General features: G+C 39.0%; 1 protein-coding gene and 1 pseudogene across 7 annotated transcripts; one reads left to right on the plus strand and one right to left on the minus strand.

The window, feature by feature from the left end:
- Nucleotides 1–505: 505 nt before the first annotated feature.
- On the minus strand, nucleotides 506–1365 carry LOC113886793 (annotated as a pseudogene).
- A 4094-nt stretch (nucleotides 1366–5459) lies between these two features.
- CUL4B (cullin 4B) lies at nucleotides 5460–51280 on the plus strand. Of its 7 annotated transcripts, none has more exons than XM_027533263.1 (22): nucleotides 5460–5545; nucleotides 5887–5981; nucleotides 19408–19953; nucleotides 22004–22119; nucleotides 31208–31311; nucleotides 31896–31965; nucleotides 32758–32831; nucleotides 33750–33912; nucleotides 34191–34280; nucleotides 34520–34602; nucleotides 35224–35291; nucleotides 36760–36878; nucleotides 37483–37675; nucleotides 38728–38832; nucleotides 39323–39433; nucleotides 39890–39981; nucleotides 41728–41835; nucleotides 42636–42749; nucleotides 43427–43532; nucleotides 44495–44667; nucleotides 46736–46888; nucleotides 48882–51280. In XM_027533263.1, exons 2-22 carry the CDS (start codon nucleotides 5903–5905, stop codon nucleotides 48975–48977), a joined length of 2763 nt encoding a protein of 920 aa, XP_027389064.1. In that variant the 5' UTR covers nucleotides 5460–5545; nucleotides 5887–5902; the 3' UTR covers nucleotides 48978–51280. The 7 variants fall into 7 exon arrangements, with proteins under 7 accessions (XP_027389064.1, XP_027389066.1, XP_027389070.1 ...); XM_027533265.1 differs by having other exon boundaries at nucleotides 5462–5545; nucleotides 39890–39975; nucleotides 48882–50865; XM_027533269.1 differs by lacking the exons at nucleotides 5460–5545; nucleotides 5887–5981 and adding an exon at nucleotides 11027–11285 and having other exon boundaries at nucleotides 39890–39975; nucleotides 48882–50865.
- Nucleotides 51281–72089: the final 20809 nt, after the last annotated feature.

Genomic DNA, 72089 nt, shown 5'->3' on the forward strand with positions numbered 1-72089 from the left:
CCTCATCCCGTTCCATTTAACTTTTTTTTTTTTTTTTTTTACTGTTTCTTTGCTCACCGCTATTTCTATTTCACATCATCCTCTTTTTCAGATTCATTTATTTCATTTTACTGTAGTTGGGCTTCCGTGTTGGCTCAGACAGTAAAGAATCTGCCTTCAGTGCAGGAGACACAAGTTCAATCCCTGGGTGGAGAAGAGTCGCTGGAGAAGGGAATGGCAACCCACTCCAGTATTCTTGCCAGGAGAATCCCATGGACAGAGGGGCCTGGTGGGCTACAGTCCATGGGGTCACAAAGTGTCGGACACGACTCAGCGACTAACACTTTCACTTGCTATAATACTTACCTGAGTAATTCATAAAGGTTCTGAATATGCCTACAATGTGTTCTGAATATATCAAAAAATTAGAATCTGCAAATTGGAGCTTTGTTCCTTGTATTACTTCACTCCTCATCCTTCCCCACTCAGGGCCAGTCATTCTATTTATTTATTTATTTTTTGAGCAAAAAAGTCTTTTATTTCCTGCCACATTTCAGCTCTCCACTTTTTGTAACATCTCTTCCAACTCAGAATCAAGGCCCAAGAAGTTGATCCACACCTGAGAGCGAGACGGAAACTAGGCCAGAGCCCTCAGAGCTGGGTTCTAGACCAGTGGGACTCCCAGCGCGGATGGAAGCACGCTGCAGTGAGACAGCAGAGGCCACAGAACAGAATCAGGGAGGAGCCCAAAGCCAGCAGCCGAGAGCCACACAGAATCAGCTCCTCCGAGGTGAGCAACTTGATGAGCACGAGACCTTTGTGGCTCCAGACACTGACACACTCCTCAGCCATTCTAGGGCTCAGGGTGGCATTTCTTGCTCCCTCCTCTGAGCAGGGTATCGGTGGCTGGCTGGAGGGCAGGATTTCTGGAGTAGCACTAAACTACAGGCAGATTCCTGGGGTCCTTTCTGTGGTCACCCTGGCCGTAACGAGCACCAGCTTTCCTGCAAAAGATCCTTTCAATCCCATCGGGCTACCCTGGACCTGGGCTTGGAATGTCTGGGTCTTGTTCCTGTCTGGACCATCTCCAAAGTTCAAGGTGGCCAGTAAGCCCACGACATGAGACCCACGCCCCTTCCTTGTGACTGTCCCATTCACTGGGCACAGGGCCAGCTGGCCAAAAGATCTCAAGAAGGAGACCCAGTCCTGGGAGATGTCAGGGCTGTGCAGGTCAGTTCTGTGGGTGAGGAGGAAGCCACCAAGACCCAGGCCAGAAAGGCCAAGAAGCAGCAGGATCAAAGTGGCACAGACCAGAGGTGGGTGGTGGGCCAGGCAGAGATGCAGATAGTGCCCTGCCTGGCAGATGCCCATGGAGAGCAGAGGGGTCTGAGCCTTCAGAGCCTGTGCTTGCAGCCGGTCTGAGACCGGCGACCGCCCCCCCCCGCCCCCCCCGCCCCGAGACATCACGGGTGGAGTTGCGAAGGGGCGGGGTCCGTGCTCCCACCCAGTCGCCCCACCCAGCCTCCCAGTCATTCTATTTACAGTCATCCCTCGGGATCCACAGAGGATTGGTTCCAGGACCCCAATGGATGCCAAAATCCTCAGATGCTCAACTCTCCTATAAAATGGCATGGTATTTGCATATGACCTATGCACATCCTTCCCTGTACTTTATTATTATATTTGGAGTGTATTTATTTTTATTGAGGTAATGTTGATTTATAATATTAAATAAGCTTCATATGTATATTATATTTCTACTTCTGTATACCCTACAACATGCTCACCACCAAAAATTTAGTTTCCATCCATAACCTTACAGTTGATCTCCATTTCATCCTCCCCACCTTCTTCTGGTAACCACTAGTCTATTCTCTGTGTCTATGTCTTTGTTTTGGTTTGATTTGTTCATTTATATTGTTGCAATGGAATATACTCAGCCATAAAAGAGAAATCTTGCCATTTTGCAACAACATGGATGAACTTTGAGGTTTTTGTGCTAAGTGAAACAAGTTAAATGGGAGAAAGACAAATACTGTATGATTTATACTCATGTACGGAATATAAAAAACAAACAAAAATCAAAACAAAATAAATAAACTTAAAAAAAACTGAAGCATGGTTGATTTACAGTATTATATGTTACAGGTATACAATACAGTGATTCACATTTTTAAAGGTTATATACCATTTAGAGTTATTAATAAAACTCCCATGATACTTTAAATCATCTCTGGGTTACTGATAATACCTAATACATGTCAATGCTATGTAAATAGTTGTAAATACAATGTAAATGCTATATATATAGTTGCCAGCTCTGCAAATTCATGTTTTGCTTTTCAGAACTTTCTGGATTATTTTCTATCGAAGGCCTTGATTCTTCTTTTTATGTTGTACGCTTTCTCCAACTACTTCTGGTAATCTTTTGTTGTCTGTGCATATTAGTGAATAAGGGACAAATTGATTAGCAAAGATAGGTTGCCTGGGTTCCCTCTGCAGCTGTGTGTCTCTGTCCCCTCTCCTTAGCAGAAGGACTTTGTATAAATGGGTTGTGTGTGTTGAACTGTCAGGCTCCCCTTTAAGGTAAGTGCTTCTGCCAGAGTCAGAAAGGGCCATTCTCCTTACTCCCTGCAAATTGCCAAAACAGTTTTACTCTGGCAGTGGAGAACTTTACTGTATTTCTCTCCTGTCCAAAGTTGCTTCTCTCTTTTTGTTTTTCCATATATCTTGTGGAAGTCCAGATTACACCAAGTCTGCTCTGTAGTTTTTTTTTTTTTTTTTTTTTTCCTGCTGCTGCTGCTGCTAAGTCACTTCAGTCGTGTCCGAGTCTGTGCGACCCCATAGACGGCAGCCCACCAGGCTCCTCTGTCCCTGGGATTCTCCAGGCAAGAACACTGGAATGGGTTGCCATTTCCTTCTCCAATGCATGAAAGTGAAAAGTGAAAGTGAAGTCATTCAGTCGTGCCCAACTCCTAGAGACCCCATGGACTGGAGCCTACCAGGCTCCTCCATCCATGGGATTTTCCACTAGCAAGTTTTTGGAAGCAAATAGCTTACTTTCTTTAGTGTGAAATTTTAGGCTTTAACCTTGGAATTGGTTGGGGAAGGGGGTGTAGGACTGATCACAAGGGGGCCCAACTGATCCTTCTTTCCAGAATGCAATTCTTTAATTGACAGGAGAGCCTCCCCTCCTCTTTGCATTTATTCATTCTGAAATTTTATTTTCTCTGGATTTAATCCAGTAATTTTCCCTTGCAGGTTTTTAACTGGACTCCTCCTTCTCTTTTATCACTATGATCATATTCAATTTCTATCCTCAAGGGATCTTCACAATTTCTGAACTGCTGATGGAACAGTTTGCTTTAATTATACCAGTCTTTGTCCTTTTGCTATTCTGATGTTTTAAGAGATTTGGAGAAGAGAGGATGGAGAGAAAGTTACAAGCAGTTAGGCCGCCATCTTGATCTAATCTGAACAAAGTCATTTTCTTCTGTCAGTTTGACCGAGGCAATGATAGTGGCTCACTCTGAGAGACCAGGGGAAAAGGCCTGTTCCAGTTCTGGCTTCTGATTAGTCAAGACTTCTAATAAGGGTGCATTAAGATTGAGAAATCCAGTTATCTGCATGTCAGTGCTTCTGAGAGCACCAAGGTGACAAATAGCAGGCATGATCTCAGAGCAGAAAAACTGTACACAAAAAAAGTGCCCCCTTTCGGTGAGCTGATTAGAAAAAGGCACTCCTTTGGGTTGTTGTTGTTGTTTAGTCTATAAGTCATGTCTGACTCTGCGACCCCATGGACTATAGACTTCCAGGCTCCTCCTGGGATTTTCCAGGCAAGGATGCTAGATTGGGTTGCCATTTCCTTCTTCAGGGAATCTTCCCACCCACAGGATGCAGAGGTAGAGGGGACAATACCTTAAGGGTATGAGGTGTCTTTCACGGGTTTCAGAAATGTTCTGAAACTGACTAGTAATGGTTACATGTATCTGGAATTCGCTAAAATCATTGAATTTTACACCTTGAAGGTGTAAATTGTATGGTATGTGCATGCGTGCTCAGCTGCATCTGACTCTTTTTTGTGACCTCATAGGCTGTAGCCCACCAAGCTCCTCTGTCCATGGAATTCTCCAGGAAAGAATACTGGAGTGGGTTGCCATTTCCTCCTCCAGGGGATCTTCCCACCACTAGGATAGAAACCAAGTCTTTTTTGTCTCCTGCATCAGCAGGCAGGTTCTTTACCATTAGCATCACCTGGGAAACCCTTTAAACACATAGAAAAGTGTAATGAATTTCACAATAATCACCAATATACCCCCCAGGTAGATTGTACAATTAACATTCTATTGTTATATTCTAATAGCTTTATTGTATTCTAACAGTACTAGAAATAGAAACAGGAAAAAGAAGTATCCCTTTCACAATAGTGGAAAAGGTATGTGTGAAACATCAACCAGCAAGACAAATAAGGACTCCCCAAATTCAGCTGTCCCTAGACAAAGGATCAGGAAAGGAGCAACCTAGCAAGACAGAACGTTTTAGGAAAACTGGTGTACTCTAGCCAAATGCCACAGAAAAACTGCGTCCCACCCCTCAGCCATGCCACCCTGGGCAGGCTACCTCGAGGCTGCCGTCTCATTTCTTCCACCCGGCGCTCAGTGGAGACCACGTGAAGAGCCTGCCGCCCCTCCCTGTCCACTGGGATGGTGTGCAAGGAGACCCTGAGGGGAGTCAGAACTTTCCCACTCATTAGTGTTAGTTCAGGAAGTGCACTGGTCTTGAAATAGAGCAACTTTGGTTGACCTGCCAATGTCCCATAGGTATTATTATAAAAGTGAATAACTCAGACTTAGGGAAACAAACATATCCATCGACAGTAGATCTTTTGAGGTGTTCCTTTTTTGGCGCTCACTAGCCAAGAGGGGTTTCCCCTGAAGGGATAGGTCAGATTTGTTGTCAATTATCCTTGAAACCCAATAAGTCCACGGGAAATCCAACCTTGGTAGGCAGGACTTAACTCGAAGGTTTGGCACTTGCCGCTTAGCGCGACCTTGTGAGCCCTGAGGTTTTGAGATAGAAGTAGATAAAACAACAAACAACAACCAATCCTGTACGTGCCCCTAGGACAGTGAGTGAAGTGACTCCTTTGAGATTGGGTAACGCGGGGAGGGGTTTCATGTCTGAATTTACTGACATGGACCTACTTTTTCGGCCAAGAGACCCTAAGTGGTGCCACATCTTTAGTCAAGTTTTCAATTATTCTATATGCTGTCCTTTCGTTCGTTACTCTCAAACTTTTAAAAGAGGGAGATTATAGAGTTACAGCTTTTATTAACATGCAGGATGGAGAATTAAAGGCAAAGTATGTTAGAAAGTATCTGTTAGAAAACTGCCTCCCATAGGTCAGTAGCCCTGATGAGGTCACAATAGAATCTTTAGAGACCTGGCTCAAATCACAAGTGAGCTCACAGTTTGGAGAGCCCTCAAGAGAGTTGCAGGACAGTTGGAGAGGAGCCTAGTCCTATGCATTCAAGCCAGCGGGGGCTCAAGCCATAGGGAAAAAAAGGTGTTTTGTTTTTTTTACCTTCCTGCTTTCACTAAGCCATCGTAATTTGAGGTAGGATTTGAAGGGCTACGTCAGACTTCCAGTTGAAGATGTTTGAACAGATGTGTTTTTTCTCCCCCAAACTAGCTTTCAATGAATGAAGAGAAATAAGAATAGATCCATAGCCATAGGGAATCACAAGGGAAGGGTATGAATAGCGGGTGGAAATTGTGAGGATTTTCTTGAAGATAGGAAACGAATATGGTAAAATTAGTTGGGAAACCAGAGTCATTGAATCCATAAGGCCATAGAGATATGGGAGAGGGCAGCTGTAAAACTGAATTCTCTGTTTTTTAACCTAGCTCCCAAGTATAGACGATGTCACAGTCACCTGGATCATTGGATGGAAGTGACGATGAAGCCGTCCCAGAAGGCAGTAAAGGTGAAGCATTTTCTGGTGAGTAAATGAACTTATAACACTTTAAGTCCAAATAATTGTTAAGAATATGTCTAGGAAGCTTGAGTCAATTACCAAGTTATTCCTGAGAAGATCAAGTATAATGAAACCTTTAATAAAAAATTATTATTTTTTTATTAAAGGTGGAAATTAGTTTCCCCTAGAGGGATCAGGGGAGAAGGCAGTGGCACCCCACTCCAGTACTCTTGCCTGGAAAATCCCATGGACGGAGGAGCCTGGAGGGCTGCAGTCCATGGGGTCGCTAAGAGTTGGACACGACTAAGCGACTTCACTTTCACTTTTCACTTTCCTGCATTGGAGAAGGAAATGGCAAGCCACTCCAGTGTTCTTGCCTGGAGAATCCCAGGAACCGGGGAGCCTGGTGGGCTGCCGTCTATGGGGTCGCATAGAGTCGGACACGACTGAAGCGACTTAGCAGTAGCAGCAGCAGCAGAGGGATCAGGTGGGGAAGGCAATGGCAACCCACTCCAGTACTCTTGCCTAGAAAACTCCATGGATGGAGGAGCCTGGTAGGCTGCAGCCCATGGGGTCACACAGAGTCGGACACGACTGAAGCGACTTAGCAGCAGCAGCAGCAGCGGGATCAGGGGATGGTGATCAAGTGGGCATTTCTGGTTTTACTTTGTTGTGGTTGTTTTAGTGAGAATGAACTCATGTAATTTTACAAAAACTTTATAATAAAGTTTGATCATATTTAGTGTTGCTAATGGTGTGCACAGTCGGTGGTCATTCTGATGGTGGGTGTGTATCTGCAACATTCCTTAACACTAATATAGCTGTCTATCAAAATTTAAATATACCTTTTGTCTGACCAATTCTATTTCTAATATATCCCCAGAAATACTTCTACACAGACACAAAGGTCTGTGTTACAAGATATTCATTGTTTGTTGTATCAACAATTGGAAGTAACCAAATGTTCCAAAACAGGGGAATGGTTACATAAAATGTGGTATGTTTTTATTACAAAATAGTACACAGCCCTTAAAAAGAATTAGATAGACCTTCATGTACTGTTATGAAAAGATCTCCAGTGTATATTAGGCTTAAAAAGCAAATTGTAGAGCTATACATATAGTAATGATACCATTTTAAAAAAACACTAAAGCTTTCTATTTGTATATATATATATATATATATATATATATACACATAAATACTGAGGAAAGCTATACACAACACTTAGTGAACAGACACTTCCACTTTTTATCCTATATTCTTCTATACTTTGTATTTACAAAACGTTTGTGTGTCATTTGTATAAATAAACAAAACTGAAAGATAAGCATCAATAGAATAGAAATAGTTCATAGAACTTCCCAACCACTAATAGCTAAAAAAAAAAAAAAAGGAAAAAGGAAATTCAGTCAGTCCAGCAAAAATAAGGAAAGGGGAAAAAGAAACAATGAAGTGTGATGATTAGAATTTTTTTCTTAAATGACAGGAATATGTACATCCATAAACAGTTGTGCCTTGGTATCCACTGGGGATTGGTTGCACAATCCTGTCTCCGCACCCCCTCCCTCCCCCACCTACTACCTCTGGAATCCCCAGATGTTCAAGTCTCTTGTTAAAATTGTGTAAGTCTCATGTAAAATGTTGTAGTACAGTCTGAACTCCACATATGCTAATGTGAACTGGCAGATATGGAGGGCTGAATGTACTACGCTGCCCGTAAAAATGGTAAGGTGAATTCTGTGAGTACTGACACAAAAAATGTCCATGGTATAATATTAAGTGACATAAAGTCACAGAACAATTCACACAGTGTGATCTATTTTTTTAAAAAGTAAAAACTCTGTAAATAGCTAAATATATCGAAAAACATATTTAATTAGAAAACCGTTAACTGAAGTTACCTTTGGGGATTGGAAGAAGGTGTCACCTTTTTTTGTAGTCAAAGATTGTTGAGACTTGGACATCTCTAAATGTACAACTGATCGTATTACTCTCTTCCCTGCTTGAAGCCCTTCAGTGGGTTACCCATGACCTAATGGATTGAATCCAAATCCTGGAGCATGATGTACAAAGTTCACCGTGATCCGAACCCTACCTGATTGTCTTCATCTCCTACCATCCTATTGCATGCCAGTTGCACAGCATATCATGCTTGCATTTGCTTAAATGCACCACGTTTTTCCTCATGCTTCCATGTCTCTGTATGCATTGTTGCCTTTTTCAGTTAACCTGTAGGTTTCTAGATGGCACCATCCTGATATGACAAATTAAGTGCAGATTTGTATAATAACAATTCCAAGTCCCCATCTTGTGGACTTATGGAAAGTCTATTCTTCCAGCAGGTTGGAGGGCGATTCCTCAAGCTCTGGAGTAATTTTGGGGAATCCTCCAGTAATGCATAAATATTCAAAAAATCAGTCCTAGTTGTCATTTGTCATCTCTGCCAGGTATTCATTCTCTAAACTGCTATGCTAGCCTTCAACTGATCACTGCTTGCTGTCTTTATACTTTTTAAAACTTTTTATATATAATTTTAATATATACAAAAGAATATGTGTGACATGTAATTTATGGAGTGTAATAAAACAAACATCCAAGAACCCATCATCAGCTTAAGAACTAGAACACTACCACTGCTTTTTTTTTTAAACAGGACTTTTTTTAAAATAAATATTTATTTTTGGCTGTGCTGGGTCTTTGTTGCTGAGTCTGGGTTTTCTCTAGTTGAGGAGAACTGGGGCTACTCTCTAGTTGAGGGGCATGGGCTTCTCACCACAGTGGCTTCTCTTGTTGCAGGGCACAGGCTCTAGGGCCCTCGGGTTTCAGTAGTTGTGGCTTGGGGACTCCAGACCAGGCTCAGTAATTGTGGAAATCTTAACCACTAGACAGCCTGGGAAGTTCCTACTAGAACATTACGAATGCTTTTGAATCTACCTAGATTCTCCACCCTCTTGCTTCCCCTAAAGCAATCCCATATCATGGATTTTATGTTTATTATTTCCTTTCCATATTTTATTTTTATCACATTATATATCCATGAGTTTTCTTATTTTTGAGCTTTAAAAAAAGTATCAAATTATATGTATGTGATTTTCTTCTTTTCATGTAACATTCCTGTGATTTATGGATGTAGCTACAATTTATTTTTTAACACTGTAGTATTTTCTTGTGTGAATATACCACATTTAGTCACTCTGTTGAAGAATATTCCCTTGCCATTCTTTGAAATCTGTGTCACAGGTGATACAGACTAGGAACAGAAAATCCTTAGCATGTTTTAAATCATTTTGTTCTTTGTGCCACCACTAAACATTCTCCATATGCCTCTTTTTTAGCACTTAGCATATTTAGGAGCAAGGGTCAGCAATTTTTTTTTCTGTAAAGGACTAGGTAGGAAATATTTCAGGCTCTGCGGGCCATATGGTCTGTTGCAGCTACTGAACTCTGTAGTCTTAGCATAAAAGCAGCCACAGAAAATATGTAGATGAATGAGTATGGCAGTGTTCCAATAAAACGTTCTTTATAAAGACAGGCAGCTGGCTGAGTTTGGTCCACTGGCCATCATTTCCCAAACCCTGCTCAAGTTCATCTGAATTCCTGTAGCATTGTCCACTATCAGGTCATAATGTGCATCTGTATCATCGCATTTCTTTTTCATTATCTTATTTCCCATGCCATATCACACCCTCATCCTGCCCTTTGTGATTCTGAGCTCCTGTAGCTAATGATGAGGCCAACTTTTAAGTCCAATTCCGAAATGAGTGTGACTCAAAGCAAGAATTATTATCAATAGCCACAGCTGCAACAGCAAGTAGGGTACAGAAGTAAGGTCCAGTATGGAATTCTCTTGCTTTTTTCTCTGATCCAATGGATGTTGGCAATTTGATCTCTGGTTCTTCTGCCTTTTCTAAAACCAGCTTGAACATCTAGAAGTTCTTGGTTCATGTACTGTTGAAGCCTAGATTGGAGAATTCTGAGCATTACCTTGCTAGAGTGTTCGATGAATGCAGTTGTGCAGTAGTTTGAACATTCTTTGGCATTGCCTTTCTTTGGGATTGGAATGAAAACTGGCGTTTTCCAGTCCTGTGGCCACTGCTGAGTTTTCCAAATTTTGCTGGCATATTGAGTGCAGCACTTTAACAGCATCATCTTTTGCTCATCTCACTTTTCACTTTCATGCATTGGAGAAGGAAATGGCAACCCACTCCAGTGTTCTTCTCTGGAGAATCCCAGGGATGGGGGAGCCTGGTGGGCTGCTGTCTCTGGGGTTGCACAGAGTCAGACACAACTGAAGCGACTTAGCAGCAGCAGCTCAGCTGGAATTCCATCACCTCCACTAGCTTTGTTTGCAGTGATGCTTTCTAAGGCCCACTTGACTTCACATTCCAGGATGTCTGGCTCTAGGTGAGTGATCACACCATCGTGGTTATCTGGGTCATGAAGATCTTTATTGTACAATTCTTTTGTGTATTCTTGCCACCTCTTCTTAATATCTTCTGCTTCTGTTAGGTCCATATCATTTCTGTCCTTTATTGTGCCCATCTTTGCATAAAATGTTCCCTTGGTATCTCTAATTTTCTTGAAGAGATCTCTAGTCTTTCCCAATCTATTGTTTCCCTCTGTTTCTTTGCATTGATCACTTAGGAAGGCTTTCTTATCTCTCCTTGCTATTTGGAACTCTGCATTCAGATGGATATATCTTTCCTTTTTCTCCTTGCCTTTTGCTTCTCTTCTTTTCTCAGCTATTTGTAAGGCCTCCTTAGACAACCATTTTGCCTTTTTGCATTTCTTTTTCTTGGGGATGGTTTTGATCACCGCCTCCTGTACATTGTCACAAACCTCCATACACATTTTTTCAAGGGACTCTATCAGATCTAATCCCTTGAATCTTTGTCACTTCCACTGTATAATTGTACGGGACAGTGTTCCTATTACCAGCCTTTATCCACTCTGTCCTATAATCGTCTTCCTCACCCACTAGGGCAGTTGAGAACTGTTTGAGGGCAAGGGTTGTCTTTGTATACTCAGTGACTGGATCATAACCGGTCCTGAGACAAGCTTTGTTCAGTGTTTGCCTGGATTTGACTAGGAGAAGGAGCCGGATTCACCCTCCAGTGAAGATCACCACTGGCTGAGGGTCCAGCCAGGGGATGGACTGACTTTCTACAGCCAAATTGCCACTCTCTCCTTGAATGTGCACTGCTTGCTGCTGTGTCCTGTGTACTTGATGATAGCCTGCACTAAATCCAAGAAGCTTGTTCTCCTTTTGGACTTGGCTCATCTCAGTAAAGGCGTTGTTTCATTATTCCTCATTTTTTTCTCCTGGTGAGTGGGGCTCTGGACATTTTTTCCTAACTTGTCTATACTTGAAACAATTTTACGGCATATCTCCTTACTAAATTATAAACTATGGGAAGTACTGTATTTGGAGTTAGAGAAAAGCTGGATTTGGTTAAGTCTATGCTTTTTTGGGCTTCCCTGGTGGCTCAGATGGTAAAGAATCCACCTGCAGTACAGGAGACCTGGGTTGGATCCATGGGTTGAGAAGATCTGCTGGAGAAGAGAATGGCTCCCACTCCAGTATTCTTGCCTGGAGAATTCCATGGACAGAGGAACCTGGTAGGCTATAGTCCATGGGGTCACAAAGAGTCGCACATGACTAAGAGACTTAAATGTCAGTATTCAAATGTTTGTGACTTTGGCAAGTCATTTTAACCTCCTTCCACAAGCCTGTTTCTCATCTGTAAAATTCAGATGGCACTTGACCTATCTCACAGTGTGGTTGTGAGGATAAAATAAGATTGTGTGTGAAAGTGCTTTGGAAAACTGTAAAATCAACTGCAAATGGAATTTTGTATTAGTTCTGTATTCCCTTCTGACATCTAGCACCATGCCTTGCCCAGAGTAGTTTGCTCAATACATTTTTGTTGAATGACCAAATGAATTGGCAAGAGAGATGATGCTATCTGTGGGAATAAAGGACATTTAATAGAATCAGGGAAAACAGATCATTTGGCAATAGAAACATCCATATGGTGAGTGATAATTCAGAAGTTGGGCATTTATGGATAGCTCCAAACCCACATTCCCAATGTCTGCTCTTTGTTTTGCTTATTTAAAAAAGATGAATTTTCTTCTAACATGACTTTGGCAGCTGAGATAAGTTGTTAAATTTCACTTGACGCTAAATATGCAGTCCTTTCAAAGCAGGGTTGGCCCCAGGCAATACTGTGAGGTCAGCAAAATGTACTCTCAGAAATCTTTCCTCCCTTGATGGTAACTTTTCCCACTACTCACACTGCAGGGCCTGGACAAAGTTCTGTTTACCTCCAAGCACTGAAGACTTTTGTATTATCCTTTGTTTCTAAGAAGCATTCACCTAAAAGGGTCAGGAACTAAGTCTCTCTGGTTAATTTGCATTTGAAAGAAGGATTCCTAGAGATGGCGACTATTTTTATCAAAAGGAATGAATAAATAGTTGTGAAATTTCAGGCATTAAAAGAAATACAAAGGGTTATCAGCCTCATTCAGATCACCATGGTATTTATTTCACCTACTGCTGTGGTCTCAATCCTGGAGTTGTTCAGAATCACCCAGAGAACTTCTTAAAAATACTAATAATTGCGATTTAATTCCATTGGACTAGGTTCAGTCAGTCCAGTTGCTCAGTTGTGTCTGACTCTTTGCGACCCCATGGATTGTAGCACACCAGGCCCCCCTGTCCATCACCAACTCCGAGAACTTGCTCAAACTCATGTCCATTGAGTCAGCAATGCCAACCAACCATCTCATTGTCTGTGGTCCCCTTCTCCTCCTGCTTTCAATCTTTCCCAGCTTCAGGGTCTTTTCCAGTGAGTCACTTCTTCGCATCACGTAGCCAAAGTATTGGAGCTTCAGCTTCAGCATCGGTCCTTCCAATGAAATTTCAGGATTGATTGCCTTTAGGATTGACTGGTTTGATCTCCTTGCAGTCCAAGGGACTCTGAAGAGTCTTCTCCAACACCACAGTTCAAAAGCATCAATTCTTCTGCACTCAGCTTCCAAACATGAAAAGTGAAAGTGAAAGTCACTCAGTTGTGTCCGACTCTTTGCAACCCCATGGACTACACAGTCCATGGAATTCTCCAGGCCAGAATACTGGACTGGGTAGCCTTTCCTTTCTCCAGGGGATCTTCCCAACCCAGGGATCGAACCCAGGTCTCCCACATTGCAGGCAGATTCTTCACCAGCTGAGCCACCACATGACTACTGGAAAAATCATAGCTTTGACTAGACAGACCTTTGTCAGCAAAGGACTGTCTCTGCTTTTTAATATGCTATCTAGGTTGGTCATAGCTTTTCTTCCAAGGAGCAAGCGTCTTTTCATTTCATGGCTGCAGTCACCATCTGCAGTGATTTTGGAGCCCAAGAAAATAAAGTCTGTCACTGTTTTCCATTGTTGCCCCATCTATTTGCCATGAAGTGATGGGACCAGATGCCATGATCTTCGTTTTTTGAATGTTGAATTTTAAGCCAGCTGTTTCACTCTCCTCTTTCACTTTCATCAATAGGCCCTTTCGTCCCTCTTTGTTTTCTACCATAAGGGTGGTGTCATCTGCGTATCTGAGGTTATTGATATTTCTCCTGGCAGTCTTGATTCCAGCTTGTGCTTCATCCAGCCTGGCATTTTGCATGATGTACTCTGCATACAAGTTAAATAAGCAAGGTGACAATATATAGCCTCCATGTACTGCTTTCCCAATTTGGAACCAGTCTGTTGTTCCATGTCCAGTTCTAACTGTTGCTTCTTGACCTCATACAGATGTATCAGGAGGCAGGGCAGGTGGTGTGGTATGCCCATCTCTTTCAGAATTTTCCACAGTTTGTTGTGATCCACACAGTCAAAAGCTTTAACATAGTCGATGAAGCAGAAGTAGATGTTTGTCTGGAATTCTCTTGCTTTTTTAATGATCCAATGGATGTTTGCAATTTGATCTCTGGTTCCTCTGCCTTTTCTAAATCCAGCTTGAACATCTGGAAGTTCTTGGTTCACATACTGTTAAAGCCTGTCTTGGAGAATTTTGAGCATTACTTTGCTAGCATGTGAGATAAGTGTAATTGTGCAGTAGTTTGAACATTCTTTGGCATTGCCTTTCTTTGGGATTTGAATGAAAACTGACCTTTCTCAGTCCTGTGGCCATTGCTGAGTTTTCCAAATTTACTGGCATATTGAGTACTGCACTTTAACAGCATCATCTTTTAGGATTTTCAATAGCTCAGCTGGAGTTACATCAACTCCACTAACTTTGTTCATAGTGATGCTTCCTAAGGACTAGGTTCAGACCTGGGCATGGGTGTTTTTTGGGAACCTCTGATTTAAACCTAAATTGGCCCTGCTTTTGAGAGAAGGAAAAGCTGAATGCCATTGGAAGATTAAACCTTAAAGTAGGATGGAGGTAGAAAGACTCAACTCCATAATAAGCAAGTGTCTGGTAGCATCAGAGGAAGAAGTAGTCTGTGACTGATTTTCCCCCACTCCCAAACCCCCAGGGGAAACTGCCTGGCTCTGTTAGTCCTTAAATCTGCTTTCCAGATGGTTCACAGGTAGGACAGTACATAAAATTTCTGAAACAAGGGGATAAATACTCTAATGGTTGCTATACCCAAGTCAGTAAATCTTCAGTTGATAACTTTAGAAATGATATAACATAGAAATGATCTTGTTTTTAAAAATGAGATCTGTGTCATTTATTTACATTTTACTGGACATCATAGATTCAGCATTTGTAATTAAGTTCCTTGCTTTATAAAGCAATTCCAGGATGGGCAAAGGGTGAACACACAATGTATAGTTGGAGCATCATTGCTTAAGCTTTGGCCTCCTCAGTCATCCCCCAGCAGTCCCTTGTTGCTGATAGCATAACAAAGCCCTTATTATGATAAAATTTTTACTATGTCACCACTGCTTGGTTTGACGCATTTGTATTTCTCTCCTTCAAAGATTGTCCTTCAGAAAAATAGATAGAGAACATGCACCACCTTTTCCCCAGAAGTTGTCTTTTCTGGAGATATTCTTAAACAAGGCTTGCTGCAGAAACATGTTTCTGAGCAAGCACTGTCTGCTGTTTTTAAGGAAAATCCCACCCATGAATAACAAGGCTTCAAAGAGTGACTATTCACTGACAAGCCCCTCCTCAGAGAAGAGAAGAACCCAAACCAAGCACCCTGGGGAATCCCCGTGATCAAAAAAGGAAAACTGCTTACACTCTGCCTTTTTAGAGAGATGCCTACAGAGAAAGAGGGATGGACATTAGATAGTCCTGTCTTTATTTGTATCTCTTCCTTTATGCATATATTTACCTTTATAAATAGCTACAGATTTATTTATTTACTTGATTAAAAGAAGGCCAGTAATAACTATACTTCATCTGGCGGTATTAAGTTTAATTAATGTTTCTAAGGTATGAGTTGAACTCACAATTGAAAGATTCTGTGTATGGAATATGTGTACAGTGCCCACTTGGGTTTAATCTGATAATGCCATAAATGTATGGTGTCTACATTGCACAACTTTATTATTGTGGTTTCATTGAGTTAACCATGAAAAATGTATTTTACTGCTGAGAATGTCTTTAATATTTGTTGACAAACATTTCGGTAGACACCCAGGTGGCGCTAGAGGTAAAGAATCCACCTGCCAATACAGGCGACACAGGAGACAAGGGTTTGAGCCCTGGGTCGTGAAGATCCCCTGGAGGAGGAAATGGCAACCCACTCCAGTATTCTTGCTTGGGAAGCCCCATGGACAGAGGAGCCTGGTGGGCTGCAGTCCATTGGAGTCACAAAGAGTTGGACACGACTGAACATGCACGCATGATTGTGTGTTTTGGTTAGCCCCAATTAGTTGATTCTTGATGTCAAAGATATTTACAAAGCAATGTGGGTTTTTCTTCCTTTTAAATTGGTCCAAAGTTCCAAAAAGACACAAAGTTCTAGTCTTCATACATTACATAGTAATATCTAAGTTGGTTTGTGCCACAAAATGTAAATGTTAAATTTTTTAAATTACATAAATTACATATCCATAATAAGATGTGCTAAATATGTAAGAATTGACCTGGACAAAATAAATTAAGGTTGTAAAATGTCAAAAGGAAGATTTTTATTAATCAAAAAGAAAATAATATTTTCCTCTAAATCTAACTTAAGGATATTTCACAGAAAACTTAACTAGTAGGTTAGGTACTGGGTCATTCAAAGTGAGCCTAGAGCTCAAGAGCCAAGTATCTGTGCTTTTAGAGCTAACATGTAACACGGAAGACTGAAGGGCTTAGATAACCACATCAGATTGGGAGCTATTATTACAGCCACATAGTTGAATATTAACAGGACTCAGCTATCCTGTATGCTAGCATAAAAGCTTATCTTTGTATGGCACTAAGATTTGTAATTTTTTAAATAGCTAGCACTTCCATACATCCTTCTAAGGAATATAATTACATGAATTGGAACATAGCCTTTTTTTTTTTTTTGGTCTTGAAAGGTCCCTGGTTAAACTGCAAATCCTCCTAGAAAGGGTACTACTTTGAGCTATTATCAGTTGGCCCATCCATATAACCTTCTAAGGAATATAACTACATAAATGAGAATGACCTTTATCATTAAGTCCTGAAAATTGGCCAGTTAATCTTCCCTTATGAAGACATGGTGTTGTTTTATTCTCATTCAATGAAAAATTCAACTCAATAAGTATTTACTCTGCGTTTACAGTTGTTCAGCACCGTGTGAAATGTGAGACACAATAAGGGAGGGTTTAATATTTTGGGACACCTTCTCTGGCCTTAAGAGCTTACAAGTCTCATATTGGGCAAGAAGAACAACATGGCACATTCAAAACAAATAGGAGCCCATCTTTCCCCTTTGAGGCCTCTTATCTCTCTTCTCTGTGGCCCTGGGCCCTAAGTTCCATTAGAGCCTTGCTTTCAGCCTGTTGTCATCAAACCGCACAAAGCTGGATAGTGGCCCAAGGTGGTACCTTTTCTAGGAGGATTTGCTTTTTAATGAAGGACTTTTTAAGACAATAAATAAAAAGTGGAACTGTGTAAACAAAATTAGAAAACTGATTTATTCTTAGGATTCTGATTTGTCTATCTCAAACTATACAATACAAACTGCTTTTATTCCCTCACAATCCCGTTACTACCCTGCTTTTAAAAGCCCAATTTGGTCTCCATACTGTCTACTTTGGCCTGCAGGGTAGACTCCAAAATTTTTAACTTCACCTGCTAGGCATCCTTGAGCCTCATCTTTCTTACTTCCAACCAGACATACTACTTTCCAGCCTCACTGCATTTTTCATATTTCCACCAACAGGCCAGGTCCTTTCACAACTGCCTGCTTTGCCCGTTTCCACTGCCCAGGGTGCCTTTCAGTCCTCTGCCCTCGTCTTTTTGGCAACTCCCTCTTTGAGACCCAGCATAAACTTCAATTCCTCTGTGAAGCTCAAACTATTCTAGACTTGTCTCAAATGTCTTTCACCTGTTCCCACAGAACTTTGTCCGTTGGTTATAGTACTGTTATAGAAACTAATTTTGAAACTCTTCTCCCACTGCTTCTCAGTGACAGGACCTGGTATTGTGTCTGGCATACAAAGTGTTTCAGCACACGCTCCTTGAATGTTTCTGCAGTTAGGAAGAGCAACAGGTTGGCAAATTTAGTTTTGTTTGCCAGGTTCTCCTACCTCCCCTTCCACAATACTCTCGGGTTAAATAAAAACTCCCAACAGGGGATTTACATGGCTTATTGTTGTTAATGTAACCAAATTTAAAGGTTTGTTTTTAGGATTAATGTTTTAAAATTTGGGCTTGTGTACTATATTGGTAGAAAACATTGACTTTTACCGATACTGTTCTCTTAAAATGTCTGGAGAAATAACATGAACCAGGATTTCGTAAAAAGAAGTGGCTTTGTTTAGTCTGTAAATCACCGGGTTAACGGCTGATGGGAGTTGGAGCTGGGATTGGCCCTAGGAATTGTGCTAGAGGGACGTGTTAGTTACCTTCCTGTTTCTTGGCCTTAGAATGCACCCTTTTTAACTCTAGCCAGCCATCTTAGAGAATGCTTCCGGTAGGAAGGTAACAGGATTTGCATCTAGGTTACTGAGAAAAGTATCAAAACTCAGTATTGAGTCAGCGCTGTCCTTGACATGAAAGAGAAACAATGAATAGCTCAACTGAATGAAAAACTCATTTGTCTTCTTTGTATCTAAGCTCTTTTCCCGTCCTATCTTAACATCATAACATCCTCCCTAGCATCAGGCATAATGGCATGACTATGTTTTCCTCCATTTCGAGTTACTCCTCTGGCCTTGCAACCCCTCCTTATTCCTTTATCTCTTTCAAAGTTTCTATTCTCCGTTCCTTTACTTTTACTCCCTCCCTCCCTCTTATTTTCCCAGCAAGCTCACCCCGCCCCTCACCGTCACCACCTTCCCTCCCCTGCAGACTCCTTCCCGCTCCTTCTCCCGCCACCACCCCTCCCTGCCCGCCTCGCATTCAGGAAGCTCCAATCCGGAGCTCCGAAGGTGTCTCGAAGGCCCGCCCCCTCCTTCCTTTCCCCCTTCTCTGCCCCCCCTTCTCCTCCCCCCCCCCAAGTCCTGCAGACCTGGGGGCTTCGGGATCTGGGCGCTATGAAAAGTGTCTGCCCAGTCACTTCCGGTAAGGGCGTTGCGGTGCGAAGCTTCCCGCGGGACCTTTTAGGAGAGGGTGGGAGTTATCGGTGGGCCGGGGGAGGAGAGTGCTGCCTAGGCAGGGGAGCTGGAGAGGGAGGGGTAGGGAGAGCGAGCGCGAGGGCAGAAGCGCGAGCGTCTCCGGCGCCTCAGTGGCCCCTTTCCCACCGCCTCCCCCTACTCCAGCTCCCCCGCCCCGCGGACGACTGCAGTGTTGCTCTCCACCCCCCCTTTCGCAGACTGACGCCGCGCCTCCTTCGGCGCCGCGTGACCGGAAGTGGCGCCATCTTTAGCCTCCTGTGCTATTGACAATAACAAGCTCCGGTTCTCTCCCCCTCCCCCCTCCCCTCAAGCACTGCATCTCCCCTCCCAGAGAGAGGGAGAAAAGGAGGAGGAGCTGCAGCCTCACAGACTTACTGAGTCGCTCCTGCAGAAAGGGGGGAGAGAGACTGAAAACCAGGGGAGGGGGACGGCACGGCCGTTTACCTGTCTGCCTCCTCATTCGCTCTCCCCCCTTGTTCTGCTCACTCCTGGTGTCAGCCTATCCTCCTTCCCAAACCCTCCCATTCCCCGGGTGGAGCCCCCCCTTCACTTTCCTTCTCGTCCTCTGTGTTTCTCCTCTCTTTATTCCCTTCCCCCTCTAGCATTGCCACCTTCTCTCCTACACGCACGCAGGCATATAAACGTAGGTTTTTGATGCTCGTCTGCCTGTTGACCCCGCTATTTTCATGTTTCCAACAGGTTTTTCTTCCCCCAATCCCTCAGCTGCTGCTGCTGCTCAAGAGGTCAGATCAGCCACTGATGGTAATACCAGCACCACTCCGCCCACCTCTGCCAAGAAGAGAAAGTTAAACAGCAGCAGCAGCAGTAGCGGCAGTAACAGTAGTAACGAGAGAGAAGACTTTGATTCCACCTCTTCCTCCTCTTCCACTCCTCCTTTACAACCCAGGGATTCGGCATCCCCTTCAACCTCGTCCTTCTCGTGCCTGGGGGTCCCAGTGACTGCTCCCAGCCACGTACCGATACAGAAGAAGCTACGTTTTGAAGAAAACCTGGAGTTTGTAGGGTTTGATGCGAAGATGGCTGAGGAATCCTCGTCCTCGTCCTCATCTTCACCAACTGCTGCAACATCTCAGCAGCAGCAACTTAAAAATAAGAGTATATTAATCTCTACTGTGGCTTCGGTGCATCACGCAAATGGCCTGGCCAAATCTTCCACCACCGTCTCTAGCTTTGCTAACAGCAAGCCTGGCTCTGCTAAGAAGTTAGTGATCAAGAACTTTAAAGGTAACCAGGGCTAAAATCCATGATCACGTACTCAGGATTTGACACTTGAGTGGTCACGTGCTCTATTTATGCTAATATGTTAAACAGTATAGAGGTGGCCTAATGTTTTATGCATAATCAATGAGGAGGAGGGAGGTCCTTTTTGGGTGGAGGGTTCATTCTCCGGGGGTGGTTAGTATCCTTCTGCTGAAGCATACACCAGGTATTTCTGTGCAGTATTTTGAGGTCTGTCTCAGCCTATTGTATCTGATCTGTTATTCTTCATAACATTGACAATCGGTATGATTGATCCGGATTTTACAGGTGAGAAATTTGTTCTCTAAAAATGTTTAATTATTTCAGGTGCATAGTGAACCTTGGCACTGCTGGGATTTTTATTTTTATCCTTCAGTAGGCCATATTATCTAGTCCCTAGAAATTCCGGTAGCAATAGTGATCTTTTCATGTTTCAAGAAGACTTTTGGTTAGATTTATAATGTTGAATACTACATTCTTGAAACTCATGGAAGCAGTAGTTGAAGAAAAGTATTTATGATCTGTGCATTTCTTTCCAAAGGTAGGGTTTGGAAGTGAAAAATACTGTATATACACAGAAGTAGTAACTCATCTATTTTTTTTTTTTATCACTGAAATGGGTTTTAAAGTACTGACCTGCAGCTTTTAGGAGAATTTGTTCAAGTTTTTGAGGTATGTGATTGAGAGTATTATGAATGCATTGATGCAAATATAAAATCAGCAATTTTGCATAATGTAATTGAGCTGAGTTACTTTTTAATCTATTGAGTGTGTTTCGGTTTCTCTGCCTGACTTTTTCAACACCCTAACTGGCAACTAATGGTAAAATGTTTATTAAGTGGAGAAGTCAAATGAATGAACTAAAGCAATATTGACCAGATCAATGCCTTGTGACTAAATATTAGTATTGAGAAAATTAGATTCCCCATGCTTGTATTTTCACCATTAGTGTAGAAATCAGGAATATGCTCTATTTTGTCTCAAGCAGAGGGTTGTTTATTTTTAACCTTTTCTTTTCCTCACTCCACTCCCACCTCCAGGCTCTCAAGTGTTGTAGTTTTCTGATTTAATAGTAGACCTTTCTGAAGTAAATATGAATTGTAATTGACTAGTTTGTTCACTGTTCTACTTGAAATATATCAATTTAATAGCCAAGGATTTTTAAAGAGATGAGCTATGACCCTAATTGTATTTGTATACTGGTTTCAGAGATTTTGCTTGGGTTTTTGCTTCTCCCCCTCCTAAAATGGAAACACATTATTGAGGTATCTAGATGTTCTAATAAAAAAAACAATTGCTGGTCAAGGAAGTTTAAATTAAAGCCTGGATTAAGATGTTCCTGTGCATTCTGAAAGTGCTACATAGGTTCTGGAGTTATCAGGATGTTTTGATTTTTTTTGTATTTCATTCTGCTCATAAATGTAGTTTAAATTAAAACATGAATTAAGATGTTTCTCTCCACTTCTGTAGATGGTACATAAATATGAGAGTCAAAAAGACCTGAGTTAGAATCCCAGTTTTGCCATTGACCATCTGTGGTGACCTTGGGCAAACTTTAGTAAATGAGTCTTCCAGCCTCAGTTTCCTTAGTTGCAAAATAAGGATAATAATACCATCCTTAGGACATTATTAGGAAGATTAAGATGTTTATAAAGTACTTTGTATATAGCAGGCACTCAGTATTTTAAATCTCAGGTACAAAATTCATGTTGACTTAGGTTTTACATATGATAGAATAGGATCAGGATTAGTTTTATCTGTCATTTTCAGATTTTTATCTTTTGAGGCAATTCAGACAATAGAAAAAACTCTCACCTTCAGTTTTAATAGGTGAGATAAAATGACTTAGACAGTGTTCTGGCATTTGAAATTTTATTACTAAGCCTAAATATAATGGTTACTTTAATAATTAGGTATGATAATTATAAACATCACAATTAACGTTTGGAGAGCAATAATACTAGTAGTTTATGGATCTTTTTGTTAGTATATCTTGCATGTTATTCTGATTATCAACCTTTTATATATCATCTAGATAAGCCTAAATTACCAGAGAACTACACAGATGAAACATGGCAGAAGCTGAAAGAAGCAGTGGAAGCTATCCAGAATAGTACTTCGATTAAGTACAATTTAGAAGAACTCTATCAGGTATGTATACATGTGGATAACCAGATTTGGTTAGCGTAAATTGAGGTGCAGTGCATATGGAGTTTATTTTCCGAAATGGGTGCTTATGTAGATTTTTGGTTCCCTTAATTAATTATTAATGTATTATCTTGATTTAATGCATGCACTGTTTTATACACAGACCATATATTCCTGCATCAACTGTGGCTACAGTCTGATTGGTATAAATTGGGCTTGTCTTGGACCCTTCTAATTAGGATTTACAGTTAGGAGTACCTTGGTATAGTAAGTTTTACCTGTAATAGAAACCTATAGCTTTGATCCCAAAGATAATTTCTGGTGACATTTTCTGTTGTGATACTAATTGCTAAGTGGTGTTACCTATAGGAAAGGCCTCAAGAAACGCCATATACTTTATTCTACCTCTTTCCTGTTAACATGCTTTTGTCATTTATTTCTCTTCTTCATGTTTGTCTTATCTCTTGGCCTACAAGACACACCTTAGCCCCAAAAATGAGCAGCAGGTTGTTCATCAACTTGGTCTAAGGTTCAGATTTGTTTCTTTTGCTTAACAAATGGATCTGTCATTGAAATGTTTAACTTAAAAATACAGTTACTGATTTAGACTTCTTGTTACCAAGATACTTTGCCCTACTGTAGTTTTGCCACAACCAATTCAAGAAGTTACTTTCCATTCTGGTGTCAACAGTTTCATATTTTTAAAAAGTGCTGCACAGTCTAATGGCTTGAATTTTTGTATTGATGAGTACCTTGTAAAAAATTATGTTGGTCCAGTTTATCAAAATTTGTAGTTTTCATCTATTCATTTTAGTTGTAGAAGTAGTATGGTGATGGACAAATAGTGGATCAGGAGTCAAAAGACAAAGGGATCTGGTTTTGGCTGTATTAGCTTGCGATCTTGGGCAAGGTATTAAACCTCTCTCAGCTTCTGTTTCCTCCTATGTAAACAGGGGGAAGAACTGCTGTATCTATTTCACCAAGTTGCCCATAAGACTCAAATAAGATGTTTGTGAAAAATACCATGAAGCACTATATAGAAATATAAGTTGATGTTATCGCTAGTTATTTCATAAGCCACAGTATGATTTTTTTACTTACAGTGTGTCGATTGAGATCACCAGTTTCTGTTGCTATTTAAATAAAATATATCAGTACATGCCAAACTCTCAGAATGGTGCCCCCTGCATAGTAATAATGCTGAATGGTACACACAAGTGTCAGGTAATAGTAGTAGTACTAAGGTATTACTGAGGATAAGCCCACCTCATTTGGCTGTGTTGGTACATTACACATGTGGATCCTGAGTTGTACAATAATAAAGGTAGAATTGCAGTTAGACTTGAAGCAGTTAATGTGGTCCAGTGTCTTTTCTTCATATAGTGTCTTTGATAGCCTACAAAGTAGGGTTATCTTGTTTAAGCATTATAGAAAGACTTTGTGAACTAGATAAGATAGTAGTTATTATCCCCACTCTATGAGGAAATGAAATCTCAAAGGGACTCTGCACTGGAGAGCATATTGGCAGAGCAGGGGACTTAAACTGAGATGCCCAAATTTTTAGTCCAGTGCATGCATTCCACATGCCTCTGTAGTGCAGTGTTTGAAGCAAATAAATAGTCTTACTTTAGGGGAAAAAACTCTGTCATCAGAGAAGGTAATTTTTGTTCATGCATGTATATGGTGTTTCTTTGGATATGCTGGCATACAGCTTTAATGTCAGTAATGTGTTATATATTTCATGTTTATAACATTTAGTTTCTAGTTTTTTAATTTTATTTTTTAATTGGTGGAAAATTGCTTTACAGGGTGGTGTTGGTTTTTGCGGTACAGCACAAATCAGTCATAATTATATATCCATGTGTATATATACAGAAGGCCAGACAGGGCTCCCTGTATTATGTAGTAACTTCCCACTATCTGTCTGTTTTACACATGATAGTGTACGTATGTCAGTGCTACTTTCCCAATTCATCCCGCCCTCGCCTTCCCCTGCTGTGTCCACAGGTCCTTCTCTACTAGGTTCGTCCACTACCATTTTTCTAGGTTCAGTGCCTTAATATACGACGCTTATTTTTATCTTTATGATGATGGTAGTTGCTAATGAACTCTATTTACTTTACTTTGAATATTTTTCTGCAGCTTATGAGTTAAAAACTATTTTTCCTGGTAATTTTTTTTTTGGCCATGCAATGTGGTTTGTGGGATCTTAGTTCCCTGACTAGGCATCAAACCCGCACCCCCTACAGTGGAAGCATGGAGTCTTAACCCCTGGACTGCCATGGAAGTCCCTTTTCCTGATAAATTGTTTCTGTTAAATCTCTTTATGTTTCAGGAGCTCATAGCTCACATTTTTTGTGTGTTTTTCCTTTCTTATACTTCAGAATTTCTATCTGGTGTTGTTCAGTTGCATTTCTTTAGCCTAAAATCAGTTACAACTTTTCACTATTAGCATTTTTAATAACACTTTACTACTTCTGCTATAATAAATTTAAAAGCATTTGTTTCTAGCTCTTTTGTTGTTTTCCACCTTAATTTTGTAAATGTTCCTTTGGATTGTTCTCAGATTATATTGAGATGTTCAGGTTCAAAAAAGAGGATAAAAAAGTTAAATTATTTCATACCATCTGGATTTCAGGTGCTTGTTTGATTTTTTAGTGGTTGAAATGTAATTTAAAAGTACTGTCCTAAAATTGGAACAATATAGAAATATGTAACATACCAAACAAAAGTTCTCCAGACTCCTCATTCCCCACCTCTCTCTCTATCCTTGATGTAAATACTTATTTGGCATATGTCTATGCAGAACTTTTTTCTATGAATGAAAAACCATTTTGCTTTAAAGCTTAAGCATGGAAGTCTTCCCTAGTGTAGATTGCATATACTTCCTCTTAAGTTTTTAATTTCTAGAAAAGAACTTGCTGTTCTGAGTATATTTGCAATAAGTAAATGTCATCCTTTAAAAGTGATTCAAAGTGAGACTTATCCTTCCTCTACAGCCTTGAAATCCTGTAAGAGGGAGGCAGTGGTTCATGTTGTTTTGGTTTGGATATTTTTGTTTGTTTGCTTGTTTGTTTTTTAATATTTATTTATTCTTCATTGTGGCATGTGAACTCTTAGTTGTGGCATATGAGATATAATTCCCTGACCAGGTATTAAATTTGGGCCCTCTGTATTGGAAACACGAAGTCTTAGCCACTGGACCACCAGGGAAATCTCTGCGTGTTTATTTTTGATTGATGACAGATAGGAGTATGGTTAAATGCACTGACTTTTGAGTTGATCAGCCTGCCTTAGATTAGAGATCTGCAACTCATGATAACTTTGGGTCAGTTACTTCTCTAAGCCTTGGTTTTCTCATTTGCAAAACAGGGAGACTAACACTACCTGTATAGCATGGTTGTAAATAAATACTGTGAGAAAGCACTTAACTGCACAGCCTGCTATATGTCTGTGTCATCGATGATGATAATGATAATAAATAGTATTTGAGTCTTTAAAAAAAGATATCTTTATTTTGAGATTACATTTTATTATACAGCTCTAAAGCCACACATTTTTAAATTCTAAATCCACACTAGGCCAGAACAGCTGGCTGATAAATAGATTACATTCCAAAGGTACATCAGAAAACCTCATTAGCCAAACTGAAAAAATAATAGAAAAAGAGAACTGTCTAGGAACAGTGTCCCCCTGCACTTCTCAAGAATGTGTCTTGTTTTTACATGTGGTATCTTAATAGTTGGAATCTTGGTTTTAGTGTGTGACTGTTTTTACTAAGTAATATTTTAAGTAATGGGATTATTTTCCTCATATTCTCAGCCTTGCGTGAGTAGCTGTGTAGTGTTGTTGGGGGTTTTTTGGATAATTTTATTTATTTGTTTTCGGCTGTGCTGGGTCTTCATTGCTGTGCCGGTATTTCTCTAGTTGGGGCGAGCAGGGGCTTCTCTCTAGTTGCAGTGCTCAGGCTTCTCATTAAGGTGGCTTCTCTTGTGGAGGACATGCTCAGTAGTTGTGGCGCATGGGCTTAGTTGCTCCATGGCGTGTGGAATATTCCTGAATCCGGGATGGAAGCTGTGTCTCCTGCTTTGGCGGGCAAATTCTTTACCACTGAGCCACCAGGGCAGCCCCTGTGTAGTGTTTTTAAATCAGCTGCCTTTTTTGGAGCTGGCTGGTTATTTCTATATGAAAGTGTTACATTTATTCTTAATATAAATGTCTAGTTCTTATCTTTGAAGATAAGTTTAGTTCCTACTTCAGAGCTGATGAAAATAATTCATTAATAATGGAAACTCTGGTTTGGTTTGCTTCTTTTGAAATAAATATTAAATAACGAGCCAATTAGTGATTGTAAATGAATCAGTTAGTGATTTATTAATCTAGCGGATGGCCACAATACTAGAAAGAAATAGTGCATCCATCCAAGTGTAGTTTATTTCCCATTGTAAAATGGGTTTCTTAAGCAGTCATTGGATGTGGGAGACTAGGTAGAGTCTTAGCAGAGGTCATTATTCTGTATTGATCACTAGCTATTGTGTTCTGTAAGTTTAACTGTTGATATTTTTAAGCTTAGTCTGTCACATTACTATTACTCCTGTTTTTACTGAATTGTTAATACTATCCCTGCTATTTATCCCAATTACAAATTCTTAGTCCTTGATAACTTGTCTTGGGTGTTTTTACTGGATGTAAAAAGAAAAATAATTTAGGTTTTATTATTTGGCTTCCTTCCTGCAGTTCTCAGTTTTTGATATATTTTGATCATTTTATTTTAGCCATTTTTACTAGACATAAAAAGATAATTTGGGTTTTATTGCTATATCAGTTGAAAAGTTTTGTGATGTGCTTTTTCTTTTTCTATTTAAGCATATGGTTTGAAAAATAAGCCCCAACTCATTAGATTAGCGACCAGAGTTCAGCACCCTGGAGGGAATTGAATCTTTCTTAAGTGTCTCTTGTTGCTGAATCAGAAAATTTTCTAGATTTCCTCCCTTACCATTAATTTTTGCATTCTTTATTTTTTATCCTTGTTTTAATCCTCACTTTTTTAATTCTAGTCTTCTTAACCTCATTTCCACTCTGCGTCCTAAATGAGAGCTTATGTGCCTTTGCTGTTTCTTAAATCTTGTATTCCATAAAGCATCAAATTTCAGGAACTATGGTTTTGCATTTCATTTGCTACACATTTATATTTTCTTTGGAGTTTTGTTTGTTTGTTTTTCTTCAGATAAACATGTTTCTGATGCAACTTGGAAGAGGCTGGGATTTGGAACAATAAAAGTTAAAACCTTATTAAAATGTTCTTATTTTATAGCTGACACCTGCAAAAAGGATTTAAGGCAGCATATTTAACTAGTGATTGGGAGCTTAAATAAAAAGATAGGTTTATTTAAGAGTCTAATAGAATTATCTAGATTGTTTAATATAAATAGTTACCTGTGCAATGAGGTTATATTAGTAATAATTATACCAGATCAAACTTCCAAAGATTTCCAGAGTGTTTAGTGAAGTGTAAAATAATACATTTCTAAAATTCCTTTTCAAAGATCTGGAATAAAATAGTTTACCTCAAACTCCTAAGTGGTCATTTAACTCTTATTCGTATTTCTGTCCCAGCACCTAACAGGATAGAGTTCTTAGTAAACACCCGATTCTTCTTGAGTCAGTGACTGTTTACTATGTGCAAAGCTAGAAATGCCATGGACATATAGAGATCACTTAGTCCTTGCCGCTGAGGTCTTTATATTCTAGTAGGCTCATGAAGTTAGTAGTTCATGACCAGCATTTTTTTTTTAAGAAGTAAAATAGAAAATATCGGAGTAGGTCACATATAGTAATGGTAAGTGCAGCTTCATGAAGATATTGTTTTGTTTACATAAATTTACTTTATGTGCAATGGATTGTGACATAAAATGTATTTCTTAACTGTGGCTTGTCAAAAACTTTTGGAAGCCACTGTTTTAGGCACACATGATTGTTCCAAACAAACCTTGCTTGAAAGTGAGTAAAGCAGAGTATTGAGATCACGGCATGTATGGAAGATTATAAACAGACATGAGAGTAAATAATGGTAATACTGAACCTTGAATTCCATGCTAGAAAGTATGATGGTGGGAAAGATAGTGTTTTATTGGGGGAGGCAAGTACTTACATTTTTTGAATATTTTATATATTCATCTGGCTCAAAACCCAAAAAAATATTAGAGAGCATGTAGTGAAAAGTTTCACTTCCACTCCAACCTCCCTCCCCCAGCAAACAAATGTTATTGGGGGTATCATTCCAGAAATGTTTCATATGTGCAAAAACAGCTCTGTGGAGGTTTTCTCAATTTTCTTTTTTATATATATATAAATGACAGTTGACCACCATCCAGCACCACACCATTCAGTCCTTTGTATTTTTTTATACCTGTTAGGGAATTTCTCCATAACAGTACCTGAAGAGCTTGATGGAAAAGTTCTTAAAGATGGAAAATTACTGGATCTGGTCTATATGTTAAGCAGTCAAGGCTAAATTAGAGACTAGCAAGGGGTTCTGTTCCATCTTTATCTTCAAAACTCACCTTAGATCCTCCTGCCTTTGCCTTACCTTCTTTTATTGCTTCTAATAACTTAAGCCTGGTGACAGAGGATGAGATGGTTAAATGGCTTCACCAATGCAATGGATGTGAACTTGGGCAAACTCCAGGAGATGGTGAGGGACAGGGAAGCCTGGTGTGCTGCAGTCCATGGGGTTGCAAAGAATCGGACACGACTTGGTGACTGAACAACAAGGAACAATCTTAAACCACTCTCCAGCTAAGCACACGTGAAGCCGTATGCATATAATGTGCGTGCACATGCAATTAATTGCTCAGTTGTGTCCAATTGTTTGCAGCTCCACGGACTGTAGCCTGCCAGGCTCCTCTGTCCATTGAGTTCTTCAGGCAGGAGTACTGGAGCGGGTTGCCATTTCCTACTCCAGGGTATCTTCCCAACTCAGGGATCGAACCTGCATCTCTTACATCTCCTACATTGGCAGGTGGATTCTTTACCATTGCTCCACCTGGGCCCAATTCTCTGTTTCTCACTATTCCCATAAGCTCTTTATCCACGTCCCTCTGGGTCTTTGGAACTCCACCTCATTACTGCTGCTCAGCAAGCCTTTCCTGACTTTTCCCTGCCATAAAGATTGAGTTAGAGACCTCACCTCTATGTTTATCCCCATCATAGCTCCTAATAGTGTGTTGTAATTACATATCTTCTGACCGGTTTTCACTTTATGCTGTAAGCCCCTTCTGTGTGGGGGACACATTGCTAGTTATAAGTACATTAGTTTTTTGAATATTATATTCACCTGGTTTAGAGCCCAGGTACAAGAACATACAGGTACATGAGCCCATGGTGTGGTCTCTTTCTGTCATTAAGGAGAGTTGGGGGCCAGCTCTCCTTAAAAGATACAGTGTTGATTCAGTGACAAGTCAGTATGGTATGATTGTTGATAGTGCCATACGAGTCATTGGTAGCTGAGACAGTTAAGGAAAGCTTATTGGAAGAAGTGGAACCTAGCTGAGTAGTAAGGGAATGTGGTATCCCGTATGAGAAGATAAATAGGTGGGATGAGAACTAATGTATGGAAGAAAGTATCACAGCAGAAGGGAATGGTAGAGGTAGGACTTGGAGAAGTACTTGAAGTGGGAAATGTGAAGAAGATTCAGTACAAAGACAATTTAAGCAGGGAAACAAGAAATGCTGAGAAAATCATTCAAAAGGAACACCAAGATACAATAAGAAGACTACTAAAGGAGGAAGAGAGAGAGTCCATAGGGGCACATTGTGAACCAGTCAGGCACATGAAATAAGCGCACTCTTAGACATTTGTGGCCTGACCCAAGGCCCCGTCGTAAGTGGTGGCCAGCAGGAACTTAGCTTCCTTATTCCTCTTGAGCTGCTGGATCTAAGTGGTCTGCTACTTCCTGGTAAGGTGTAGCACCTTTCCTCCTTTAGTGTAAGTGCTTTCATTTAAGCTTTCTTTTCATTTATGAGTTTATTTGCTGGACCTGCATGCTGGGAATATGACTTCCAACTTCGTATTTATAAAATTCCAATCCAACCAACAGGACTTGGATGGTCCCTTAGAGTCAATTTTAATGAAAATTTTGCCTTCTGTTATGGTAAGAAAGAAATCCTGGTGTTAAGTATTTAAGTCTTTACTAGTTGGAATTATAGATTATTTCAGAGTTCTACCATGCCTGTTGTATTAAATTTGAAAGTCTTTTGATACACCTAAGAAGAAATTCAGTGAAATCTCAGTTTTGTCCTTTTGGGATCTGACTATAAAAGACCAATCCAACAATTGAGAAGAAATAAAAATTCAGTATTTCTTTAGTAATTAATATTTATTCCATTGTGCAAAATTTAAAACATCTTTATTTAAATATTCTTAAGCTGCAATGTTGGAGACAAACCCTTGTATAATTATTTCATTCTTATAATACTGCTTGCAACAAATTCTGCATTACTCTGTTCAGGAAAACCAAAGAAAGTATAAATAAATTTAAATTAAGTGGTAGTTGGACTGCCCAGTGAAAGTGAAAGTCACTCAGTCGTGTCCAACTCCTTGCAACCCCATGGACTATACAATCCATGGAATTCCCTAGGCCAGAATACTGGAGTAGGTAGCCTTTCCCTTCTCCCAAACCCATTTAATAAACAATTGGTGAAATTATTTCTCAAACTCAAAATGGAATTCTGCTTATGAAAACAATTAATATTTTTATGAATAAGACAGAATTTATATGTAGCAGTTGTTATAAATTCAGTGTCTTTACAAGTGGAGAATTTAGCTTGATTCCCCCCATACTTAAACTGTACTGCCAGAATAAACAGATTTGGGGAGGGGTGGTATACTGCACTGGTTAGGAAAAAAGTTCACTAATTGCACTGATATTTGGTTGTTTTACCTTGTGTTTTAAATGGATGAATAATCCTTTTTAATAAGTTGACATGGTAGAAATAACAAGTAATAGGAATTAGATGTAAATAATCAAGAAATATATATACACAGACACACACATTCACTCCTTAAGAAAGTATGTGTTTAATTTTGCAGGCTGTGGAAAATCTCTGTTCTTACAAGATTTCTGCGAACTTGTACAAACAGCTGAGACAGATTTGTGAAGATCACATCAAAGCACAGATTCATCAGTTCAGAGAATATCCTTTTAAAAACAAAAAAGTATTTTTTTGTTTTATTGTATTTTCATCTTTTCTTCCCTCTGTCCCTCACTTTTTAAACCAGCTTAAAATGGAAAGCCTATGTTTTGTAGATTTGTTGTTTTTTGTTCATTTTGCCTCTAGGGAAACAAAAAAGCAAAATTTCACTTTTTACCTCTAATTAGGGTCCAAATCTACATTGTACCACTAATGTAAATAAAATTTCTTTATGTCTTTACTCTTATTGTCCTAACAAATTTCCATTAGAGGAAAGGTAATCAGGAAATAATAAACTGAAAACACAATGGCTCAATTATATCTAAGACTTGCTTTTTGTTGTTTTGTTTTGACCTTGTGGCACGTGGGTTCTTCCTTCCCAACCATAGATTGATCAAACCCACGGCCCCTGGAGTGAAAGCAGTCTTAACCTATAGTTAAATAGGTTAATAGATAAATAGTCTATAAGTACTATTTAGTTTCATTTAGTATGTAGGGCTTTCCATATTTAAGACAAATGTGCTCTTAAACATTGCATGTATTACTTGTCCTAAGCATTTTTAAAATATCCTTAACGTGTATCTCACAGACTCTTTGGATAGTGTTCTTTTTCTCAAGAAGATTGATAGATGTTGGCAGAACCATTGTAGACAGATGGTAAGATGGAAAAAAGCATTACATTTCAGTTAAATATTGTAGTTAAAATAAGTTTCTTCAAATACAAGAATATTAGTTTTAAAAGTTTTGCAATAGGGGGACTTAAAACTAATTTTGGTTGAGTTTTCTACTTAAAATGTAAAGTTATGGGTAAACCAGTATTTTAGAATGACTTATACCTTAGAATCATTTTTATTTTTGTAGCACTATAAATAAGTGTTACATTTTGTGTCTTAATGGCTATCCCACCTGTTATTTGGTTACCTAGCAAAGTGCCTGCTGGTCCTGCACTTTAGCTTATTCACATCACAACCTTTCCTTTTTCCCAATCTGGTATTATTTTAAACCTTATATTCTGCAAGTTAAAAATCTTAAAATCCATCCCACACACCCAAAATCCCACGTATACAATTGTAAGACAGTTTCACCCTGAGAACTGTTGCTGAGGAAAAATTATATGCCCCTTGATTCTGTTTTGATTTTTAGTTAATTTTCAAGTTGCAGAGAAGTCATAGACCATTTTAAGTGTCTTTTTTTTCCTACAAACTACAGCAAGAGTTAAAATTTGTCATAGACCATTTTAAGTGTCTTTTTTGTCCTAGAAACTACAGCAAGAGTTAAAACTTATTAATAGTTTAATTAAAAATGGTATGGGCATATTCTCAGATGTGTTAATCTGTATGTTTGATCCTAGTAGTCTAGTATATATACAAGTAAACCGTGCAGTCTTATTTTATAAAATATTTCAGCTTCACAACATATTAAAAATTGATTTCTTTTTTTCATTGACAGATCATGATCAGGAGCATTTTTTTGTTTCTGGATAGGACTTATGTTCTTCAGAATTCAATGCTACCATCCATTTGGTAAGGATGCAAGAAAAAAAATTATGAAAAGATTTGTTAACAAATCATAGTCAAATCTTAATTACACTAATAGAAGAGAGTAAGTAATACAGGGAATAGTCTAAAAAGTCACATTTAGCTTCTAGACTTGTATTTATAGCAGTTTTACCTTGTTCTTTATGAAGAAGTTTTTTTGTTAGTCGAAAGGATTGAAGTTTGCTCTGGACTGTTTGAATATGCATCATTTTGTTGCCGATCAAGAGTTCACTCATTATCTTTTAACATTATTAGGGAAAATTCCATGTATACACAAAAATAGAAGAGTATAATGAGCTGTTGCCCCCACCATGTGCCTAGCGTTTACCTACAGCAATTATCAGAATTCACTGATTTTTGAGTACTGAAGGCAGATGACAAATGAGCAATTAAGCCTTCATTACGAGTACAGTGAAGACCATTTTATAGCTTTGAACTAATTTTCTCTCTTGATTTGACCAAGGAAGAAATCCACCAAAGGAAATAAATCAATAAAACTTAGTTATAGAGGAAGATGGGAATTTAGCTTCAGTTCTCATTAAAGACAATGAGTTTCCTGTATGCTTTAATCTAATAATATTATTTAAAATTAAATATGTGGGTTTTGTACTTTTACAGTTGTTGCTTCAAAGCCTGGAACCCTAATTAACATGTGGTGAGGGACTTCCCTGGTGGTCCAGTGGCTAAGACTCTGCGCTCCCAATGCAGGGGACCTGGGTTTGATCCCTGGACAAGGAGCTAGATCCCACATGCAGCAACTAAGACCCAGTGCAGCCAAATTAAAATAAATAAATGATTAAAAAACAAAACAAAATAAAACATGTGGTGAGAAGTCAAGCAAGCTTCTCCAGAAGTGGTATTGTTTTAAATTAATTTAGATTTTGTGTATTTTTTTTATTTTAGGGACATGGGACTGGAGTTATTTAGGGCTCATATTATAAGTGATCAGAAAGTCCAGAATAAGACAATTGATGGCATTCTTCTTTTGATTGAGAGGGAGAGGAATGGTGAAGCAATCGATAGAAGTTTACTCCGAAGCCTTCTAAGCATGCTCTCTGATTTGCAAGTAAGTTAGCTACTTCACTTACTACAGAACTGATTGCTATACCTAGTCTGATGTTTAAAAAACAAACACAGAATTTCCTGGCGGTCCAGTTGTTAGAACTCCATGCTCTCACTGCTGAGGGGCCTGGGTTCAATCCCTGTTCAGGGAACCAAGATCCCACAAACCCCGTGGTGTGGCCAAAAAAACTTTAAAAAAGCCAGACTCATAATGCTATTCACATAGAGGGCATTCAGTAAACATTTATTGAATAATTGAGCTTCTTTGTTACCCCCTCCCAGATTTATCAGGATTCTTTTGAACAACGATTTTTGGAAGAAACTAACCGACTGTACGCAGCTGAAGGCCAAAAATTAATGCAGGAAAGAGAGGTATTTAAAAATCATGATGAATAAATCCACTGTGTCTCATAATAGTCCCTACTTTATAGAACGTAAGCTGCCCTTTCATTTATCTTCCAGATGTTATGCTGCTATAATTTTACATGTGATTTTATATATGATTCAACCCTGTCACATTTGACAGGGCTACTCCCAGGATCTTTTGGACTTGACATTTACTAAATGATTTATGGGGAGGAAAACAATATATGAAAAACTTATCTTTATAGGTTCCTGAATACCTTCACCATGTTAATAAACGTCTAGAAGAAGAAGCAGACAGACTTATTACTTACTTAGATCAGACCACCCAGTAAGTATTACACGCTCAGCCTAATAGCCTTAAACCTGTGCTGTGGAATCACTTAAGGCACTTTGGGCATCCCCAAGTGTTAGTAAGTATTTTCAGGTAAAACTTGAGACTTTAACAGTTGTTTTCATAATGCAAACTTCAGGTTGTTATTTTCCCTACTTAATTAGTTTAGTCAAGGGTTTGATTATTGGTTGTCCATATGTGTTTAGCATGTAATTAAAGAATAGTATTAGAAGCTAATGTGATCTTTGAAATCTTCAGGCTGATTAAAATTCAGCGAGTGTTCATAGGAGAAAGTATTTCTCTGCTTTCCTAAATATTACCAGCCAAGGAATTCCTATAAGCAGATAGATAAATACTTCCTAGTAAAAGCAGAGACGTTTAGGAAAAGCCAGCCATGGCAAGACCTTTTAAATATTTATTTTGTGATATACCAAAATTCTGAAATACACAGTGTTTTCCTTCTAGGCATAAAGTAGAGTAACTCTGAGCACAATAAATTTATACAGAAGAGTAGGAATATTGAAATAAAGTGAGCTAGTTAAATTTTTTATCCCCCAAGAGAGACTAAATTTTCAGCAAAATCAAATGTCTAGTTCTAAACTTTTTTTTTCCTTATAGGAAGTCATTAATTGCTACTGTGGAAAAACAACTTCTAGGAGAACACTTAACAGCGATTCTTCAGAAAGGTAATTGGCAATTTACAAATAAGAGATTACTTTTAAAATAGTAGCAAATAAGTTGAAACATTTTTAAAGCTTGCCTTTTTAAAGGTTTGATAGCAGATTACTGCATTCCTGAGGTAGGACACAAGGCTTTGTCCCTATTCATCACAGTAAACTTTCAGGAGGTGCCTCTTTCCTTAACTTTAAAGATACAAGAAGTGAGATGAGAGGAGTCTTAACCAACTCCAGTAAAGAAACAGTAGGAATTTGGGGATTCTTAATTTAATTTTTAAGGAATAATAATAAGGAAATAGTAAATATTAAGTATTTAATATTAAATTAAGTATATAAATATTAAGTATATTAAATATTAAATAATAAGGAAATGCATTCCTTTTTGCACTAAAGTGTTTTGTTTCTAGCATATAAAACCAAGCATTTCTATTAATCCTAAGTGATATATGAGTATACCCTGAATTTTACTTTAACAGTGTTACAAATAGGCAAAAGTCTTACCTTTCTCTCTAGCCATCTTTTGTATAAAATATCTTAGAACTTTAATGCAGTTATACTTTTATTTCATTCTGAAAATCAAATACTTTAGGACTTCATTTAAACTTGGCCTGCTACTGCTAAGTCACTTCAGTCGTGTCCGACTCTGTGCAACCCCATAGACAGCAGCCCACCAGGCTCTGCCGTCCCTGGGATTCTCCAGGCAAGAACACTGGAGCGGGTTGCCATTTCCTTCTCCAGTGCATGAAAGTGAAAAGTGAAAGTGAAGTCACTCTGTTGTGTCCGACCCTTAGTGACCCCATGGGCTGCAGCCTACCAGGCTCCTCCGCCCATGGGATTTTCCAGGCAAGAGCACTGGAGTGGGGTGCCAGTGCCTTTTTTATATACCACAGGCCTTATCCAATACTCTGAAATATAACTGTGTACAGTAATGCAAATATAATATGGCTATTGCACATACAAGGTATTTGTAACATGTATTTGAAAGTGAAGTGAAAGTCACTCAGTCATGTCTGACTCTTTGCAACCCCCTGGACTATACAGTCCATGGAATTCTCCAGGCCAGAATACTGGAGTGGGTAGCCTTTCCCTTCTCCAGGGGATCTTCCCAACCCAGGGATCAAACCTGGGTCTCCTGCATTGCAGGCGGATTTTTTACCATCTGAGCCACAAGGGAAGCCCAAGAATACCATATTTACTCAGACCAATTTTTATAAGTTGGTTTATACATGTGATCTACTATGTTAAATGGTCCAGACCATTATATAATTTTTGTTTTTATATAAGTTCCCTATATTTAGTTTTCACTTGGAAAGGTAATTATCTCTTTGAGTTTAATTCAAAGCACATCTCTATATTAAAATTCACAGACTAGTCATAGTTCAAACCAGTATCAGAATAATTTTAACTTCTTTTTCATTAAAATACCTGACATTTTTGTTCACTTTTTTTTTTAAATACCAAATGTTTCAAAAATCAGGTTTAAATAACCTCCTTGATGAAAACCGAATTCAAGATTTATCTCTCCTGTATCAGCTCTTCAGTAGAGTTCGAGGTGGCGTTCAGGTTCTCTTACAACAATGGATTGAATACATTAAGGTATTAACATTAACCATTTTTTTTCCTCTGATGGCTTATAATCTGTACACCTAGAGTACATATGAATGCTTTCTTATTTGTTAGATCCTTTTGTTTTTCAAGTAATGGGAGTTTTGAGAGCAGTCAACCTGAGAATGATAGCCATGTGGCTAATTAACAATAAAACAGTTCTCTTCTTGATGTCTGATGTGATTTCTGGCTCAAATAATTATAGTAGTGAATGTGGAAAAAGGAATAGGACTTTTTTAGGATCCAAATTTCTTGCCTTTGATCTTACGCTGAAGGCATATTGCCATTTTTTAAAAATTCAAGCTGACTTTAAAAGTGGGAAAAAAAACCCTAGAAACTTCTACAATAAGATCCCATTATGATATTTTGTACCCAGTAGCTGTTCCTTACCTTGTGATTATAGATGAGTGTCATCAGTCTGGATGTTTTATCACTTTATCTTTTCTTTTCTTGATTTCAGAACCTGCTTTATTTTATTTAATTTTTTGAAATTTTAAAGTATGTGGGTATGTGTATATACTTAAAATATGATTTGGGGGATTGTTTTCATTGCAGATAATTAAATTCTAGTAAAAACACATTTTTGTTTTTTTAGGCATTTGGTAGCACTATTGTAATTAATCCTGAAAAGGATAAAACCATGGTTCAAGAATTGCTGGATTTTAAAGATAAGGTTGACCATATAATTGATATCTGTTTCCTGAAGAATGAAAAATTTATCAATGCTATGAAAGAAGCATTTGAAACATTCATTAACAAAAGACCAAACAAGCCTGCTGAACTTATAGGTATTTTTCCAGTCCCTTTTCCCATTTAATGTTCTTCTTTCATAAGGCTTTGTATATTAACATCTTTGTGCCATGTCTTTCAATAACAATGAAATTTATTTCTAGTTGCTTAGTTGGTGGTTTCTAAGAAGCCAGATGCAAGGAGTAGTCCTTCATGCTAAAGAATATCTCAAAGCCCACATTATCAAACATGGTCTTTCTTTGTAAGACAGTACATCGAACCCTGTTTTCTTTTTATATATAAAAAGCTTGATAGCTGTTTTACAAGCCTAGAGCAATTTAGCGGTGGGACAGGGTACTTTTTCTAGAGGCCCACACACAGGAAAGGCTAGCACAAAATTACAGTTGCCAGTGAGAAAGAATGTTCAGGATGAAAATAAACCTAGGAATCTGGGCCTATTTAGAGTAGAGTATGGTGTACTGCAGTTCTTCTCAGGTTTCCTCACCTGGGTCAGAGGAGGAGGTACCTGAGAAGATCCTTCACTAAAAGGATGAAATTTTGTTGGTTTACTATTTACCCTTAAATTTTTTGCAATTTTTGCCTCCTCTCTGTAATGTATCTGATTTGTTTCAGTAGAAAAGTAGTATTTCAGATTGCCTAGCATCAGTGTAAAATGAACATTCCAGAAGATATGCCATGTCTTTCAGTGACTTTGACTCCTGCACAAGGCTGTAAACACGTCCACCACCATCCCCCCACCAGAGTTTCCTTATCCCATCAGTATGGTAGAAAGTACATTAGGTCTAGAGCCAGAAGACGGGTTTGAGTTGAAGCTCTTATATTTTTTAACTCTGTGACACTGAACAAGTCGCTTGATCTCCCTGACTTTGGCAACTTTTTTTTTTTAATATAAATTTATTTTAGTTGGAGGTTAATTACTTTACAATATTGAAACATGTATAATATCACATATGGAAACTTTTTAAAAATGCATGTGTACATGTAAAACATTGAAATACTCAGTATATCATACTCCTGTTTGGTATTTATAGTGACCAGTACCTCATGGGTACTGATGATCACTGAACAACAAACTTTTCCCCCATTTTAGCGAAGTATGTGGATTCAAAGCTTCGTGCAGGCAACAAAGAAGCTACTGATGAAGAACTTGAAAAAATGTTGGATAAGATTATGATTATATTTAGATTTATATATGGTACGTATTTTTGTTTTAATATTGTTCTTTTAAAACAAAGCACTCAACAGAGAAACTGGCGAGTAAAATCAACCTATAAGGTATATTTACTTGTGGGTTAAATACTTAAAATTCTATTAAATTCCTTGCATTTAATTTATTGGGGTACTTGAGGAATGTTGCTTAATTGCCTTGTGCTCTGACTTTTCCACTATTAAGAGTCTTGAATTTTGCTACTTATTTTAATCTCAGGAGTATTGATGCTAAAATTACTAGTCAACTAAAGCTTTTCTAAAGAAAAGTAAATTCAGTCTTAATTCTTTACAGCAAAGAAGTCTTGAAATGTCTGGCACAAAAATCTACCTCTAATGTTTCTTGTATTTAGCAAACTTGGATAAAACGTGTACATTTAAATGACTTGGGTTAATGGTGTGATTTATTAAGCACTTTGAGTAAATTGTGTCAAAACCTTATATTGGAATATAAGAGTTGTGTTTTATTACTTACATAGGTAAGGATGTTTTTGAGGCCTTCTATAAGAAAGATTTAGCCAAGCGCCTTTTAGTTGGGAAAAGTGCATCTGTAGATGCTGAAAAATCAATGCTGTCCAAACTTAAACATGGTATGTTTGTCATTCTCCTGGTCCTTTTCTTCTTTAATTTCTGAGAGAAAATATTAGCTTAATTTCTACTCTTTCAGTCAATTGCCTCTTTTGTCAGTCGTTGTAAGTTCATATGATTAAAAACGTAAATTGAGTAAGCTCATGAGGTTTCCAACCTATTTACATATGGAGAGCTGTCGTGATTTTTTAAAAAATAAAACATTGTTCTTGTTTTTATCATTTGTATAAAATTTCCCATTTATCTTGTGCCTAAAAAGTAGATAAAGTTACTACAGGATTAAGATTTGACTCTGATTTAGTGGGGCATACACTTTGGGGTAAGGCTTTTTTTATTCTTATGAATACTTACAGACCATATTTCATCCTAAAGTATGTTTTACATTTCATGTTTTCAATTCTAAATTCTTTGTTTTTAACCACTTTAAAATATTGTAAATGTATAAACATCTTTACTAGAATGTGGAGCTGCTTTCACCAGCAAACTTGAAGGAATGTTTAAAGACATGGAACTTTCTAAAGACATCATGATTCAGTTCAAACAGGTAAAAGTGAGTTAAACTCTTAATTCCTCCAACTTAAATGTATTTAGTTATCTTCTTATTTTGGTTTGTACTGAAGAGGATAAGTAGAAACTTGTATTTGTTATAAATACTTCATAGCAACTTAGATGATAGTCACAGTAGAAGAAAATAATCACCAATGAAATGTAAGTGTATTTGACCTACTTCAAAATGTATTCTCAATATACTCCCAAAATAACACAAAAATAGAGATGAAATGTATTGAGCAGAAGTAGTCAGGACAGGAAAGGCTGTAGCTAGTGAAAACAGGGCTTCTAGCATCTTTTGATGTATCAAAAGATGAGTCTATAGACAAATAGATGGAAGGATGAGTGAGGGAACGGGACATGAGGAAAGATAAGTAGATGGATGGAGGAACCAATGGATGGAAAACAAGGTTAATGATAGACAAAAGGTGAGTGGATGGGATGGTTTGTGAAAGGGTAGATAGGTTGGTGAATGGTTGCTAAACACCAGTGACTGGCATGTGTTGGTGGGATTTGCCTTTTTCCTTTGTGGAATAGGAGTTTGGTCTGTTGCTAGGAAAGAGGTAGAGGGAATAGGATGAGTTTGGAATAATTGATGAGTTTGGAAAAGAAATAGGGGAGGGCTTATTACGCATATGTAGAAGACTGAAACATGGAGAAGGAAATGGTAGCCCACTCCAGCACTCTTGCCTGGAAAATCCCATGGACAGAGGAGCCTGGTAGGCTGCAGTCCATGGGGTCGCGAAGAGTCGGACATGACTGAGCGACTTCACTTTCACTTTTCACTTTCATGCGTTGGAGAAGGAAATGGCAGCCCACTCCAGTGTTCTTGCCTGGAGAATCCCAGGGATGGGGGAGCCTGGTGGGCTGCCGTCTATGGGGTCACACAGAGTCAGACACGACTGAAGTGACTTAGCAGCAGCAGCAGCAGCATCTAACCACTGGTGGTGAGTTGCAAGTTCAGAGCTAGTGATGGAGATGGAAGAGGTGATAGAGTGGTTGTATAAGGCCTTTGGGGACCTTGGGAATGAAATGCTAGATCTGTATATTTCGCAGATGTTGGTAGAAGCTAGTTTTGAAACATTTAAGATTATACATAATAGTGATAGCAAGATAGATTTTCCTCTCCTAGGGTTTTAACAGTGATTTCTTTACCACTATGTTGCTGTGATGGGAGATGAGGGTGGAAGACTCAAGAAAGATCAGGGTTAGTAGGATCATGGGTCCTGTAGTAGCTACAGAATAGGGTCTACCTGCTTTGCCCTCTCCCCTTCTTCTTCCTTCCCCATTTCAGGTCACTCCCTGCAAACACACAGTGGAACAAGTGAAAAACCAGACACTTGGGCTGGCTGGTGGGGTGAGGAATGGGGGGTTGCTGCCAGGTTTTCCAAGCCATGTAGGGGTCTCCAAAACTGGATACTGCAGGTGGTATGGGGAAAAGAATGGAGAAGAAATCCTGTAACAGCCCAGTCATATGTGAGAAATTATTTAAGTTGTTAATGCCTCTGAAGGAGTCACCTGATCCTTGTGTACATTGTAGCAAAATGTTACCTGGTGTATTTCTCTGGCACTTTTAATATAGGCTTCATTTATAGTCCTTTTAATAGTTTTGCCTTCTATTTTAAAGATGGTCAGTATCACCTGTAGTTTTGTAGTGAGGAACTTCTTGAATGGGTCATTTTTATGGCATGGAATGTATGCATTTTTATTTTTTAAGATCTCAGTGTGTGTGTTGATCTTATTGTAGTATATGCAGAACCAGAATGTACCTGGGAATATTGAATTAACTGTGAATATCCTGACAATGGGTTACTGGCCAACATATGTGCCTATGGAAGTTCATTTACCACCAGAGGTAAGAGTTGTTTTAAAAGTTTGTGTAAACACAGCCACACCAAATGTCAACTGTTTTTAATGTTTTATTCTTTTATTTATATTACTCTTGTATCATTAGAGCATAGGTTAAGATGCCAATTCCTTAGTTTGGGGCCAGTGTCCTTGACTCTTCTTTCAGTTCCCCAGATTGTATTAGTACCCATCACTGCCCAACTCTCAAAAATTCTTGATGGTATATTACCTGGGCCAGAGGGTGGGATTGCTGAGTGATGGATACTTGAGTAAATCCCTCATTAAGAGAGAAAATGTGGAAACAAGAACAGGCCTAAGGCAAAACTTTGAAAAAGGCTCACAACTGGTAGGTGGTAGGAAGAGGTAACCTAAGAAGGAAACCAATGAAGAAACACTAGCAAGATAAAGGAACCAGCAAGGTCCAGAGGCACAAAAAGCATTGGAGATGAATGTTTCAGAAGAGGGGATGGGACTTCCCTGGTGGTCCAGTGGCTAAGACTCCCGGCTCCCAATGCAGGGGGCCCAGGTTCGATCCCTGGTCAGGGACTATATACCATATACTGCAACTAAGTTTATAAATAAATATTTTTTAAAAAGGAGAGGATGATAAAATGTTGCAGACAGATCAGAGAGGGTAAATCTGATAAATGCTATTAAATTTGGTGGTTATTACCTTACATCAACGTGATCAGTGGCCCTATTGGGTATAGTCTTTAAAACTTCCATACATTTTTACACATGTAAATATAAAAAAGTAGTGAATGTGATACTGGACACAGAGCTTAAATAAAGCATTATTTGTTGTAGATGGTAAAACTTCAGGAGATTTTCAAGACATTTTACCTTGGCAAACATAGTGGCAGGAAACTTCAATGGCAATCAACTCTAGGGCACTGCGTACTAAAGGCAGAGTTTAAAGAGGTAAGTAGATATTCCCCCAACTTAGTTTTCATCTTCATCTTTGATACTGAGATCATCCCTCTTAACTTGAAGGTTTTTAAGGTGTTTTATAACTTTGTCTTATATATGCGCATGACATAGTGATAGCGTGTCACAGCTCTGTGTATATGATTGTGGTCTTTTCCACATTTGATTGGGCTCTGCTGCACCTGTGGATGCAAAATTCAAGCTGCCACTTTTGACAGGAAACTTCTTTTTTTGTTGCTGGGAGCTAGAGAAGAGAGTGGGTGTTAAGGGGAACAGTTCTCATATCTAATTTCAAAAAATCCTACAGCTTTTCATGACTAATCTGAATCAGACAAATTGAAAATGCATTGAAATAGTGATTTCTTACTGCTTGTAATAAATATCTGTAATGACACATAAAGCTGAGTTATTAATTTTCATTAGTTTGTTGTTCTGTTTTAATTATAAGGCTTAAAAAAGACCTGTAGAAAGGTCACTCAATCCTTCCTCCTATTTTAGGTAGGATCACACCTAAACCCTCCACTGAACACACTGGCTTTTCTGGATAATGTTAACCTGTATTTTTAAATCCACTAATTGAAAAATGCTTTCCAGTAAGAGATTAGTTACTTGATTAATTTTCATGTGCTTTTTAAAAAAATGATGGCTTAACACTGTTGTTTCTCCAACAGGGTAAAAAAGAACTCCAGGTCTCTCTTTTTCAAACACTGGTGCTGCTAATGTTTAATGAGGGAGAGGAGTTCAGTTTAGAAGAGATCAAGCAGGCTACTGGAATAGGTTTGTGTTGAATCAGTTGATTAGCAAGCATTATTCAGTGTCCACTGTGTGCACCCTACTTGATTAAGTGGTCTGGGGGACTCTAAAGAAATAATCCCTCTCCTCAGCACTTAGAACCATGGGGAAAAGGGGAAATGACACTTAAAATAATTTCACAACCAGTGAGTACCAGTCTGTGGTACTGATGGAGTGTGTTAGTTCATTGAAGCAAGAGATCACTGTGGACTGGCACAGTGGGGAACGCCTTCATGAAGGAGGTAGGGTTTGAGCTGGGCCTTCAGATTTTAGTTATGTTGCAAGAGGAAATACCATGAGAAAAGGTATGGAGAAAGGAATGAGCACACCTTCGGTGGGAGTCATTTGGGCAGCTTGCCTAGAATCAGTAGATAGTAGGGCAGCTTGGAAGTTGAAGAGATTCCAGGCCAGAAGCTCGTGGGGTAATTCAGGCGTAAAGTGACAAAGAGCTTAGACTACAGTGAGGCCAATGAGAAGAGAGACAAGGCATCTCTAAGGAAGCAACTGCTAGATACATGGAGGATGAAGGAGAGGAAAGAGTTAAAAGATGATTCCAGGATTTCTCACCAGAGTAGGTTGGTGGCTTCATGACTAACAATTGGAAAGAAGATGCATTTTTATAGGGAAGATGATGACTAAAATATTGGACATACTGAAACTGATGAGCATATAAAAGCCAGGTGGAGGTAGCCTTTAAATGTGGGACTGGGGAAAAGTAGGATGTCATTTCTGAAGGTGTGATGGTTATCCACATGGAATGATAATTGAAGCCTTTAGAGGATGACCAGGAAAAAAGCGATTGGGTGGGATAAAGAGGATGTTGTTCATGAACCTTGAGGAAAAAGGAAACAATTGTAATAGATGGGTAGGGTAGAAGCTAGACTGAGCTACAGCTGTCCATGTTGATGTGCTAGTTACAGATAGCTAAACCACTCTTTCTTCTTCAGAGGATGGAGAGTTAAGGAGAACATTGCAGTCATTGGCTTGTGGCAAAGCCAGAGTTCTGGCGAAAAATCCAAAGGGTAAAGATATCGAAGATGGTGACAAGTTCATTTGTAATGATGATTTCAAGCACAAACTTTTCAGGATAAAGATCAATCAAATTCAGATGAAAGAAACGGTACTTTTTTTTGCATTCTCCTCATCCTGATGTACTGGAATTATATGTGTTCACAGTAAAGATTTATAAAGAAGATTTTAGCATAGAATACCACCAGCATCCTTAGTATTATCTGGGCCTGTATCTAGCTCAGTGTATTTCAGTATTTGATTTTGCAGGGTTTTGCAGGGGGTAGGGGAGAAGGCAGTGGCATCCCACTCCAGTGTTCTTGCCTGGAGAATCCCAGGGATGGCAGAGCCTGGTGGGCTAACTTCTTAGTATTATAAATAAAACAGCAAGGTACATCTCTGTACCTAAATCTTAATCTTTCTGATCTTCCCTTATAAATTTATCATGGAAGTAGATCTTTTGGGTTAAAGAGTGTGAACATTTTAAGAGTCTTAATTTATTATGCTGTTTTGTGTTCCAGAAAGACTGGACTGATTGACACTGATAGCATGAGTGCCTGTCTCACTGTGCCCTCGCCAGCACTAAAGATTATCTTTTCTTTTTCTTTGTCTGCCAGCTTCCTTGGTGAAAGTGAAATGATTTAGTTAGTACTTTTTTGATCAACAGTAAATATTTTTTTTTTGTCATTTGAGTTTGTAAGAGACTTTTACTAAGGAAACCAGCAACTGCAGCATTTCCTGAAACCAGTTGGTTTCAATCCCAACAAGGTTTAATGTAGTACTGGAGAAAAAGTTCTTATATGGGGTAGAGGTCAATGTGGGCTTCCCTGATAGCTCAGTTGGTAAAGAATCCGCCTGCAATGCAGGATACCCTGGTTCAATTCCTGGGTTGGGAAGATCTGCTGGACGAAGGGATAGGCAATCCACTCCAGTATTCTTGGGCTTCCCTTGTGGCTTAGCTGGTAAAGAATCCACTGCAATGCGGGAGACCTGGGTCCGATCCCTGGGTCAGGAAGATCCCCTGCAGAAGGGAAAGGCTACCCACTCTAGTATTCTGGCCTGGAGAATTCCATGGACTGTATAGTCCATGGGGTCACAAAGAGTTGGACATGACTGAATGACCTTCACTTTGACTTTCAGAGGTCCATGTTAAGCTTCCCAGGTGGCACTAGTGATAAAGAACCCACCTGCCAAGGCAGGAGACATGAGAGACACAGGTTAATCACTGGGTCAGGAAGATCCCCTGGAGGGAGGGCATGGCAACCCACTCCAGTGTTCTTGCCTGGAGAATCCCATGGACAGAGGAGCCTAGTAGGCTGTAGTCCATAGGGTCGCAAAGAGTCGGACACGACTGAAGTGATTTAGCATAGCACAAAGGTCAGTGTTGCAGACAAGTTCCTGTCTTGTTAACATTCACATCAAAGGTGTGATGTTCCCTTAAATTACCGTGTCATTTTAAAACATGTATGCTGTATCAGAAAGAAGCTGACTACAAAATGCCCGAACTAGGGACTTCCCTGGCAGTCCAGTGGTTAAGACTGTGCTTCCACTTCAAGGGGCATGGATTCGATCCCTGGTCAGGGAATTTACAAACTGCACTGTGTGGCAAAAAATAAAAAAGCCCAAACTACTCTTAATTTAAGTACTAAAGAGGAACATGCTAGCTGTAACATTAAAATTGGTTAACTGGCTTTTTAAACTGTGCATTTCTGATTTATGTATTACAAAATAAATTTTAAAGTTTGAAGTTTGACTCTAATTAGCTTAGCTGGGTGGTACCATATTTTGTTTGAGTCAGATGTCAGTGTCAGTCACTTTTACAGATAAAGCTAATGTTATACAGAAATCTGGTCAGCAACTGCTTGTGACACATTAAGATTACGAGAACAGAGTAAAAGGAAATGATACATTCTTCATCAGCTGTCTCTCTAGAAAAACCAAGATGGTATTTTTCTATTAACTAATATTGGCATTACTTCATTGATACAGGACACTAGGACAAACAGGAATTATGTTTGTAGGGGGGTTTCTTTGTCATTGTCTGTATTTATGAGGTTTCTTTTGATAATTCAGCATATTTAAAGTGTTAATTGTGTCATGGCCCTAAAACATACAGTTTGTGTAAGTAATCAGGTTTCACATCAGGTATAGTTTCTAAGTTTAAAACTTTTTTTTTTTAGGTTGAAGAACAAGCTAGTACCACAGAAAGAGTATTTCAAGATAGACAGTATCAAATTGATGCTGCAATTGTTCGAATTATGAAGATGAGAAAGACACTTAGCCACAATCTCCTTGTTTCAGAAGTGTACAACCAGTTGAAATTTCCAGTCAAGGTAGGTATTTAAGTATTTTGTTACTGAGCTGCTTATATATAAAAATTATATTGTTTTATATGTATATAAATTAGATTTTATAGATACAAATCTTACAAACATTGACTAAAACCTGAAGACCATTTAGAGGGACAAAAGTTTTCATTTCTCGTGCTCATATATATGATTAAAAAAAAACAACCTTTGTTGGCATATGTGGGCAGCTGTGACAAAAGGGGAAAACAATTTATAAAAGCTCTTATACCTGAAACTTGAATTTTTCAAGTTTATTCACTTTAATTTTTTTTTAGCTTCTTTGTTACTTAAAAAGTTTTTTTTCCTCCTAAGAATACCTTGCTATTTGATAGATGTGGTTATTTTAATTAAGTCTTCTGTTTAAGTCTTCTGTTTAGTTAGCTTGTGTAAGGGTCCATTAAAAACCATACAGGCAAAAAAAATAAAAAATAAAAAAAAATAAAAACCATACAGGCAATTATATTCCAATTTAATAAAACTCTATAATGTCATCATTAGGCATCTTTTTGTAAAATTTAGTGATAGTTCTGGCAAACTAAAATTAGTCATCACATGGATATGTTTCAATATAAATTCCCAGTAATAAAGCACCTTTGACAATGTGGTGGTGTACTGGACTGTATCTCATGTTGTAGAAGATTCCCAAACTCTTGTGATGATAAATACTTGTTAGACTTTGGATAGACTCTCGGCTGTTTCACCTTTTGAGCTTGTTTTCTCTTTTGTAAAATGGGAGATGATAATAGTACTTACCTCATAGGATTATTTTGAAGCATAAATGAGATGATACTTGTAAAAACTTAGCACTGGGCCTGACACATAAATGCTTGTTAGCTGTCGATACTGTCTGCTCACGACCACACTCTCACCCTCATCCTATGCCTTAACAATCATTTCACCTCCAGCCAGAGAGCCCACTGATACTAGCTAGCTAAGGAAGTTATTAGGACCACTATAATAAATATGCTGATATTTTTGGTCTTTCGCCATAATTAAGAGCAAGTCATTCGATTTTCAAACCTTGGAATTCACACTTCACTGAAATTTTGACTGCCCAGTCAAACTACTTTCCCTCTTTAAGTTTCTTGATCAAGTAGGCATTTTACACAATCTGAAAAGCTATTAGCAAGCAAGATTATATTCTCTTTAAGGCTAGATACAAAAGACAGTGGACTTTTGTTGCCCAACAGCTAAGAATGCAATTGAGAACAAGCTATAAGCTTTCTTAATGATTTTTCAACAAGTAGAGTTTAAAAATTCAAATCATTTTGGGCAAGTAACAGTTAAATCTTACATTAAACCTGAAATACAGAGATCTGAATTATGAGATGATAACTTCACTTATCAAGCCATTTGTTGTAGTAATCTTGTAAATAGTGATTTCCATAGTATATCTGTAATTTATAAAAATGCAACCTGACTTTGAATTTGAGTAAACTCTGGGAGATAGTGGAGGACAGAGGAGCCTGGTGTGCTACAGTCCATGGGGGTCTCAAAGAGTTGAGCACAACTTGGCTACTCAACAACAGCAGCAACAAAACCTGACTTTGAGAACCAGCTTTTTTCCAAATTTAGGATCTAGTTATCTTCTCAAACTATCTTGGCAAAACTAAATAGCATTCTGTTTCCTTAAACTATAACATGTTCTTCATGTGAAGTTATGATGGTCTTTTGTATTTGTGCAGAGAATCGCTGGTTCTTAGCAGACCTCTTTAAAATAGAGAATGTACTATATAACAGTAGGACAAGATACGACAGTATAGGTATAGTAGAAAAACATTTTTAACCTGATTTATTTTCATCATGCTTTCCTCTTTAAAATTAAGGAGATTTGAAAAAGAAAAAAAAATATTAAGGAGATTAAATACATTCAGTGAGCCAAAGCTGTTTTTTTTTTTTTTTTTCTTTTAAATTGAGTATTGGTAAAGGGGCTTGAGCCAGTGGGTTATGAACACTGAAAAGTTGCCTTCTCTTACAGCCTGCTGATCTTAAGAAGAGAATAGAATCCCTAATTGACCGGGACTACATGGAGAGAGACAAAGAAAATCCAAACCAGTACAATTACATTGCATAAAACGTTGTTGGCCTTGAAGCAGTTGCTGTCATATACAATAGCCAGTGGATAAACTAACCTGTTGTTGTTTGAATTATTTTATACTACCAATGACCAAATGAAGCAGTGTAATGGGAATAGTTGAGTGACTTTTCAGTGGTTAACATGCCCATTTAAAGAGTAATACTTACCTTTAAGAAGAATGTTGTTGAACTCCTTGCATGTTATTTAGTATGATGTGCAGAAAACTCTTTAAGAAAGTACCCGGTTTTCATGATTCCTATTTGGAACTGGGGAAGAGGTCCTTATGGCTATTAAAGAAGGAGGAGGGGGTTCTTATACACCATTTAATTATGAAGCAAAAGGTTTATTTGCTTAAAATGTCATTTAAAGATACTTAAACTGCATGCAAACTTTATTTACTGTACAGAGTTCTGGATGTATTTATCAAATAGAAAAACCACCCTGGACTTGATTGTTCACCTGTTTTGTGATTTCCCTTGAAGAGAAAAATACGTTGTCATAGCTCTTGATATTTTACTAAGTAATGTTCTGTTACACTGAAAGGGATGTTTTTAAAATTTTTATTTGGAAACAAGTTTTCAAGTAGAGGGACAGTTGCTTACATATTGTCTTGTATACACATATCCTAAAATGTTCAATTTATGAGATGTGTGTATATGGTTCAGCCCTGAGTTTACTGTGCTGATTAACAGGTACTTATAAAAATAGCTGAAATAGAAAATTGCTGATCAGTTGTGCTAGAAGAACATGGTAGGAGAGAAAAACCCAACTGTTTCTTCATATTAAAAGTGAATATAATATGAACATCGCAAAAGAGACCAAACCCACATTTTGTAACTTTTTACAAGAGCAAAAATTCACAAACTAGTTTTCAACTGCCTTTAGACTTCAAAATTGTTTGGACAGTTTTGTCTTTAACTTGGACCAATTGTAGATTGTTACAGGCTTCCTGGGGTTTAGCATTCCTATTTTCTCTACCAAAGTTTTTTTTTTTGGAAGCACCTCAACTCTCCTTTGGAGAAGGCAATGGCACCCCACTCCAGTACTCTTGCCTGGCAAATCTCATGGATGGAGGAGCCTGGTAGGCTGCAGTCCATGGGGTCGCTAGGAGTCAGACATGACTGAAACAACTTAGCAGCAGCAGCAACTCTCCTTTTTGTTGGCATATTAGTCTTTCCTGTCATCCTTATTTTAACTTCCTTAAAGCCCTAGATAGAACTAGATCCTTCCTCATTTTCCCTACACACCCCCTCATTGGGATTTCAAATTCTGTATTATGCTGATCTTATTCTTTGCAAAGTTGCTTGAAGGTAAAGAGTTCTCATAGCCACTGGACACCTGCTTTTCAGAGGAATGTCCTAGGATTGTTCATACATAGAAAAACAGCAAAAGTATTGTTTTTTTCAAATTGATAATGTGAGTGAAAAGCTTCTCTTTACCATCAGTGGTTTTTGGTTTTGTATTTGGGGTTTTATTTTGCTTCCTTGTTTGTTTTTCCTTGAAGTTTTGAAGGGAATTGATCTTGGAAGAGAAGCAGAAATTTTGTTTTGGTTTAAAAAAATCAGAACTGCTATAATGCTTTTTGCAGCAGTTTATTTCCTTGACTATTTGAAGCTATTGGGAAGAATACCTAGATCCTAACCCTCAGCTGAGAAGACTTTCAGCTCTTGTGTTTGCTGTTGATTGTTTTCTTGAGTTCTCAAGGACCTGTGACCATATTTTTTTTTAAGTTGGCTGTTTTCTAATTGCATCACTTTACACACTGTTGTCGAATAATATGTGGTATTTAGAATGCCGCCTTAATTATTTTGAGCAGACATTGCCTGTATTTTCTTAGCACCTCCTTGGTTTTCTTACATGAACTCATCTGACTGGGAAATGCAGCTTTTTTGTTTGCTTTCTCTGCATACTGGACCGTCTAATCTAAGTCAGTGTTCTAACCAATCCCTGATGGTCTCTGAGCTACTGTTCTACCACACTCAGTAGTTACATGCTTCAGGAATTTTTCGGTAGAATTGGTCCTGTTAGGAGACTCGTGGTGTGTCACCTTTGTTATCTTAAAAGCTGGTCCCTTCGCTGAGGCTCTAAATGTTTTGAAATTTTGATGCTATTTCAGCTGAAAAAAATTGGTAAGACTATTTTAAAAATTGAGGGAAGCCATTTAAGAAATGGAAAAGTAATCGCAAATAACATTGGGTAGTTGTGACTTTCAGTTCTGTATCAGTTGAATTTTTGTGCTCTTTTCCCTGTGTACGTGGTGGTTCTATTTTTCTCCAATAAAACTTTTTATTTAAAAAAAATTTCTGGAGATCTTTAAAATTCAGATATTGTAAGAATGTTATAAAACCACAGAACTTAAAACCTTCCTAATGATTAATGAATTCATAGTTGTCAGTGTTATTTTTTAAATTTCTCTTTATTTTTGTGATGGTTTGATGATAATGTTATAGGAGTGTAGAGGGGAAAGGATGGTAATGGGTGATTTCCAGGAATCCTCAAGGTGAGTATTTATTCTTAACTGTCCTATTTTAGAAAAATCAAGCACAAGTATAAATGTTGTTTCATCCAAATCTTTAAAGTCAAATAGTTTATAAAGTCAATATGAAACTAGATTAAAGTTGAAAAGTTATTTGTTGTTTTTGTCACTAAGTCATGTTTGACTCTTTTACAACCCCATGGAGTGACTGTAGCCTACCATGCTTCTCTGTCCATGGGATTTTCCAGGCAGGAATATTGGAATGAGTTGTCACTTCCTTCTCCAGGGATCTTCCTGACCCAGAGATTGAACTCGACCACATCTCCTGCATTGTTAGGCAGGTTCTTTACCATTCAGCCACTGAGGAAGCCCCAAAGTTGAGAAAGAAAGTAAGTCAACTTGCTCAGTCATGTCCGACTCTTTGTGACCCCATGGACTGTAGCCCACCAGGCTCCTCTGTCCATGGGATTTTCCAGGCAAGAATACTGGAGTGGGTTGCCATTTCCTTCTCAGAGATCTTCCCAACCCAGGGATTGAACCCAGGTCTCCCACATTCTAGGCAGACGCTTTACCATCTGAGCCACCAGGGAAGTCCTCAAAGTTGAGGATTGGTGTTTTTAAATATTTACTAGAATTCACCAATGGAGCTATCTGGTCCTGGGCTTGATTTTATGGGGAATTTTTTTATTATTGATTCAATCTCTCCATTTAGCAGGTTTTTTTTTTTTTTCTGATTTTCTATTTCTTATTGAGTTGGTTTTAGATTTTGTTGTAAAATAACTACTCTGACTTTTGTCTAGTATTTGCTTGGTATAGCTCTTCATTGCTTAATAGCCTTTCTTTATATTCTCATATTTTAGTGAGTCTCTTCATGTTAGATGAATTTTCTCATTTTTTCCCCTAATCTGGCAATTTTTGTCCTTTTTTTTACATAATATACATTAAAATTTTTTTTTTAACTGAAATATGGTTGACAATTTCTGTCCTTTAACTGGAAAATTACATCTATTTGCATTTGTTTCTAACATCTTACTGGTTGCTCTCTATCTGAATTTTCTTTGCTTTTTCTCCTTTCTCAGCTTTAAGAAAAAAATACATATATTGAGTTCTGTTTGTTTACTTTTTTATTCCATTTTCCCCACTACTTATTTGGAAATTATATATTCTATTTCTTTTCTTTTACTGATTACCTTCGGTATCTTAGTATGTATGCTTAAAATCTAAAATGAATGTCTAAATTTTCCTCCCAATTAATACAAAGATGTTAGAAAACTTTAGTACTGATCACCTCTTCCCCAACTTACACAGTATTGTCCAGTGCTTTAGTTTTCTCCTCTTTTTTAAAAATGAATACTACAAATTAAAACAGTCTGCTCAAACACCACCTTCTCAGGGAAGCTTACCATGGCCACTGTATTTAAAATTTCAACTTGCCCACCAGCCCTACCACACACTACCAATTCCACACTCACCCTACTTTTTTGCCTTTTTCACGTATCATTTGTCACCTTTTACATGCTATGCAGTTTACTTGCTAATGATATTCATGGCATAGTATCTGTTGAGAATAGAGTTTAAGCTCTATTAGGGTAGAGACCTTTGTTTTGTTCAAACACTTAGGGAAGTTTCTAGCCATGGTAGGTGCATTAGTTCCCTGTGGTTGCTGTAACAAATTACCACAGATGTCATGGCTTACAACAACAGAAATTAATTCTCTCACAGTTCTAGAGGCCAAAAGTTGGAAATCAGCTTTACTGGGCTGAAATCAAGGTGTTGGCAGGGCCACACTCCCTCTGGAGCTACATTCCCTGACTCATATCCCTTTCTTCCACTTTAAAAGCTGGTTCCACAGCATCTTTTCTCTGACTCTGCTTCTATCACATGACTTACTTCTGTGTGTAATTTCTCTTTGTGTGTGTGTGTTAGTCACTCAGTTGTGCCCGACTCTTTGTGACCCCATGGACTGCAGCCCACCAGGCTCCTCTGTCCATGAGATTTTCCAAGCCAAGGATACTGGAGTGGGTTGCCATTTACTTCTCCAAGGGATCTTCCCAACCCAGGGATTGAACCTGGTTCTCCTGCACTGCAGGCAGATTCATTACTGAGCTACAAGGGAAGCCTATGGCATTTTGGACCCACCCAGATAACCCCAAATCCTTAAATCACATCTGTAAAAGCTCCTTTTCCAAATGAGGTGTGGCATTTTACACGTTCTGGGGATTAAGACCTAATATCTTTGGGTGAACATTATTCAGCTTACTATAGTAGGTGATCAGTTCAGTACAGTTCAGTTCAGTTGCTCAGTCGTGTCCGACTCTTTGTGACCCCATGAATCGCAGCACGCCAGGCCTCCCTGTCCATCACCAACTCCTGGAGTTCACTCAGATTCACGTCCATCAACTCAGTGATGCCATCCAGCCATCTCAGCCATCTCATCCTCTGTCGTCCCCTTCTCCTCCTGCCCCCAATCCCTCCCAGCATCAGAGTCTTTCCCAATGAGTCAACTCTTCACATGAGGTGGCCAAAGTACTGGAGTTTCAGCTTCAACACCATTCCTTCCAAAGAAATCCCAGGGCTGATCTCCTTCAGAATGGACTGGTTGGATCTCCTTGCAGTCCAAGGGCCTCTCAAGAGTCTTCTCCAACACCACAGTTCAAAAGCATCAATTCTTCGGCGCTCAGCTTTCTTCACAGTCCAACTCTCACATCCATACATGACCACAGGAAAAACCATAGCCTTGACTAGACGCACCTTTGTTGGCAAAGTAATGTCTCTGCTTTTCAATATGCTATCTAGGTTGGTCATAACTTTCCTTCCAAGGAGTAAGCGTCTTTTAATTTCATGGCTGCAGTCACCATCTGCAGTGATTTTGGAGCCCAGAAAAATAAAGTCTGACACTGTTTCCACTGTTTCCCCATCTATTTCCCATGAAGTGATGGGGCCAGATGCCATTATCTTTGTTTTCTGAATGTTGAGCTTTAAGCCAAATTTTTCACTCTCCACTTTCACTTTCATCAAGAGGCTTTTTAGTTCTTCTTCACTTTCTGCTATAAGGGTGGTGTCATCTGCATATCTGAGGTTATTGATATTTCCCTGGCAATGTTGATTCCAGCTTGTTCTTTTTCCAGCCCAGCATTCCTCATGATGTACTCTGCATATAAGTTAAATAAGCAGGGTGACAATATACAGCCTTGACGTAGTCCATTTCCTATTTGGAACCAGTCTGTTGTTCCATGTCCAGTTCTAACTGTTGCTTCCTGACCTGCATATAGGTTTCTCAAGAGGCAGGTCAGGTGATCTGGTATTCCCATCTCTATCAGAATTTTCCACAGTTTATTGTGATCCACACAGTCAAAGGCTTTGGCATAGTCAATAAAGCAGAAATAGATGTTTTTCTGGAACACTCTTGCTTTTTTCCATGATCCAGCAGATGTTGGCAATTTGATCTCTGGTTCCTCTGCCTTTTCTAAAACCAGCTTGAACATCAGGAGGTTCACGGTTCACGTATTGCTGAAGCCTGGCTTGGAGAATTTTGAGCATTACTTTATTAGTGCATGAGATGAGTTCAATTGTGTGGTAGTTTGAGTGTTCTTTGGCATTGCCTTTCTTTGGGATTGGAATGAAAACTAACTTTTTCCAGTCCTGTGGCCACTGCTGAGTTTTCCAAATTTGCTGGCATATTGAGTGCAGCACTTTCACAGCATCATCTTTCAGGATTTGAGATAGCTCAACTGGAATTCCATCACCTCCACTAGCTGTGTTCGTAGTGATGCTTTCTAAGGCCCTCTTGACTTCACATTCCAGGATGTCTGGCTCTAGGTCAGTGATCACACCATTGTGATTATCTTGGTTGTGAAGATCTTTTTTGTACAGTTCTTCTGTGTATTCTTGCCACCTCTTCTTAATATCTTCTGCTTCTGTTAGGTCCATACCATTTCTGTCAATAAAGATTCAGTCCATCTTTGCATGAAATGTTCCCTTGGTATCTCTAATTTTCTTGAAGAGATCTCTAGTTTTTCCCATTCTGTTGTTTGCCTCTATTGCTTTGCATTGATCACTGAGGAAGGCTTTCTTATCTCTTCTTGCTATTCTTTGGAACTCTGCATTCAGATGCTTATATCTTTCCTTTTCTCCTTTGCTTTTCGCTTCACTTCTTTTCACAGCTATTTATAAGGCCTCCTCAGACAGTCATTTTGCTTTTTTGCATTTCTTTTCCATGGGGATGGTCTTAATCCCTGTCTCCTGTACAATGTCATGAACCTCTGTCCATAGTTCATCAGGCACTCTATCTATCAGATCTAGGCCCTTAAATCTATTTCTCACTTTCACTGTATAATTGTAAGGGATTTGATTTAGGTCATACCTGAATGGTCTAGTGGTTTTCCCTACTTTCTTTAAGTCTGAATTTGGCAATAAGGAGTTCATGATCTGAGCCACAGTCAGCTCCTGGTCTTGTTTTTGTTGACTGTATAGAGCTTCTCCTATACATATATTTGGCTGCAAAGAATATAGTCTATCTGATTTCGGTGTTGACCGTCTGGTGATGTCCATGTGTAGAGTCTTCTCTTGTGTTGTTGGAAGAGGGTGTTTGCTATGACCAGTGCATTTTCTTGGCAAAACTCTATTAGTCTTTGCCCTGCTTCATTCCGTATTCCAAGGCCAAATTTGCCTGTTACTCCAGGTGTTTCTTGACTTCCTACTTTTGCATTCCACAGGCAGGTCATGGTGGAGAGGTCTGACAGAATGTGGTCCACTGGAGAAGGGAATGGCAAACCACTTCAGTATTCTTGCCTTGAGAACCCTATGAACAGTATGAAAAGGCCAAATGATAGGATACTGAAAGAGGAACTCCCCAGGTCAGTAGGTGCCCAATATGCTACTGGAGATCAGTGGAGAAATAACTCCAGAAAGAATGAAGGGATGGAGCCAAAGCACAAACGAATACCCAGCTGTGGATGTGACTGGTGATAGAAGCAAGGTCCAGTGCTGTAACGAGCAGTATTGCATAGGAGCCTGGAATGTCAGGTCCATGAATCAAGGCAAATTGGAAGAAAGAAAAACACCAATACAGTATACTAACACATATATATGAAATTTAGAAAGATGGTAATGATAACCCTGTATGTGAGACAGCAAAAGAGACACAGATGTATAGAACAGTCTTTTGGACTCTGTGGGAGAGGGAGAGGGTGGAATGATTTGCGAGAATGGCATTGAAACGTGTAATATCATACAAGAAACGAATCGCCAGTCTAGGTTCGATGCAGGATACAGGATGGTGGGGCTGGTGCACTGGCATGACCAAGAGGGATGGTACGGGGAGGGGGGGGAGGGGCGTTCAGGATGGGGAACACGTGTACACCCATGGCGGATTCATGTTGATGTATGGCAAAACCAATACAATTTTGTAAAGTAAAAGTATCTTGAAATTATTTAAAAAAAGAAGAAATGGAGTAGCCATCATGATCAACAAGAGTCCGAAATGCAGTACTTGGATGCAGTGTCAAAAACGACAGAATGATCTCTGTTCATTTCCAAGGCAAACCATTCAGTATCACAGTAATCCAAGTCTATGCCCCAACTAGTAATGCTGAAGAAGCTGAAGTTGAACGGTTCTATGAAGACCTACAAGACCTTTTAGAACTAACACCCAAAGAAGATGTCCTTTTCATTATAGGTGATAAGTAATACATACTAAATAAATGAACAATTTATTTTATACCAAGTATAGATTATATACTTGTCAGATTTTTCCTTCACCATCTTTCCTGGCATCTCAGAGGTTCTTTCTCAGTTAATTTTCTTTCCTTCTTGAAGTACATCTTTTAGAAATGTATTGGGTGACAGTATACTAACCCATATATATGGAATTTAGAAAGATGGTAACAATAACCCTGTATGTGAGACAGCAAAAGAGACACTGATGTCTAGAACAGTCTTGTGGACTCTGTGGGAGAGGGAGAGGGTGAGATGATTTGGGAGAATGGCATTGAAACATGAATAATATCATATATGAAACGAGTCCCCAGTCCAGGTTCGATGCACGATACTGGATGCTTGGGGCTGGTGCACTGGGACGACCCAGAGGGATGGTATGGGGAGGGAGGAGGGAGGAGGGTTCAATATGGGGAACACGCATATACCTGTGGCGGATTCATGTTGATATATGGCAAAACCAATACAATATAAAAATAAGAAAGAAATGTATTGGGTGTAGGTATATTGTGTAAATTTGGTTTTTCTTGACCAAGAACATTTTTGTTTCAACTCTGTTTTGAAATGTTATTTTTCAAGCCACACAGTTCTTGGTTGCCTATTGTTTTTTCTCAGCACTTGGAAGATACCATCATACTGCCTTCTAGGTTCCATTATTGTGATTAAGAATCTGCCTGTTAGCCTCATTTTTTTTCCTTTACAGATGATCACGACTTACCAGTCTGATTACGGTTTAGATTGCCTCTTGCAGCAGATGTTCTGCAGTTTCAGTGTGGAGAACTGTGGATTTGCTTTTATTTATCCTTGGCATATAGTAGTGCTTCATTTGCATGTGAATTCAGGTCTTAAATTAGTTCTGAAAAAATCTCAACCATTATTTTGTTTTTCAACTATTGCCTCCTCCATTCTTTCTCCTTTCACCCCCGAACTTAAGTCAGACATATAAAGCTTCTTGTTTTATTTACCATGTCTATCTCTCTTTCATATTTTCGAACCGTAAGGCTGCATTCTTGGTAATTTCTTTAGAACTGTTTTCCAATAAACTAATTCTGTCTTCAGTGCCCAATCTTCTGTTTAATTCATCTACTGAACTTTTAAACAGTTTGCATTTTTTTAATTTCTAAAAATCCTGTTTGCTTCTTTTATAAATCTACCTGATCATTTCGATAGTCTGCTGTTGATGGCTCATTTTTGTGGTTCTTTTAATTAAATATTTTTTATACGTTAGCAACTTTGTTTTCTGTATCAGGTAATTCCAATATCTAAAGCACTTGAGGGATATGTACTTGTTGTTTATTATTTCTGCTGATTCATTGAGGGTGGTTTGTTTCCTTGCATATTTGTTATCATCCCGATTATGATTTTAATTTTCATTTTCTTGATTACTAATAAGGTTAAGCATGTTTTTCATATATTAGCCATACAGATTTCTTCTTTTGTAGTGTTCAAATATTTTGCCATTTTTCTTATGGATAGTCTGTCCTATCCTTTTTTTAATTTTTCTGTTTGTTTTGGGCTTTTTTTTTTTTTTTTTGCCACTTCACTTAACTTGCGAGATCTTAGTTCCCCAAGCTGGGATTGAACCCAGGCCATGGCAGTGAAAGTGCTGAGTCGTAACCACTGGACTGTCAGGGAATTCCCTCTGATTTCCTCTTTTAATAACATTTTGGGTATCCACTTGTTTGTACTTTTCCCATTTTCTTCCTGTATTTCTAGTATTTCTTCCTGTATTTCTTCCTGGTTTCTAGTTTCATGCCATTATGATTGGGGGGAAAATGCTTGATATAGGGTGTTCCCTGGTGGTCTACTGGTTAGGAATATTAGCTTTCAGTATGTGTGTGTCTTTATAGTCATGTCTGACTCTTGGTGATCCCATGGACTGTAGCCCACTAGGTTCCTCTGTCCATGGAATTCTCCAGGCAAGAATACTGCCATGCCTTTCTCCAGGGTATCTTCCCAACCCAGGGATTGAACCCAGGTCTCCTGCATTAGCAGGCAGATTCTTTACCATCTGAGCCACTGGGGAAGCCCTTAGTCCTGAAGTGAGTCTCTTGCAGGCAGCATATTGAAATATATAGTTTTTTTTTTTTTTAATCAAATCACCCTATGTCTTTTGATTGGCAAGAACTCGATGTGGTTAAGAACTCTTTATTTATTATCACTTAAAGTAATTATTGATCCATGGAGTTGCAAAAAAAGTTGGACACAACCTAGCAACTAAAACAACAGCAGTGTACTTATTGCCACTTTATCAGTTGTTTTCCAGTTGTTTTTGTAGTTCTCTGCTTATTTCTTCTGTTTTATCCCGTGTGGTTGATGATTTTCTTTAGTAGTATATTTGAGTACGTATATTTTTAGTTTTTGTATATCTACCCACTCCAGTGTTCTTGCCTGGAGAATCCCAGGGATGGGGAAGCCTGGTGGGCTGCTGTCTATGGGGTCGCACAGAGTTGGACACGACTGAAGCGACTTAGCAGCATTGTTTTTAGTTTATAGTTACCATAGGGTTCATATATGTTGACCTATAATGTGTATATCTATTCATTTTAAACTGGTAGTCATTTAAATTCAAACACATTCTAAAAGATAACATGTTTTTTTTATTCCCTTCTGCCCCATTTTGTATTTTTGATGTCCTATTTTATATCTTCATGCTTATCTCTTAATTGTTTTAGTTAGTTTTTATGAATTTTTGTCTTTCTGTCTTCATACTGGCCTATTTAAGTGGTTGATTTTCAGTCCTTACTGTATAATTGCCTTCTTTCTTAGTGGGATTTTCCCTTTCTTGTAGATTCTTTTTATCCACTTAGAGAATTTTTTCAGGGTAGGTTTAGTATTGATGAATCTTTTAGGTTTTGCTTGTCTTAGAAGGTTCTTTATCTCATTTTCTTTTCTAAATGATAAATCTTTTTTAACTTTTCATTTTACATTGGAGTATAGCTGATTAACAATGTTGTGATAATTTCAGGTGGACAGTGAAGGGACTCAGCCATATGTATACCTGTATCCATTCTCCTCCAAACTCCCCTCTTATCCAGACTGCCATATAACATTGAGCAGAGTTCCCTGTGCTAGACAGTAGGACCTTGTTGGTTATCCATGTAAATGATAAGCTTATTGGGTAGAGTATCCTAGGTTAGAGGTTTTTCCCTTTCAGCACTTTAAATATATCATGCCATTCCCTACTGGCCTGCAAAGTGTCTGCAGAGAAATCAATTGATGGCTTTATGGGGATTCCCTTGTACATTACTCTTCGTTTTTCTCTTGCTTCCTTTAAAACTCATTCCATGTAACATGCAGAATTTTCTCCAAACAAGGATTGAACCCATGCTCCCTGCAGTGGAAGCACTGAGTCTTAACCACTGGACCGCCAGGGAGGTCCCAAGAACTCTTTATTTTTAACTTTTACCATTTTAATTATGATATGTCCTGGTGTGGATCTTGTTTGGGGATGTCTGTGCTTCCTGTACAGATGTTTCCTTTTTCAGGTTTGGGAAATTTTCAGCCATAATTTCGTTAAATACATTTTCAATCTTCTCTCTCCTCCTGGGACCCTTATAATGCAAATGCAATACACTTAATGTTATCCCAGAGATCTCTTAAATTGGTTTCAATTTTAAAATCTTCTCGTGGTCTTAATGTGTAAAACTGTACAACTTTTGGGAAAAAACAGGGAAAAATCTATGGGGACATATGCTAAAATGTTCTCAGATCAAATCAAAATGTGATTTGATTCATAAATGGAAAAAGTGATAAACTAGACTTAATATTAACTGAACATTATTTTTACCACGGTCACTGGTTTATTAACTGTTCTGAAGGTATTTTAGTGGTTACTTTAGATTTTATAGCCACACATTTTTAACCTGTCATGTTCTACTTTTGGGTGATACTATACCACCTCATTTATACTATAAGAATCACACAATAGTATTCTTCCATTCTATGTGCATATTTTATGAACTACATGAAATGCTGTTACTGTTTTTGTTTTAAATCAAATATAAAGAGATTTAAATGATTTTTTAAACTGTTACATATTGGGACTTCCCTGATGATCCAGTGGCTAAGACTCTGCACTCCCAATGCGGGGGCCTGAGTTCAGTCCCTGGTCAGGGAACTAGATCCCACATGCCACAACTAAGAGTTTGTGTGCCGCCACTGAAAGATCCTGCAAGCCACAACGAAGATGGAAGAATAATGACAGCTAAATAAGTAAATAAAAAAAAATTTTTTTAATCTTACATATTTACCCATGTAGTTATCATTTGCAGAGCTCTTCATTCCCTATGTAGATCCAGATTTCCACCTAGCATAATTTTTCTTCTGTCTGATGGACATCATTTAGCATTTCTTGTGGTGGGGGATCTGTTGGTAATGACTTCTGGGTTTTTTTTTTGTTTTTTTTTTTATGTCTGAACATATTTCACCTTCATTTTTGGAAGATATTAGATATAGAATTCTAGGTTTACAGTTTTTTTCTTTTAGTACTTTCAGTATTTTATTCCACTGCCTTCTTGTTTGCATGGTTTCCAATGAGAAATCTGATGTCATTCTTTGTGTACAAAACCTCTTTTTTTCTCTGGTTGCTTTTAAGTTTTTTGTTTGCCACATGTTTTGAACTGTTTCATTATGATGTTCCTTGTGGTGGTGTTTCTTCCTGTTGTAATTTGGGGTTCATTGAGCTTTTTGGATCTGTGAGTTTATAGTAGTCATAAAGTTTGGAAACTCTTTTGCCTTTTTTTCAGACATTTTCTTGCTCTCTCCCTCCTTTATGAACTTCAGTTAGGCCATTTAAGATTCTCTCACAGTTCATTTATGCTTTTTGGTCTTGTTTTTCTGTTTCCTTTTTTTTTCTTTTTTTTGGCCATGAGGTATGCAGGATTTTAGTTTCCCAACCAGGGATCAGACCCTCACCCCCTGCATTGAAAACTCTTGAGTCTTAACCACTGGACTGCCAGGGAAGTCCCTTTATATTTCCTTTTGGATAGTTTTGTTTGTTGCTTGTTTATTTTCAAAAGCAGTTTTTATTATTACAGTTTTCAATTTATATTTCAAAATGGGTCAAAAATAAATGAGCTGTTAAAGACTTGGGTTAAGGATCACTGCTGTCATTTGCAAATGGATCCATCTTAAGATAAAATGATTCAATGATCATATACATCTGATATTTAACTGTTATAAACTACATTGTTCTATACAATGTATTCAGATTATTCACTATACAGTGTATTCAAATTTGAAGTATTCAAGAACATGGCAAATATTTAATAGAATAAATAATTTATTTCTTGCTTTAAAACATTAATGCAGGTAGCATTTATCTAGGTTACAAACCAAATAGGTGATAACAAGAAAATAATCTCCACAACTCAACTTTAAAAGAAGAGTCTTGGGACTTCCCTGGTAGTCCAGTGATTAAGAATCTTCCTTCAACATAGGGGACACATGTTTGACCCCTGATTGGAGAACTAAGGTCTCACGTGCTGCAGGGCAACCAAGCCTGTGTGCCAGCAACCAAGAGCTGGAAGAGCCCATGTGCTATGAATAAGACCCAATGTGGCTAGATAAATCGTAAAAATAAGAGGGTCTCTTAATGGCTTTATTTTTATGTATAGATCCTTTGCCACTAAAAAGAATGTTTCTGATCTATAAACAATTCTAAAGTAAGCCAATAAAATTAATTTTCTGGATATAATTTTATACTATTTTAAGACTTTCAGTTAATAGTTTGAATTGTCTAAGTAGTTTATTAGCAAGAAACCAGGAGTTATAAATTAGGACCCATGAAGAAATCACTGTATGATTTCTCAAGCTTTGGATCATATAGTTTATTTTAATTTTTCTCTGCTTTTCTAGATCTGCCTGTTTTGTCTTTTTTATTATTACTATTTATTTATTTGGCTGTGTCAGGTCTTAGTTTCAGCACATAGACTCTCTAGTTGTGGTTCACGGCCTCCAGAGCAGAGGCCCAGTAGTTGCAGTACTCGGGCATAGTTGTTCCATGGATGTGGGATCTTAGTTCCCTGATCAGGGATCTAACCTGCATCCCCTGCATTGCAAGGTGGATTCTTAACTACTGCATCACCAAGGAAGTCCCTCCTGCCTGTTTTCAAGGATAAATACACCCAACAATAAGAGGGAGGGTATACTACATTATGTAATTTTTTATATAACTATTTATTTTGGGCTTTGCTGAGTCTTCATAGCTGCACAGGCTTGTATCTAGTTGGGGAGAGTGGGGGTTACTCTCTGGTTGCAGTCCACAGGCTTCTCATTGCCATGCTTCCCTTGTTGGCAGAGCTTGGGCTCTAGGGCGGGTGGGCTTCAGTACTTGCAACCCCTAGGCTCTACAGCACAGGCTCAGTGGTTGTGGTGCACAAGTTTAGTTGCTCTACAGCATGTGGGATCCCCAGACCAGAGATCAGTCTTGTGTCTCCTGTATTGGCAGGCGGATTCTTTACAACTGAGCCACGAGGGAAGCCCTAAAGAAAAGATAAGCCATCAAGTTGATTATATTCTTTGTAGCCAAAGATGGAGAAGCTCTATACAGTCAGCAAAAACAAGACTGGGAGCTGACTGTGGCTCAGATCATGAACTTCTAATTGCCAAATTCAGACTTAAATTGAAGAAAGTAGGGAGAACCACTAGACCATTCAGGTATGACCTAAATCAAATCCCTTACGATTATACAGTGGAAGTGAGAAATAGATTCAAGGGATTAGATCTGATGGATGGAGTGCATGAAGAACTATGTACAGAGATTCCTGACATTGTACAGGATGCAGTGATCAAGATCATCGCCAAGAAAAAGAAATGCAAAGAGGCAAAATGGTTGTCTGAGGAGGCCCTACAAATAGCTGTGAAAAGAGAAGTGAAAAGGAAAGATATACCCATTTGAATGCAGAGTTCCAAAGAATAGCAAGGAGAGATAAGAAAGCCTTCCTCGGTGATCAATGCAAAGAAATAGAGGAAAACAATAGAATGGGAAAGACTAGAGAGCTCTTCAAGAAAAATTAGAGATACCAAGGGAATTGTGATCCACACAGTCAAAGGCTTTGCCATAGTCAATAAAGCAGAAGTAGATGTTTCTCTGGAACTCTCTTGCTTTTTCGATGATCCAGCAGATGTTGGCAATTTGATCTCTGGTTCCTCTGCCTTTTCTAAAACCAGCTTGAACATCTGGAAATTCACGGTTCACGTATTGCTGAAGCCTGGCTTGGAGAATTTTGAGCATTACTTTACTAGTGTTGAGTGCAATTGTGTGGTAGTTTGAGCATTCTTTGGCATTGCCTTTCTTTGGGATTGGAATGAAAACTGACCTTTTCCAGTCCTGTGGCCCCTGCTGAGTTTTCCAAATTTGCTGGCATATTGAGTGCAGCACTTTCACAGCATCATCTTTCAGGATTTGACATAGCTCATCTGGAATTCCATCACCTCCACTAGCTTTGTTCGTAGTGATGCTTCCTAAGGCCCACTTGACTTCACATTCCAGGATGTCTGGCTCTAGGTGAGTGAACACACCATCGTGATTATCTGGGTCGTGAAGATCTTTTTTGTACAGTTCTGTGTATTCTTGCCACCTCTTCTTGATATCTTCTGCTTCTGTTAGGTCCATAGCATTTCTGTCAATAAAGATTGAGTCCATCTTTGCATGAAATGTTCCCTTGGTATCTCTAATTTTCTTGAAGAGGTCTCTAGTCTTTCCCATTCTGTTGTTTGCCTCTCTTTCTTTGCACTGATCACTGAGGAAGGCTTTCTTATCTGTCCTTGCTTTCTTTGGAACTCTGCATTCAGATGTGTATATCTTTGCTTTTCTCCTTTGCTTTTCACTTTTTTTCACAGCTATTTGTAAGGCGTCCTCAGACAGCCATTTTGCTTTTTTGCATTTCTTTTTCTTAGGGATGGTCTTCTTCCCTGTCTCCTGTACAATGTCACGAACCTCCATCCATAGTTCATCAGGCAGTCTGTCTATCAGATCTAATCCCTTGAATCTATTTGTCACTTCCACTATATAATCGTAAGGGATTTGATTTAGGTCATACCTGAATGGTCCAGTGATTTTCATATTTTCTTTAATTTAAGTCTGAATTTGGCAATAAGGAGTTCATGATCTGAGCCACAGTTAGCTCCCGGTATTGTTTTTGCTGACTGTATAGAGCTTCTCCATCTTTGGCTGCAAAGAATATAATCAATCTGATTTTGGTGTTGGCCATCTGGTGATGTCCATGTATAGAGTCTTCTCTTGTGTTGTTGGAAGAGGGTGTTTGCTATGACCAGTGCATTCTCTTGGCAAAGCTCTGTTAGCCTTTTCCCTGCTTCATTCTGTATTCCAAGGCCAAATTTGCCTGTTACTCCAGGTGTTTCTTGACTTTCTACTTTTGCATTCCAGTCCCCTATAATGAAAAGGACATCTTTTTTGGGTGTTAGTTCTAAAAGGTCTTGTAGGTCTTCATAGAACCATTCAACTTCTGCTTCTTCAGTGTTACTGGTCGGGGCATAGACTTGGGTTACCCTGATATTGAATGGTTTGCCTTCAAAACGAACAGATAATTTTGTCATTTTTTGAGATTGCATCCAAGTACTGCATTTCAAACTCTTGTTGACTATGATGGCTACTCCATTTTTTCTAACGGAGTCTTGGCCACAGTAGTAGATATAATGGTCATCTGAGTTAAATTCACCCATTCCAGTCCATTTTAGTTCACTGAGTCCTAAAATGTCAATATTCACTCTTGCCATCTCTTGTTTGACCACTTCCAATTTGCCTTGATTCATGAACCTGATATTCCAGGTTCCTATGCAATATTGCTCTTTACAGCATTGGACCTTGCTTCCATTGCCAGTCACATCCACAACTGGGTGTTGCTTTTGCTTTGGCTCCATCTCTTCATTCTTTCTGGAATTATTTCTCCACTGATCTCTAGTAGCATATTGGGCACCTACCGACCTGGGGAGTTCATCTTTCAATGTCCTATCTTTTTGCCTTTTCACACTGTTCATGTGGTTCTCAAAGCAAGGATACTGAAGTGGTTTGCCATTCCCTTCTCCAGTGGACCACATTTTATCAGAACTCTCCACCGTGACCCATCCGTCTTGGGTGGCCCTACATGGCATGGCTCATAGTTTCATTGAGTTAGACAAGGCTGTGGTCCGTGTGATCAGATTGGCTAGTTGTCTGTGATTGTGATTTCAGTGTGTCTGCCCTCTGATGCCCTCGCACAACACCTACTGTCTTACTTGGGTTTCTCTTACGTTGGACGTGGGGTATCTCTTCACAGCTGCTCCAGCAAAGCGCAGCCGCTGCTCCTTACCTTGGACATGGGGTATCACCTCACGGCCACCACTACTGACCTTGGACGTGGGGTATCTCGCCATTCATATATATGTATATTGTGAAGGAGTTTCCACCAACACATCCATCACCTCATTATTTACTTAATTATACAATACAGTGTTAACTATAGTGACCATGTTCTATATTAGATCCTCAGACCATATTTATCTTATAATGGAAAGTTTGTATCCCTTTACCAACAATTCCAGCCCCTGGAAACAATTTTTCTACTCTCTGCTTCTGAGTTTGACTTTTTAAAAAAATTCCATGTTAGTGATTCCATATAGTATTTGCCTTTCTCTGTCTTATTTCTCTTCAGGGCATAATGCCCTCAAGCACCATCCATATTGTCACAAATGGGAAAATTTACTTCTTAATCATAACAATAATATTCCATGAGATATATATATATATCCATTATATATGGACAAATGTATATATGTCCATATACATGTATTTGTCCATATCTTTGTCCATTCATCCGTTGATGGACATTTAGATTGTTTCCATACTTTGGCTATTGTGAGCAATGCTGCAATGAACATGGGAGGGCAGCTATCTCTTTGAGATCCTGTATTCATTTCCATTGGATCTAAACCCGGAAGTGGGATTGCTGAATCATATGGAAAGACTATTTTTAAGTTTTTGAGGAACCTCCATACTGTTTTCACCCGTGGCTGCACCAATTGACATTCCCACCAATGGTGTGTAAGTATTTCCTCTTCTCTACATCCTCTCCAGCATTTGTTATTTGTAGACGTTTTGTTGATTTGTGTTCCTTTTAACAGGCATGAGGTGACATCTCATTGTTTTGATTTGTGTTTCCTTGATGCTTAATGATGTTGAGCATCTTTTATTACACCTGTTGGCCATTTGCATGTCTTCTTTAGAAAAATATCTGTAGTTCCTCTGCCCATTTATTGATTGGATGTTTTGTTTTTGTTTTGTTTCTGTTGAATTCTATGAGTTCTTTAGTTTATCAATCTAGGTCTTACATTAAAGTCTTTAATCCATTTTGAGGTGATACTTGTGCATGGTATAAGATAGGGGTCCAATTTCATTCTTTTTTGTCAGCTTTTTTCAATTGCTATACCTTTAAGATCACTAGTATGTTCTTTCACAATGTCTAATTTGCAGTTAATTCCATCCAGTATATATTTCATATTAAAGATTGTAGTTTTTATCTCTGAGTTCATTTTGTATCTTTTCTATATCTTCCATGTGACTACTTAATTTTTTGAACATATGAAATACAGTTATAACTGGTTTAGTATTTCCTGCTACTTCTAACATTTCTGCTTTGTTTTTGATCAGTTGATTATTCTCCTCATCATGGGTTGTGTTTCCTTGCTTCTTTGCATGTCTAGTCATTTTAATTGGATGTTGGCCACTATCAATTTTACCATTTGGGTCTTGTATATTTTTGCACTTCTATGAATCTTCTTGAGCCTTCTAGTGTTAATTATTCTCCACTACTCCAGCAAGCCTTATCTGTCTCCTCAATGCCCTGTGAGTCATGAGGTTTTCTATTCAGGCTGGTGGGAACAGGCACTATTCCTGGCCTTACAGGAGCACCACACATTGTTTCTTCACATTCTTTCAGATGGTTCTTTTCGCTGTGGGTTATTTTCCTCACATGACTGCACTGCTTAGTTTTCTGCTGAACTCTTGAGGGGCACCACCTACAGATCTTTGGAGATCTGCCTCTGTGCAGTTCTCTCCTCTCTGTTATTCTGTCTTAGGTGCTCCAGTTGCCTTGGAGCCTCCAGATGCTCATCTGTGTCTACTCAGTCTAGGAAGTCTGCCAGACTGCCTTGGTTCACCTTTTTTGGTAAACAAAGCTGGCTCCATGGACCTGTGACAGTAGCGCAGGGCCCCAAGCTTCAAAAGGGCCCATGTTTGGCTTTAATACTCTGTGGCCACCATCTTGAACTTCAGAGTAATTTTACCTTTGTGCTTTGTAAGTGAAATCCCATGAGATAAGAGAACATACAGTGGGGGCTTGGAGCCTGGGTTCACATGCCACCCTCCTCTCTCTGTTTCACTACTTCTTTGGATAGTTTCTTGCCAACCACTCTCTCTCTGGCACCCCAGCATCCTCCCTCATCCCCTCACCTAACAACTAATGCTGCTGTCTGTCAGCAATGGGGGCTTGGGCATGGGTACAAGGAAAGTCAGGATCAAATGCTTGTCCCTGTGGATCTCAGGGAGGGGCATGGTGGCAACCATCCCTACCACAAGCTGGCAGCCTCACAGGAGATTCAGCTAAGATGAACCTCTTGTCGAATTTCTTAGTTATCTACCCATCTTGGCACAGAAGTTTCAATACTCTTGGGGGCTGCCCATCCACAGTGGTTTGGGGTGTCAGATCCATGGGAAGTGGAGATTTCTGGCTCACCTTTCTGAGGGCACTGATTCAGTGGTTGGTATGCAAGATGGCAAAAATGGTTGTCTTGAGGAGGCCTTACAAATAGCTGAGAAAAGAAGAGAAGCAAAAGGCAAAGGAGAAATGGAAAGATATACCCAACTGAATGCAGAGTTCCAAAGAATAGCAAGGAGAGACAAGAAAGCCTTCTAAGTGAACAATGCGAAGACAGAGAGGAAACAACAGACTGGGAAAGACCAGAGATCTCTTCAAGAAAATTAGAGATACCAAGGGAACACTTCATGCAAAGATGGGCACAATAAAAGACAGAAATGGTATTAACCTAACAGAAGCAGAGGAGACTAAGAAGCAGCAGCAAGAATACACAGAAGAACTGTACAAAAAAGGTCTTAATGACCCAGATAACCATGATGGGTCCGTCACTCACCTAGAGCCAGACATCCTGGAATGTGAAGTCAAGTCAAGTGGAAGCATCACTATGAACAAAGCTAGTGGAGGTGATGGAATTCCAGTGAGCTATTTCAAATCCTAAAAGATGATGCTGTCAAAGCATTGCACTCAATATGCCACCAGTTTGGAAAACTCAGTAGTGGCCACAGGACTGGAAAAGGTCAGTTTTCATTCCAATCCCAAAGAAAGGCAATGCCAAAGAATGTTCAAACTACCACACAATTGCACTCATCTCACATGCTAGCAAGGTAATGCTCAAAATTCTTCAAGCTACGCTTCAGCAGTATGTGAACTCAGAAATTCCAGATGTACAAGCTGGATTTAGAAAAGGCAGAGGAACCAGAGATCAAATTGCCAACATCTGTTGGATCATCGAAAAGCAAGAGAGTTCCAGAAAAACATCTTACTTCTGCTTCATTGTCTATGTTAAAGCCTTTGACTGGGTGGATCACAACAAACTGTGGAAAATTCTTAAAGAGATGGGAATACCAGACCACCTTACCTGCCTCCTGAGAAACCAGTATGAAGGTCAAGAAATGACAGTTAGAACCAGACATGGAACAATGGACTGGTTCCAAATTGGGAAAGGAGTACATCAAGGCTATGTCACCCTGCTTATTTAACTTGTATGCAGAGTACATCATGCAAAATACCAGGCTGGATGAATCACACCCTGGAATCAACATTGCTGGGAGAAACATCAATAACCTCAGATATGCAGATGACACCCCCTAATGGCAGAATGCAAAGAGTAACTAAAGAGCCTCTTGATGAATGTGAAAGAGGAGAGTGCAAAATCTGGCTTAAAACTCAACATTCAAAAAACTAAGATCATGGGGACTTCTCTGGTGGTCCAGTGGCTAAGACCCTGTGCTCCCAACGCAGTGGGCCCAGGTTTGATCCCTGGTCAGGGAACTAGATCCCACATGCTGCAACTAAGGCCTGGCAGTCAAATAAATAAGTAAAAATAAATATTATTTTTTAAAAACCCCTAAGATCATGGCAGATGACACCACCCTTATGGCAGAAAGTGAAGAAGAACTAAAAAGCCTCTTGATGAAAGTGAAAGAGGAGAGTGAAAAAGTTGGTTTAAAGCTGAACATTCAGAAAACGAAGATCATGGCATCCGGTCCCATCACTTCATGGGAAATAGATGGGGAAACAGTGGAAACAGTGTCAGACTTTATTTTTTTGGTCTCCAAAATCACTGCAGATGGTGACTGCAGCCATGAAATTAAAAGACGCTTACTCCTTGGAAGGAAAGTTATGACCAACCTAGATAGCATATTCAAAAGCAGAGACATTACTTTGCCAACAAACGTTCATCTAGTCAAGGCTATGGTTTTTCCTGTGGTCATGTATGGATGTGAGAGTTGGACTGTGAAGAAGGCTGAGTGCCAAAGAATTGATACTTTTGAACTGTGGTGTTGGAGAAGACTCTTGAGAGCCCCTTGGACTGCAAAGAGATCCAACCAGTCCATTCTGAAGGAGATCAGCCCTGGGATTTCTTTGGAAGGAATGATGCTAAAGCTGAAACTCCAGTACTTTGGCCACCTTATGCGAAGAGTTGACCTATTGGAAAAGACTCTGATGCTGGGAGGGATTGGGGGCAGGAGGAGAAGGGGACGACAGCAGATGAGATGGCTGGATGGCATCACTGACTCGATGGATGTGAGTCTGAGTGAACTCCGGGAGTTGGTGATGGACAGGGAGGCCTGGCATGCTGTGATTCATGGGGTCGCAAAGAGTTGGACATGACTGAGCAACTGAACTGAACTGAACTGAACTGAACTGAAGATCATGGCATCTGGTCCCATCATGCCATGGCAAATGTGTGTGTGTGTGTGTGTGTGTGAGTTGCTTGGTCATGTCTGACTCATTGCAACCCCATGGACTGAAGCCCACCAGACTCCTCTGTCCATGGGATTCTGGCAAATAGATGCGGGAAAAAATGGAAACTGTGACAAGCTTTATTTTCTTGGGCTCTAAAATCACTGTGGACAGTGACTGCAGCCACGAAATTAAAAGATGCTTGCCCCTTGGAAGAAAAGCTATGACAAACCTAGACAGCATATTAAAAAGCAGAGACATCACTTTGCCAACAAAGGTCTATATAGTCAAAGCTACGGAGGTTTTTTCCAGTTGTCCTGTGCAGATGTGAGGGTTGGACCACAAAGAAGACTGTATGCCAAAGAACTGATGCTTTTGAACTGTGGTGTTGGAGAAGACTCTTGAGAGTCCCTTGGACTGCAAGGAGATCCCACCAGGCAATCCTAAAGGAAATAAGTCCTGAATACTCATTGGAAGGACTGATGCTGAAGCTGTAGCTCCAATACTTTGGCCAGATGATCCAAAGAACTGATTCACTGGAAAAGACCCTGATGCTGGGAAAGATTGAGGGCAGGAGAAGGGAGCGACAGAAAATGAGATGGTTGGATGGCACCACTGACTCAATGGACATGAGTTTGAGCAAACTCTGGAGAGATGGTGAAGGACAAGGAAGCCTAGAATACTGCAATCCATGGGGTCACAAGGAGTCAGACGCAACTGAGCGAGTGAACAATATGGGGCAGAAGCCAGCAGCTGGTTTGCTGTAAGCATGTGTGTGCATGCCTTGTCAGAGGGCACAGCCTCTGGGCACCTCTGTGAGGTCTGCACTTGACCTGCAAGTATCCCATGTCTGAGAGAGTATAGCATTAAACAGCACATAAAAGCCACCGTGGTGGGTTAAGAGGGAGACTGTGG

The sequence above is a fragment of the Bos indicus x Bos taurus genome, chromosome X (assembly GCF_003369695.1).
Source record: "Bos indicus x Bos taurus breed Angus x Brahman F1 hybrid chromosome X, Bos_hybrid_MaternalHap_v2.0, whole genome shotgun sequence".
Classification (NCBI taxonomy): domain Eukaryota; kingdom Metazoa; phylum Chordata; class Mammalia; order Artiodactyla; family Bovidae; genus Bos; species Bos indicus x Bos taurus.

What these genes read in the sequence shown, in the direction of transcription:
- CUL4B (XM_027533263.1), top strand. Translation starts at nt 5,903, where the DNA reads ATGTCACAGTCACCTGGATCATTGGATGGAAGTGACGATGAAGCCGTC. An exon ending in TATATTTAGATTTATATATG is followed by an intron (nt 38,833 to 39,322) that starts GTACGTATTTTT and finishes TTACTTACATAG; the next exon opens with GTAAGGATGTTTTTGAGGCC. An exon ending in CAAGCAGGCTACTGGAATAG is followed by an intron (nt 43,533 to 44,494) that starts GTTTGTGTTGAA and finishes TTTCTTCTTCAG; the next exon opens with AGGATGGAGAGTTAAGGAGA.